General features: G+C 43.7%; 1 protein-coding gene across 1 annotated transcript; it reads right to left on the reverse strand.

The window, feature by feature from the left end:
- Positions 1-18084: 18084 nt before the first annotated feature.
- On the reverse strand, positions 18085-31014 carry dact1 (dishevelled-binding antagonist of beta-catenin 1). Its single transcript, XM_078233182.1, has 4 exons — positions 30443-31014; positions 27750-27882; positions 24916-25071; positions 18085-20217 (listed from the first exon to the last, which is right to left on the reverse strand). Exons 1-4 carry the CDS (start codon positions 30782-30784, stop codon positions 18341-18343), a joined length of 2508 nt encoding a protein of 835 aa, XP_078089308.1. The 5' UTR covers positions 30785-31014; the 3' UTR covers positions 18085-18340.
- Between the last annotated feature and the right edge of the window lie 41075 nt (positions 31015-72089).

Here is a 72089-nt window from a genome sequence, read left to right on the forward strand (position 1 = left end):
TATCAATAGGATCGAAGAATGCCTTTGCAATCACTGGAAATGAGCTAAGATAATTGAGTGAGTTAGATGCTCACAAGTTAAATATAAATATACTATAAAGACATACATACAGCAGACTGCCACAGAAGCTCTCTGTCACCAAACTTTCACAGATACAAGGACCAAGTAGTCACCAACCACGAACATGAGCAACAAGAGCCTTCCACCAACTTTGCTGAGGCCCCCATGGGAGTAGATTGTAGGAGTGGCAGACTCAAGAAAGCTTTTTTTAAGAAAAGCATGATGAGTTGAGCACTTGGATGCAAGGTGAATTCAATTCTTGTTTTCTTTTAAATCGGTCACCTTTATAAATTTTGACGTGTTGGTTACTTAGCAGATTCTGAATGCACATTCTCAGTGTTTCAGTGTGATAGGGCTTGGCTGATCTGGGCACCAGAATCACTGAGCAACAAGCTAATCATTCACGTCTCTTGCTGAAAGATATTGAGGTAGCCCCACTTTTGATACTGCCTCACCTGTTGTCCAACAAGTTCTGTAATTCTTACTTCAGCTCATCCAATAGAGCCTATAGTTTCAAACAGTTAAAATTGCATTGCAGTGCCAGTGACAACACCCAGGCTGCAACTTTAGTGTATGGCAGACATGTGTTAGAAACGGCACAAAATTCCCTTCCCTCATCCATTTCCATATGCACCGAGTGGGCTGGGTGAAATTCCAGGCTAAAGTTCCCAGCAAGAGCTGAACAAGATCACTTTGCACTTGCCATGGTTTAATCGGATGTACTTCTGGCTCATCCACAACTTGATATCTGATAGGCAGCCTGACGGTACAGCAATACTAATGGAGTCAAGCATGGTAGCTGACTTGGACCAGGCTCAAGCAAGGCAGTACAATATTTACAAAACTTGATGATGCCCATTCACCCATCAGAGATCAACTGCCCTCTCATAACAGTATCAACTACCGCCCAGATGGAAAATTCCTTAACCTCAGTTGGCTCCATGCCGAAACGAAGCAGATCTACAGTTTGCAGATGACTGCAGTGCTCACTCTGCATCAGATTTGCATACCACTCTCAATCTCTTCGATTCTGCATATGCTTGAATGTTGCCCACAAAACTCATACATAAACCCACACCTGCTCAGCCAAATATTCCACCTCCCCATATACATTGATGGAGAGACTCTGGAAACTGTTGACTACTTCCCCATATCTTGGTAGCCGCCTACCATTGGCAAGGAAATCCAACACCATTGACGAGGAGATCCAACACAATTGACGAGGAGATCCAACACCATTGACGAGGAGATCCAACACCATTGACGAGGAGATCCAACACCATTGACGAGGAGATCCAACACCATTGATGAGATCCAACACCATTGATGAGGAGATCCAGCACCAGACCAACTGTGCCAGCTCAACCCGCTACAAACTATGATGGTGTGTTTGACAACAAAAACTTCTACAAGTTAACAGAAATCTTAGTGTACAGAGCGGTTGTCATCACCACACTCCTGTACTGCAGCGAGACCTGGACTGTGTATCGGCAACACAGTGGCACATTAGTTAGCACTGTTGCCTCACAGCGCCAGGGACCCAGGTTCAATTCCCGGCTTGGGTCACTATCTGTGTGGAGTTTGCACATTATCCCCATGTCTGCATGGGTTTCCTCCGGGTGCTCAGGTTTCCTCCCACAGTTCAAAGATGTGTGGGTTAGGTTGATTGGCCGTGCTAAATTGCTCCTTAGTGTCAGGGGGACTAGATAGGGTTGTGGTCGGTGCAGACTCGATGGGCCGAATGGCCTCCTTCTGCACTGTAGGGACTCTATGACACATAAGACCACTGGAGAAATTCCACCAAGAATGCCTCTGTCACATCCCCCAGATTCAATGGGAGAACTGCTGAACAAATGCTAGAGTCCTTCTTGAAGCCAGCACCACAAGCGTTCATGCCAACTCCTGCAAAATCAACTTTAATGGGCTGAACAGGTCCTGTTTTCTCAACTCTCAAATGCCAGCATTCCAGGGGAGGACAAAGAAAATGCTTAAGTTATATTCTGAGGCTCCTCTTAAAGCACAGTAGTGTTCACTTAATGATGAGAGGAGCTTGGTACCAAGTGATCATAGTAGTGCCAACTTGTCCAACAAACAGCATCACATTTTGAGCAAATGCCTTTATGATGAGGCAGAGCAGTGACAAAGAAGGAAAGAAAGGGCAGCAAATGCTGCGCTCCAGAACCCTCATGGGGCATCCTTGCCCATGTGCCCAAAGATAGATTGAGAACTGGTCATTTCAGTCACAGGAAGAGGCCATTGCAGAAACCCATGACCGTCAATAGACACCATCTTCGAATCGAGGGCCAGCCGACAATGATGGTATCAGAAAAGTAAAGCTAGATGTTGTCATGATGGCTAATGTCACCGAGAAGGTGCCACATACATGATGGCCTGAGCTTTCTGGCTGTTCACGCCAGCGCAATCTTCCGGTCCCACTGATGGCACACACGCATCATGGGTTTCATGGTGGCAAGGGATGCATTCGATGGGAAACCCCATTGACAGAAGTGGGACCAGAAGATCCTGCCACTGGCCAATGACGGGCTGCCTCCCACCACCACGAAACGCGCGGCAGGTTGCACAGTCGATCCCGCCCGATGTGCCCAAAATTGTCTGGATTTGTTTTGTTATCGCCTAAAGTAAAATTGGAATAACTTGTTTCAAATTTAACAGAGCTTCCCAACTCAACCACAATGACGATCAGAATTTAATTCGATTAGCTTTGTCATATGACTCCTTCTTGGTACCTTGAGAACAACACCATTCACCCTCAAAGGATCTGTTTGTTCTGAACACTGAATCTATCCGAGTTTTAAATCTCATTGATGTTGGCATCATAATCTGATTATGTAGAGTATGCTGCTAATATTTTCTCACTGAAAACATGAACAAACTGGGTAGCATCGAGACCTTGGGAGGCGATCGTCACTGCCTTTTCGAGAGTTGCTCCAGGTCCAGGCCTCACGCTCAGTTACGAGCCAGGCCTAATTGTAGGACCAGCTTAAGTTTTAGTGGTGGTGGCTGAAGAACTAGAACCTCGCGAGGCAACAACTACCTACAGGGGGGGAGAATCCTTTGGGAAGAGGACTTCTGTGTCCTTTCAGCACACGAGGAAGGCAAGGGAATACACCTCTCTTTTCCCAAGTCATATTGCTAATTGAGGTTGAAAATAGGAGGTTCTTATGAGCAACTGAAGAGAGGAAAATGCAGAGCCAAAAGCATGGAGAACTGATGTGGAGATGCCGGCGTTGGACTGGGGTAGGCATAGTAAGAAGTCTCACAACACCAGGTTAAAGTCCAACAGGTTTATTTGGAATCATGAGCTTTTGGAACACTTCCTCTTCACTCACCTGATGAAGGAGCAGCGCTCCGAAAGCTCATGATTCCAAATAAACCTGTTGGGCTTTAACCTGGTGTTGTGAGACTTCTTATCATGGAGAAATGAGCAGAGGACCAAGCTTGGTCAGATCATTACTATACATGAATAACCAAATGTCTGTTCTCAGTTTCAAGCTCAATAGCATCTTTAGTTTCTCAGTTCTTCTCTGACAGTCTCTAACAAGTCTGCATACTGGAAGAATTTCTTGCTGCTATATTTAACAGCAGCTGCTATGCTCATTTCCAGATTCCTCTTAGCTTCTCATTTCTAGAGGTTGATATATTCTTCCCAATGGACTCTCACCTCTTCCCCTAAAGCTGTGTCATTTGTTTTTCCTCATTATTTCATGTTGAGTTGTTTTCTCAGTATCCTTAAGGTTTTTTTTAAATAACTCAAAATATATATTAATCCATGGTTATGAGTATAATCAGTACATTCCACAAGAAGCCTTTTAAAAATATTCCAATTGTCCTCCCAGTCAATTTGTTCAAACTTTTTCCAGATTTCTTAAAAGTTGATTAGTCAGAATTATGTATCTGGCACTCACTCAATGGAGTATCAGAGCATATCAAACTTGATTACATTCAGGAATGCCTAAACTTCCATTCACTGCATGCCATCTGAATCACTTAGACCGACCAGTTAAACTATGAGCTGTGTCTTAAGGCTCTCTCACGCACTCGAGCATGGAGTCGTTTTGAACTCCATTCACCAACCTTAGACTCTGTAGCCATTTAGGCAATCCCGATTTCTAGAGTCTACTTTTAATTTACATTTGTTTCATTTAAATTACCAGACCGTTCATTTACTTTCATAAAAGATCATTTAACTCCTTGGTTTGTGATGGTATTGATTGACAGACAGCTCCACAAATATACTGTGGCTCTAAATGTGAATTAGACAGGAGTAATGATGCAACAAAGAGCAGAAGGAACGTGCATCTGTAGCACCTTGTCAACCCTTGGGATGATCCAAATACTTCACATCCCATAAATTATTCAGGAAGAGCATTATTGAACCTGCATTGTAACGGCGACTACGTATCAGAAGCATCCCAGTGGTTGTAAAGTGCTTTGTAACATCCTGAAGTTCGAAAAGATGGTATATAGATTCAACACTTTTTAATGAAACATACACCTTAGCCAAATTTGCAAACAGCAACATGTCACAAATAGCAAGTGGGATGAATGACCAGCTGTTCTGCATTTCTGATGACGCTAATCGAGGCAAAATGTGAGCAATCTTCTATATGAGTCTACTCTATTTTTTCTTAAAAGATTTTGAACTTCACAGTATTTCACACCAAGCTGTTCAGAGCAGGAAACAACAGATTTAGTATCTCTGTCTGCCATAAATCGATTTTGAGTAGGGCTGGTCGTAGGGCAATATAATTGGTCAATTATAGCCAGCTAGGAAGGATAGCAAAATACAAACAGTAGCTAGGGATCTTGATCACTATTCTACAAATCTGTAGTACCAATTGAGATGCACTTTGCTATTGCACACACCCCTGTTTACCCAGCATCGAAAAAAAGGAAAATGCCAGCTAGTATCCATGATAATTATTGCTTAAAGGCTCATAATATCCATAAAAATGTTTGCTGGCAAATGACAAAAGATTCAACAAACACATGATGCGATTATTTAACTTACATCACAAAGTTTTATTACTTTGCTTGTGTACAATGTCATTGCCACAAAAGCAGCGGTCCCCCTCCCCAGTCATAAAGTTTTGTCAAGTGCTTTTTTTTCAAAGATGGGAAGTGTCACATGAATATTAACCCCCTATTATTTTCCTTCTCAAAACAGAAAATCTCCATCAACTGATTTACGATGTAGACATGTAGTTGTGGAGCTATCCTGCTGACGTCCGGCTGTATATCACAGCAACTTGAATCAATCCATCTACACAGGTTCAAATACTGGGCCCAGAGCAAACCAGAGTCACAATATAACATTACAGTACAATTAGTTCTCAGCAGAAAAATCCATACATGTGCACATTAGATTACACCTACATAGCTGTGACATCTCAAAAGTACTTTACTTTCTAAATAAAATTTTGGGAAATACATTGAAATTATATTGCAAAAAGTTGAAAGAGTGCCAAAACCAAAAAGAGCATGCAAAATCACCCCAGAGTGATTTTTAAGTTAATTTATTTGTGTCTTTATTAAAATTGAATCCTGTTTTTCATTTTTGCTCATTGCACACTTTTCTGTATCACAATCATGTTTTACGCCACAAAATTTCAAGCTAAGTTAAAGTTTTTAAGCTTATTTATTAGTGTCACAAGTAGGCTTACATTAACACTGCAATGAAGTTACTGTGAAAATCCACTCGTCGCCACACTCAGGCGCCTGTTCGGGTACACTGAGGAAGAATTTAGCATGGCCAATGCACCTAATCAGCACGTCTTTCAGACTGTGGGAGGAAACCAGAGCAGCCGGAGGAAACCCACGCAGACGTGGGGAGAATGTGCAGACTCTGCACAGATAGTATCTTAAGCCAGAAATCGAACCCGGGTCCCTGGCGCTGTGAGGCAACAGTGCTAGCCACTGTGCCACCATGCCATCAATCAAGATAGATTTTCTTTCCTAAATTATATACGTGTTAAATCCTCTCAATTAGGTAAGTGTTTAATCAGTCACAGAGCTGTTTACATTTGTTTACAGCACTGAGCCAAGTTTTCACTTCTGTGTTGGAAGTAGAAAGTCAGAAAGTTCACTCCAATCATCACCCTTTTCCCTTACACTCTCCATGCCAACCCTTCCATTATCCACCCTGGACAGACTAGGGAGCTACAGTTAGATGAAATAAAATATATGTTACAGATTTCATCATATTAAAAGAAACGTTATTTTTTTTAAGCACATCACCACGCACTTTTTCCCCTTTGTGGCGGAAGGATTCTCAGTCTGATTAACTGCCCACTGAACTGCGTCATGAACATTCTTTTCAGAGATGACCTGTCCTGGTGTGGGACTTGAACCTGGAACTTCTGGTCCAGGGGTAGAGTATCAACCTCCAATCACTCCCATTGATAAAAGCTGATTCAATACACTTAAATCACCATTTGTGGCTGGATATAACAGAATTGCAGAGCTTAGATCTTCTCTGTTGGTTGTAGTATTGTTTAACATTCTCCTTTTTCATGTTAGCATTTTATGTTGGAGCTTCACTAGATTGGCACCTAATTTAGGGGAACAAATGAATGCTTTGAGCGCCAGTTGCAGGAAATGGAATAATGCAAATAATGACCAAGTTGTAATCTCGAAGTGTAGATTGTTAAAAGCTCCTGATATTCTTGGTGGCACAGTAGTGAGCACTGCTGCCTCACAGCACCAGGGGCCCGGGTTCAATTCCGGCCTCGGGTCACTGTCTGTGTGGAGTTTGCCCGTTCTCCCCATGTCTGCATGGGTTTCCTTGGGTGCTCCAGTTTCCTCCCATGTTCCAAAGATGTGCAGGTTAGATGGATTGACCATGATAAGTTGCCCTTTAGTGTTGGGGGGGGGGGGGTTAGCAGGGTAAATACTTGTGGATACGGGGATGGAGCAAGAATGGTATTATTGTCAGTGTAGAGTTGATGGGCCAAATGGTCTCCTTCTGTACCGTAGAGATCCTATGATTCTTGCAAGTGACAAGCCATCTCATTCTTCAAGTTACCAATATCATCTTCATGATGGACAATGGTGTCTTGGGCCTGATGCAGCTCCTGGCATGCCCTTCATTGAACCAGGTGCCGGTCACCTACCATTATGGTTATGTCAGGGTCTTCCAGACTGTGAGACCCATATTAAGGTGGAATCTGTGTCTCACGAATACCTGGTTTTCAGCTTCCAGATTTATTCTGAATTCATCCCCTATAGCATACTGCACAGCATGATGAACATGGGATTTTGTCTCCACAAGGTGACCACTCTCTATTGAATCATGCAATCGTGTAGTTCTCCCATCATTGTGTAAGTAAGGATTCAGCCAGCTCAGTCATCAGAGAAGCTACTGAGTCACTCTTGGCGATGAATGCTAAGTCCCTCACCCAGAGTATATCCTTCCATTCACAGTGCTTCTTCAAAGTGACCCTCAACATGGAGGTGCACTGATTCATCAGCCATGGGTGGGGGGTGGTAGATGGTAATTAGCAGGAGATTTCCTTGCCCATAATGTAATCTGACTTAGAACCATAAAATCCTACAGTGCAGAAGGAGGCCATTTGGCCCATCCAGTCTTCACCGACCACAATCCCACCCAGGCCCTTTCCCCATAACCCCATGCATTTACCCTAGCTAATCCCATTGACACTAAGGAGAAATTTAGCAGGGCCAATCCACCTAACTTGCACGTCTTTGGACTGTGGGAGGAAACCGGAGCACCCGGAGGAAACCCACGCAGACACAGGGAGAATGTGCAAACTCCACACAAACAGTACCCAATCTGGGAATCGAACCCAGGTCCCTGGCGCTGTGAGGCAGCAGTGCTAACCACTGTGCCACCGTGCCACCTACGGTGTAGGCCGTATTAGATAAGTATAAACAGTTTCCTTCCCGAAAGGGCAACCGTTTTTGGTTTTCTTGACAATCCAATAACTTATTGTTAATAATTGTTCCTCAAACTAAGTGTTTTTAAATCCATATTTATTTAATTAGTAGAATTAAAATTCAAGAACTGCCATGAACAAATTTGGAATTATGACTGGATTTCTTCAGTATCACACGTTCAGCGAGAACAGAGAATTGGGCGTTCAGGGTCATCTCCGTTCACTGCAGCATAACGGGAAAATCCCAGCTGCCGGTGAGATCAAAGAATTCCGGCCCACATCTCCAGATTATAGTTCAGGCCTCTGGATTATTAGTTCAGCAACATGACCCTCCAGTAACGATATGAATATTGATGTAATGCCTCTACTCAGTTACAAACTCAAAAATGCCTTTAAGCCACCAATAGTAGGAGCCTGTGAAACTCTGTTTCATTTGTTACCAATTTAATGACTTCAGCAGAATGTATTAAGGCAAATCAAAATGGAAAATCTCAGCAGGTCTAGCAGCATCGGTACGGAGAGAAAAGAGCTGATGTTTTGAGTACAGATGACCTTTTGTCAAAGCCTGGTGTAGTATCCAGCATCTGCAATAATTTGCTTTTATTATATGTATTAAGGCAAATATTGTGCTCATCAACAAGGTAAAACAAAGCAATTCAAAACAACTATTTCACTAAAATATCTCTTTGAACTTTATGTTCAGCTAAGTAGGAGTATGGACAAGAGAATGTTTTGGAAATCCATTCTCTGATGTTGAAAAATCCAATTCCAATTTTCAGAGGCTCACAAGATACACACAGCTTCCCAGTAAGTGATTATTTAACAGCGGAACCAGCCTTCCTACCTGTAAACCAATCAGGTCTAATCCCAGTCCTACAGGCATGTTGATAGTAATCTGCACAATGTTTTTACTGTAGGTCTTTGCTAATCAAATCCCCTGACATCATCTTCCTTTAGGGAATAAGCAACAGCTTCATGCAGCTCCAGAACAGTTGTTCAGGTATTAGGTTTGTCCACCTGGCCACAAGCTGACCACATCATTGACCTTTCAGGTCAGCCTTCTGCTGATACACTCACAGATTCTCTCAAACTTAAAACAGCTGAACTGCTTTTAGATCAGTCAACAAACTCCGATCCATCATTTCCCCATTATTGTGAAAGATAATGAGGGCTGCCTTCTGCTTGGTCTAGCAATTGTATAATTGATGAACGTCTGTGGTAAGTTAAAAAAAAATGGAAAACCTAGATTTGCAGTGGGTAACTGGACACTAAACGAGAAAACTGAATGCCCATTAACCAATTGTCTCTCAAATAAGAAAGCAGTTTAATAAATGACCATTGATGACATTCCCACTGTTCACAATGGAGGAAAAAAATATCAACTCTGTATTTTGATCCCAGACCTGAAACAAATTTCTTCTTAGGTTTTTCTTGCTCCCTAATAATTCATCGATTAAAAATATGGCCTGGTGTAGTATTGAGCCATACAATCAAGAGAATTTCAGGGACAATTTTTAATCTCTGTTAAATCAGCAAAGACTATGGTTTGGGCATTAAAATTGGCCTGAGTACCTATTGTCAAGGGAGGTAATGGATCAACCAGGGTTCCTATTCCTTATTGCTACCTGATTTTGGGAAGTACTTATGTGTGTGTGAACATATGAGGACGGGGTTGCACATGGTTGTGACTTCTGTTTAAGCACACATGAAGAATGGCAGATGTCTGACACTATTGCCAGAATTTTACTGCCTCGCCAGCCCAATGCTTCTAAGATCTCACCCAAGGCCAATGGAGAATGTCGTTCTGCGAGCCTCGCCAGCCCCGATTCTGGGGCGGGTGAGGTGGTAAAATTCCGGCCTATATCAACAATGTCCAGCATCTTCAGGAGAGAAGTGTCTGAAGTGAGATCAACTAACACACTATGAGAACCCCCAGGATTTGCATGGTGAATCACTGATTGACCTCCCTGCAGGACTCAAAGAAAAAGAACAAAGAACAAAGAAAATTACAGCACAGGAACAGGCCCTTCAGCCCTCCAAGCCTGCACCGACAATGCTGCCCGACTCAACTAAAACCCCCTATACCTCCGGGGACCATATCCCTCTATTCCCATCCTATTCATGTACTTGTCAAGATGCCCCTTAAAAGTCACCACCGTATCCACTTCCACTACCTCCCCCTGGCAACGAGTCCCAGGCATCCACTACTCTCTGTGTAAAAAAACTTGCCTCGTACAACTCCTTTAAACTCGTTGAATACGAGCTCCCTGGTGACTGGTGATTAACTAACCAGGTATACCGAACCCTGTATAAAGCAGGCCCCTGAGTGAGTTCATTATTCCATTGTCCCGGTTGGGACCTGTTGTGTTCACCACAGGCTTATTGTTTTGCTTTACTTTACTTTGTGCAACAAAGCACTGATCCTTTACTGCCGACTCCTGGCGTTATTAAACACACAAATCTGGGGCCTTCAAACCAGTACAGTGTTGTACTGCGCCAATAACCAGTATACGTAACAATATTCAGTATATCCAAATAAAAATATTGCTATGGACAGGAGGGAGGGTTAATTTAAACAGCACTAATTTTTCCTCTCACCACTCACATCCATAAACAGAAAGGTATTCTGATTTGCTTCCCCCTTTATATGTGGTGGCATGTTTCCCAGACCCTCAGTTTTGGTGTGATTCCATTTTTTCTATTAATAACCCACAGTAAACCCGAGATAGGATGGACTCAAAGGGTTAGTTTATTTGCACACATTCAAGAGGAGTGCCTCCTTTGCCATCATACAGTAAAAGAGGGATAGACAAAAGGAAGATGTACAGTGCAGAACCACAGAGAGAAGAAATATTGTTTCATGTAGGCTCCAAAGTCCAGAATCAAAGTCCAATGAGGTAATCCTACACAGAGATCAGTCAGAAAGCCAATGCTGTATAATTCACTTTTCTGGTGGTGTTGCCCTTACATAATGAGATAGATAGCTGAGCAGAGATGCATCAACCTTGTAGGTGATAGTATAGAATTTCCAGTAGAAGCTGTGTAAATGGGGCCTGGCGTAACAAGCAGACTTGAAGAAAATAGGCCAGCGTTTCCACATGATTAGTGGGGAAAGCATTTCCTGCAGCTTTCCTAGTGTAGGCAGAGGGAGGGAAACTGAAATTAAGGTAAAATGGTGCCATGAGGCTCACATCTGATTTTACATTACTTGCTGTTCCATCCCCTTTCAGGTGAGATCACAGAGAATAATCTAACTGCTCTGTATGTGAAACTTGGCATTGTCAGTGATAAAAGGTTTGGCAAACAAGTTGCAACAATGTCCATGCTATCAAGGGATTTGGCTGAGCGCCAAATTCTCCGTTTTTGCAGGCGTGAGCCCCAAGAATTCTGGCCACTGCCTGAACTACACATAATGTTATTGCACTGAAAATGATGTGAAACTCCTGCTCACACGCCAAGTAGAAAAGATTGTCCCTCCTCAAAATCAATTACTGCGGATTCTGGAATCTGAAACAAAAACGAAAAATGCTGGGAAATCTCAGCAGGTCTGACAGCATCTGTGGCGAAAGAACAGAGCTAACGTATCGAGTCTGGATGACTCTTTGTCAAGCATGACTGAAGGTTGTCAGTCGTGTTAAGGGATTCAAGGTGGAATTGGGCAGTAAAGTGGAATTGAGGTCAACGCTCCAGCATGATTTTATTAAATGAAGCCGTATGGCCTATTTTTGCTCCTATTTCTTTTGTTCATGAGACAGTGGGCGGGATTTTCCGGCCGCACTCACCCTGAAACTGGAAAATCCCACACAAGATCAATGGACATTTCCATGGTCCGCCCCTCACTCGCTATGATTCCCATGGTGGGCGGAACAGCAAAATTCACCCCAGTATCTCTAACATTAATTTCTAACTCAATTTTAAATATTTTACAAGTAGGCTCAATGAACACTAAAGGAATGGAAAAGCAAATAACCTGTGTTTATGAAATATCTTTCATGGTCTGTTTTCAGCCAGTGGAAAGATTTATCCGTGATTCTCACTGACTTTTACCAGGGCTCCTTGATGCCATACTCGGTCAACTGCCATCTTGATGTCAAGGGCTTTCACTCTCAACTCGTCTCTGAAACTCAGTTCTTTTGTCCATGTTTGGACCAAGGCTGTATTGAGATCTGTAGCCAAGTGGTCCTGGTGGAACCCAAAGTGAGCTTTGGTGAACACATTACTAGTGAGTAGGAACCACTTGATAGCACTGTCGATGACATCGTCTATCAGCTTGCTGATTGAGAGTTGACTGGGACAGTAATTGGCTGAATTGGATGTTTCCTGCATTTTGTGGAAAGAGCATAACTGGATAATTTTTCACGTTGTCAAGTCGGTGTCAACGATATAGCTGTACTGGAACAGCATGGCTCGTGTGTGACTAGTCCTGGAGCAAAGGCCTTCAGTATTATTGCCGGAATGTTGCCGGGGTCCATGGCCTTTGCTGTATCCAAAGCTTTCAGACATTTTTCTATCACATGAAATGAATTAAATTGGCTGAAGACTGCATCTGTGATGCTGGGAACCTCGGGAGGTGATGGATCTTCCATTTGGCAAATCTGGCTGAAGGTTTTGATCCCACAACCAACAGATTAGATCCAAGCTCCAGAGTCCTGCCACATCCAGTCATGAATGGTTGTGGACAATTAATCAACTAACCAGGCTCCACAGGCAAAACATTCAACCTTGTCTTTTGCACTGATGTGCTGGGCTCTGCCATCATTGAGGATGGGGATGTTTGTGGAGCCTGGTCTTCTGGTTAGTAGTTTAATTGTACCACCATTCATGACTGGATGTCGCAGGACTGTGGAGCTTGGATCTAAACTGTTGGCTGTGGGATCATTTGTCTCTGTCTACAGCATGCTGTTTCTACAGTTTAGCTTGCATGTCATCTTCATTATAGCTTCACCAGATTGGCACTTCATTTTTAGGTACGTATTGTTCTGCTCCTAATATGCTCTCACTCTCAATCAGATTTGATCTCCTGGTTTGTTGGTAATTGTAGAGTGAGGGATATGCTGGACCTTCAGGTTACAGATTGTGGTGGAATACAATCCTTTCATTGATGTCCCACATGCCTCATGGAGCTGCTAGATTTGTACTGAATCTATCCCATTAATCACAGTGGTAGTGTCACACAACATGATGGAGGGTATCCTCAGTGTGAAAGCAGGACTTGATCTCCACAAGGACTGTGCAATAGTCACTGTTGCCATGGACAAATGCATTTTTAGCAGAAAGATGTTTGAGGATGAGGTCAAGTAAGGTTTTTTTTACTTGGGTGCTGGATCTATCGATACCTGCCACAGGGCTCAGCCATCTCAGTAAGTCGCAGTGCTACCGAGACCAGTGATATTGCTGAGTGTTGCTACTCAGCTTACCAATGGCTTCACACAACACAATTGCTGGAATTCTACCGCCCCGCCCCACCACAGAATCGGAGCAGGCAAAGGGTGGACAACAGAAATGTCCATTGACCACGAGCGGGAATTTCCGGTCTCGCTTGAGCAAGGCCATAAACTACCACCAAATGTGTCAGTGTTCCCTTTTCTTGAAGTGTAGCCATATTGTATACCGTAGTTAGCTGCAAGTCAAATGCAAGTCTTCACAAGATAATTTGGTGGGAGGATCTGTTTTTTGGTTGATCTGGACTGCTGACTTTGGCAACAACTGGCAGTTTTTAGTTGTTTAACATGTGTGAAACCCATGCTGATGCCCCAAGCTCCCATAGTGGAGATATTGTAAGCTGAATGTAAAACTGCTAGGATTTGTAAAGATTAACAGCCAGGAAGACTCATTATGTAGGTGCACCCGAGGGGGTGTCACACAATGTATAGGTATGGGCGGCATGGTGGCACAGTGGTTAGTGCTGCTGCCTCACAGCACCAGGGACCCATGTTCGATTCCAGCCTCGGGTCACTGTCTGTGCAGAATCTGCACGTTCTCCCCGTGTCTGCGTGGGTTTCCTCCGGGTGATCCGGTTTCCTCCCACTGTCCAAAGATGTGCGGATTAGATTGATTGGCCTTGATAAATTGTCCATTAGTGTCAGGGGATTAGCAAGGTAAATATGAGGGGTAAGGGAATAGGGCCTGGGTGGGATTGTGGTTGGTGCAGACTCAAAGGGCCGAATGGCCTCCTTCTGCACTGTAGATTCTATAATTCTATCTTTGCTTTTTGTTTGCAGCCATCTTCCCAAGATGCATGTTTTAGTGACTGATGGCATGATATTGGGTCTTCAGTGATAGAACAAAGAAAGAACAAAGAAAAGTACAGCACAGAAACAGGCCCTTTGGCCCCCCAAGCCTGTGCTGATCATGATGCCTTAACTAAACTAAAAAAACCCTTCTGCCCTTACTTGTTCCATATCCTTCTATTCCCTCCTTATTCATGTACCCATCCAATTGCCTCTTAAATGTTGCTAATGTGCCTGCTTCCACCACCTCCTCTGGCAGCGTGTTCCAGGCACCCACTACTCTCTGCATGAAAAACTTCCCCCACACATCTCCCTTGAACTTTCCCCCTCTCACCTTGAACCTGTGCCCCCTTGTAATTGACACTTCCTCCCTGGGAAAAAGCATCTGACTATCCACCCAGTCTATGCCTCTCATGATTTTATAGATCTCTATCAGGTCTACAAAATTATGAGAAGCATAATCTCTTCTTCCTCAGCCTCCGTCTTTCCAGTCAAAACAATCTTAGTTTATTCAAACTCTCATAGTCAACACCCTGGAGACCAGGCAACATCCTGGTGAACCTTCTTTGCACTCTCTCCAAAGCTTCCACATCCTTCTGATAGACTGTGACCAGGACTGCATGCAATACTCCAAATGTGGCCTAACCAAGCTTTTATAGAGCTGATGTATTTGCAGCTTTTGGGGTCTGTTGGAAGAGTTATATTTTCCACACCTTCAAAGATGTTAGGGCAGTAACACTGACTTTCCATGTTCTAAGGTACAGTCCTCGGCACATACAATCATAGAATCCTTACAGCAGAGAAGGAGACCATTTAGCCCATGGAATCTGCACTGACTCTCTGAAGAACATCTTACCCAGGCCCACACCTCACCCTATCCCTGTAACCCTGTGCATTTACCCATAGCTAATCCATCTAACCGAAACATCTTTGGACACTAAGGGGCAATTTAGCACGGCTAATCCGCCTAACCTGCACATCTTTCGAGTGTGGGAGGAAACTGGAGCACCCAGAGGAAACCCACAGACACGGGGAGAATGTGCAAACTCCACTCAGAAAGTCACCCACGGCCGGAATTGAACCCAGGTATCTGGCGCTGTTTGGCAACAGTGCTAACCACTGTGCCATTGTACCACCCCCATGATGGATGTTAAAAGGATGTTCCCCCTTTTGGGGGACACTAGAGATAGGGGACACCATTTAAAAATAAGGAGTCTCACATTACAACAGAGTGAAGATCTTGTGGTACAGGTGGTAGCACCCCTGCCTCTGAGCCAGAAGCTCCAGGTTCAAGTCTCACTTCAGGACTTGATGGCCAAGTTCATAATGTGGCCAAACAAGTTGAGTATCAACCTGCAAATCCTTCCAACACACCAATGTTAAGGGAGGAAGAGACTCCTGGTCAGCCATGCTTGGTGTGGAGTGATGCTCTTCAAGCTATGAACTCTGGTGACTGACTAGTGACCTGTTCCAGGAATAACTAGCTACGGAAATAGATGAAAATCTGCCTTAGTGCACCACTGGGTGCAGGAAGGGAATTGGAATGGAATTAAAACAGACACAAGGAGATTCTTTTCCTCTCAAAGGGTCACTAGTCTGTGGAATTCTCTTCCCCAGGGAACCGTGGGTCATTGAATATTTCTAAGGCTAAATTAGATAGGTTCTTGACTGACAAGGGAGTCAAAGCGTTTAGGGGGTACACAGGACAGTAGATTACAATCAGATCAACACGATCATGTCAAATGCTGGAGCAGGCTCAAGGGACCAAAGAGCCTACTCCTGCTCCTAATTCTTATTTGTATGGCATTCTAAAGCATTTTATAGCCAATTAAATACTTTTGTATGTATAGTGTAGGCACTGTTGTAATGTTGGGAATGCAGCAGCCAATTTGTACGCAGCAGTCTTCCACAGAGAATATGCGATAATGGCCAGATAATCTGTTTGGAGGGAAGTTGGTTGAGGGATAAATATTGATAAAAAAGACAGTGGAGAGCTTCCCTGACAGTGCCCATGGATATTTTACTCCCAGGTCAGAGGATAAATAGGACCTTGGTTTGATATCTCATCTGAAAGACAGCAACACAGACAGTGCCTTTTGGGCACTGAAGTGTCTATTGGATTCTATGTTCAACTCTAAATTAGCTACATAATTCTATCACAAATGCAACACCTATACTTATTCAGAATTTCAATTTTAAAAAAAGATGGCAGGTTCGTTTTCAAAGATTTAGTTTAAAAAATGTGTTTTTCCCCTTCTTTCCTGAAAACACATATTGGGCAGCACGGTAGCACAGTGGTTAGCACTGCTGCTTCATAGCTCCAGGGTCCCGGGTTCGATTCCCAGCTCGGGTCACTGTCTGTGTGGAATTTGCACATTCTCCTCGTGTCTGCGTGGGTTTCCTCCGGGTGCTCCGGTTTCCTCCCACAGTCCAAAGATGTGCGGGTTAGGTTGATTGGCCAGGTTAAAAATTGCCCCTGAGATGTGTAGGTTAGAGGGATTAGCGGGTAAAATATGTGGGGGTAGGGCCTGGGTGGGATTGTGGTCAGTGCAGACTCGATGGGCTGAATGGCCTCCTTCTGCACTGTAGGGATTCTATTCTATATTCATCCATCCACGGACGCCAAATGCCTCAAGTATCTCAATCAAGTGGGCATTATTCTTGTCTGTGTCTCGTGAGTGATATTTCCCTATTAGTCCATGGCTGGCTTTACAGGCAGCAGAAGAAACTGTGTCGTAATCAGGAATGGGAACCTCAGCTGATTTTTCTTGAATCTAACACAGTGGGAGTCTCAAGTTAATCATATCCCCATTGTACTCTGGTCTGAGATCAGACTAAACGAGAGTTCTTATAGACTGCATAGTTCAACTCTATATTTGATGGCGCACTTAGCAAGAGGCATTTTTATACTATAAAAAAGTGAAACTCAGACCTATTATTTGTTATATCTTCCCTTTTAATTTTGTTGAAAGGTAGGCTGTGTAAATTGAATAGCGTAGAACAGCTGGTACCCTCTTCACATGAGGCCAGAATGTAAATCCTTCTTACGACATTTCAATATTCTGTCATTCCATAACAGGACAATGGGTTTAAACTAAGTGACTTACTCAGGGGAAAATAAATCAATGCAAACTTGCCGGGCAAAATTTCCTATTTCTAACATTATGATTTTTTTTTTACTGGTTACATTAATTACTGGTGTGACGTATTGATGCTAATGAGACCAATTATGGATAGCCATCTGCTCTGTCTTGTATTACCCAAGGTGAGAACTATTTTAGCTCTCCGACAGACATTATTCATAATTTAAATAAGCTGTTTTGGATACACTTTAATTATCAACATGAATCATCTCATTATGCTACCATCCAGGACAAAGCAGCCCGCTTGATTGGCACCACATCCACAAACATCCACTCCCTCCACCACCAACGCTCAGTAGCAGCAGTGTGTACTATCTACAAGATGCACTGCAGCAATTCACCAAAGATCCTTAGACAGCACCTTCCAAACCCACAATCACTTCCATTTAGAAGGACAAGGGCAGCAAGTACATGGGGACACCACCACCTGCAAGTTCCCCTCCAAGCCACTCACCATCCTGACTTGGGACTATATCGCCGTTCCTTCACAGTCACTGGGTCAAAATCCTGGAATTTCCTCCCTAACGGCATTGAGGGTCATCCCACAACACGTGGACTGCAGCCTTTCAAGAAGGCAGCTCACCACCACCTTCTCAAGGCCAACTAGGGATGGGCAATAAATGCTGGCCAGCCAGTGACGCCCTTGTCCCACGGATGAATAAAAAGTATGTATATATATCCCTGTTTGTAAAGGTCATGACGTAAAAAAAGGTGAAGTCAAATTTTGAAACAGTTTAGAGATTCAAGGTAGACAATTTATTAGAGCATAAAACAAATTGTATTAATATACAAATACTATATACAATTAGCAGTGTACAATTTGGTGCCAATATTGAAACAATTAGATAGTCATGCACATGGAATACTGATAGCTTAAAAACTTCATACATGCTTAGTTCTGACAAAAAAGTTAATCCTTCTTTTAAAATAACCATCTTAGAATATACCTACATCACCTTCATTTTCAATACAACAAATGTCAGATATTCTTTTATACGGTTGTCATTAGCTTTAACGAGCCAGATCTGAAACGTAGAATCTTCTTCTTTAGGTTGTGCGATGCTTTGATTTTGACAAAGGCCTTTGGCGGAGGCTTCTTTAGCTCAGCAGTAGACGCTTGCACGGGTCGATTCTGGGCAAACTGAGGCCAGACTAGTGCACCACTTTCATCAGAGTCACTAGAACTAGTAGTTTCCCCAACAAAATCTACCTCGCTCAGACTAGACTCACTGTCTCCAAAGCAATTGGTGGTGTAATTGCTCTGCTCATCCTCACTGGTGTCTGCCACAGTGGAGTGGAATAAAGATTCGCACTCTGCTGAATATTCTGAATCACTTCCTCTGAAGGCATAAACACCATTGTTCTGCAAATTGGTCTTTGTGTACACACCGGGCACAGGACAGAGTGCAGCTCTCCTGTTGCGTCTTCTAAATCGTCTCATTGCTTCTTCATGAGAAACCTCTACAGGGGATCTCCACTTTCGGTAATCAACCCTTTGTTTGCATCTGGACTTGACCAGAACAGTTTCCCTTCCTTGCCCATTGCATTTAGCAGATCTAACCCCAGTTTGTTTGCCCAGGATGCTGTTCTCAGATATAGTGTGGAATGCTTTCTTTGTTTTAGAGGCTGGCCTCCTTACATTTCGTTTTACATGGACAATATCGTTGGAGAAATGACATTTTTTTGGAACAGCTTTGGATTTTTGTTTTAAGGTTTGAATGTTAGTTTCGGGAGCCATGTCACTGTGTGGTTTACACTTCAACGTAGAGTTCTTAACTTTGCCGAGCTTTATATTTTTTGTACCTTTACGAGATTTTATCATTTGCTGCTGTGCTGGAATGAATTGGGCATTCACTAACTGTCCACTATCCTCTAAGCTCTGCACCGAGGATCCTTCACTCTTGAGGTCTAGAGCTGGTTTCTCCTCCACAGAAAGAGATGTTGGAGGTGACCTTGTGGGTCTTTTAGGAGACACCACTTTAGGAGGTTGCACAACATCGTTCTCTTCATGTATTGTCACACATTGATATGAATTCTCTTTAGGTGCACAAGCGCCACAGTCACCATTCCCTTCCTGATAATCTGTAGCCACAGTGCATTTAGATAGTCCATTTGTCACATTAGCCTTTTTCTTCGAAAGGCTACTAGGCTGCAATTCATTAACACTCTGAAGAACGGTTATTCGGTTATTGGTTGATTCAGTTTTAGACGTTTGTGCATTTTTGTTGTCTTGTGCATTATCATTGTTCAGTAGTTGCCTCTTTGGGGACACCACACCACTTTCAGAGGCAGTGGGAGGATGTGTAAAGACATTCCTGAACACTTTCAATTCAGTGCTGCATGGCGAGATGCACGCAATTTGTCTGACACAGATACTACCTTGCCTCAACATTCCCTTTAGCGGATCTGTATTCAGGCTGGTCCTTGGCTTGTTTGGCCTTACTGGCTGGATTTTCTTCTGAATAAGACTAAATATGTAATTATCCAGTTTTTTCATTGTTGAAGGGTGTACAGCTGAGCAGGAATTGTCCTGGGGGGCTGGAAGAGCAGACTCAATGTTTACAGGTTCCAACTGAGGTGCCACTGGCAAATCGCCTACACCATACTGGGACTTCTCCTCCTCTTTAATGCTTCCAGTTGTAGGATGAAAAAACATGGGACTCTGGACTGCCACTGCATGTAGAGGACTTGGATAGCGATACACATCATTACCATTCTTGGAGATCAAGTCACATTGATACTTGGGGTGGACATCAGCAGCAACATCAACTGAGCTAGAATACGGTGCGGAGAAGGAGCGGCGAACAACACCTGTATACTGGCAATCAAGCAGTCCCTCACCATGATCCCTCCAGCCAATGATATCCTCTGCAAACAAGAAAGCAGCAATCAGACTTCTCACTTTCTTTCATTCAGTGACCGTACTTGCAACTCCTCAGCTTTGCCGAATCTACTGGTGTTTATGCATTATACATTATTTTTTACAAATAGACTGGCAGTGAAGAATCTACCCAGAAATAGGTGTTCCACCTTTTGCTAAGAGGACATTTCATTTCATACATATCGAAGATGCTAGGAGACAGTGGGTTCAAGCCCAGTGGATGGAAGTCTGGTAAGTATGTTATAAGATGTTGTATTTAAAGCAAAAACAAAGAACTTACATATTCTTCCATTTAGCGTAAAAAGAAGACTGCATTAATTAAATAAGAGAGCAGCTGCTTTCGTTTTTTGGGAAACCAGTTGCTAGAAGCAACAAAATATTTAAAGCACTTTTTAAAAAATTAATTTGCTCCATTTGTGTCATCTTTTCTCCTAAAAGTGTTGATTTTATTTTTTCATGGGATGTGGGTGTTGCTGGCTGGGCCAGCATTTATTGCCCATCACTAATTGCCCTTGAGGGGCATTTAAGAGTCAACCACATTGTTGTGGATCTGGAGTCAAAAGAACAGCAGATTTCCTTCCCTAAAGGGTATTAGCAAATCAGATGTTTTTTTACAACAATCAACATTGGTTTTGTGGTTATTAGTAGATTTATATTCAAATCAAATTTCAACATCTGCCATAGTGAGATTTGAACCCATGTCCCCAGAACATCAACATGAGTTGCTGGAATCCTAGTCCAGTGACAATACCACTACACCGCTTCCTCCCTTTAACAGCAGCATGATGCCAATGACCTTCTGGTACCTTAGTGAATTGCCCCTTTTTCTTAAGGTAGGATAGACAAAAGAATAGTTGTAAGTGATTCAACTATGGAATGAATAACAGCTGAGGTTGATAATATCTTCATCAGAGTAGCTAACCAAAGACCAGTGACTGAACAGTGGTACTGTGAAGCTAATTACCACTCCACAGTGTGCGATTTAATTACTACTTAAGCTTAGAGCCATTTTTAGCTTGAAAAATATTTTCTTTAACCTGCATATGTGCATTGCTTAAGAATGGATTCAAAAAATATCATCAGTCCAGAGATACTAGATCCAAAGGCCTCAAATCAAGCTCCTTCTAAATGACACTGATATGAAAAACTGTCCATGCTGAGAGATGTAAATGTCTACTGTAATTAACATGTTGTATATTGGCATTTTTTAATGGAAACTATTCACAAAATATGAAATGTTTCATAGAATTAAGTACTACCTGCCTTCTTCTATTGTTCTGGAGTTTTGTAAGACAATCAAGTTTTAATTATTCGTTTGAAAGTTTTGAATACAGGTTTGAATTTTGAACGTATTTTCTGTACTCAGGCAAGTACAGGATGTCTGTCGGTACATTTAAGCATAATCTTATTGTAACTACATATCAAAGGATAATCAGTGTAATCTTTCAATGACTAAGGGCAGAATTTAATCCACCCCACTGTGGAGGGAAAGATGGCGGCAAGAACACTTAATTGTGAAATTACTTAATCATTTAATTATCCTCATAACTTTAGTTGAATTGGAGAGATTGGGACTGTTCTCCTTGGGGAGAAGAAGGCTAAGAGGAGATTTGTTAGAGATGGCCATAGTCATGAGCTGGACAGAGTAGACAAGGAGAAATTGTTCCCATTCGGAAAAGGATCAAGAACAGGAGGGCATAGAGTTAAAGTGATTTGCGAAAGAAGCAAGGATATGAGAAAAATCCTTTTCGCACAGTGAGTGGTTCGGCTATGGAATTCACCACTGGCAGTGTGGTGGAGGCAGGTTCAATCGATGCACTCAAGAGGGCATTAGATAATTATTCAAGTATAAACAATGTGCAAGGGTATGAGGTAAAGTCAAGGGAATGGAACTAAATCATGTTGCTCGTTTGGAGAGTCGGTGCAGGTGCGATGGTCCGAATGGTGACCTTGAAACTATTGTTGTTAAAAAAAAACCCTCTGGTTCACTAATGTCCTTTGGGAAGGAAATTTGCCCTCCTTACCTGAATTGGTCTAGAGGTGATTCCAGACCCACAACAACATGGTTGACTCCGAACTGCTTTTTCAAATGGCCCAGCAGCAAGCCACTCAGTTCAAAGACAATTCAAGATAAACAACAAATCCTTGCCGGCGACGCCCACATCCCACAAAAGAAATTTTAAAAAGCCGCAGGGCAAGTTGCCAGCAGCGGGAAAGCATCCCACAATTAAGTTTGGGAGTGGGATGTTGCCCCTACGATTAAGTCACCCAGTTGTGCCGGAAAGGTAATTAGGCTTGTTAATGAGCCTATTAAAGCAATTTTAAACTAGAATTTGCTGTGATTTAGTTGTGCTTTCTGAATTGCAGGAAAAATCCACGTGGCTGCAGAAACCTACTCAGTGAAACGTGGCAACCTATAAGGATATCAGCCTAAGCTGGTGTCACTGTGAATCTGACCTGCACAGATGTTTAGCCTTTTGTTGTGTTCTGATCCAGTCTAAAGTATTTGAAGTTCCAAAGGCCTGGTTTAAGATGTGTGGGGAGTGGAGTCTCTTTCAGGGAGCTGACCTTTGGCAGTCAGAGGGTCAGGCCCTTAAAGTGGGCACGCTTACTGCAGGAGCAGAGGTCCACCTCTTAAAGGGGCAGTGCAAAAGTGTGGCCTCACTTTGCAGGCACTATCAATGGGGTTATTCATCCTGTGATCCTCACTTCATTTGGATCTGAGGGTGTCTGTGATGTTTGTTAGGGCAAAGATCCAGATGCAGGAGGCAGTGCCAAAATAACCAGCCAGACAGCAGGGAAGATGCAGAAGATGGCTCAATGCCTAAACTAGAACTTATCACACACATTTGACCTACCTGCAAATGGCTGAGAGGCAGTCCCTGCATCGATTATACCTGTCACGTGAGAGTGTCATAGATCTATGCACCTTCATGCAGGCTAACCCTCACCCAAGGGACCATGGTAATAACCCTATAAGAGCTGCCCTTAAGGTTAGTGTGGCACTTAATTCCTATGCCACTAGTTACTTCCAGGGCACAACCAGGGACCTGTGTGATCTCCAAAGCAGCCAAACACTGCTGCATCAAGAAGGTCAGAGGTTCACTTTTCAAGAGTGCTGGTGACTTCATGATATTTTGTACAGATGAGGAAAGTCAGACTCCTCAGTCCCTGGGCTTTGCGGCCATCACCAGAATATGTTTGTGCTCGCCTGGGGGAGGTTATGCAATGAGCCCTCACTGAACCATGGGGTGATCCACTGAATGAACTGTAATATTTTAAACCTCCTCAGTTGCCCTTCTGATGCCACAGGTGAGCTGTGGGACATTGGTGGACTCTTTCTCCTGGACCTTATAGAAAACTTATGTTGGAGAACCACATTTAAAGTGCACAGCTTGCATTCAAAGCCTACAAGATGAATCACTTACAAAGGCTGGGCTGGTTTAAATATGATGCCCAGGCCTGCATGGCCATCAGTTTCATGCAGGATTCCCAATGTCAAAACCACACTTGTCATGTGATCCAGCAGCAAGCCCACATCATCACATTAATTGGCCAGCCGCCACATGATCAAAATCAACAGGCCAACACGTGATCCAGTTCAGTCGGCCAACACACGATTGAGTTCAGGGTTCATCATAGAACCCCTGCGGTGCAGTAGGAGGCCATTTGGCCCATCGAGACTGCACCAACCACAATTCCACACTGGCCCTATTCCCGTAACCCCACCTATTGCCCTGCTAATCCCCCTGACACTAGGGTCAATTTAGCATGGCCAGTCCGCCTAACACGCATATCTTTGGAGTATGGGAGGAAACTGGAGTACCCAGAGGAAACACACGCAGACCCGGGGAGAAAGTGCAAACTCCACACAGACAGTGACCTGAGGCCGGAATTGAACCCGGGTCGCTGGCACTGTGAGGCAGCAGTGCTAACCACTGTGCTACCGTGCCACCCAAAGCATATTTCCAGTCCTGCCAGTGGGTCACACAGCTAAGACATTAAATCCAGGTCTGAGTTCTTTTGGATGACTGAAAAGATTTTCTTTCTAAACACAGTAATACCATTTAATTCCAAATCTTTGTTTATCCTGAATTAGCATTAACTGTAGGGATTGTTTTACATATTTCCATATAGCAACAAGCAGACTCTTCCAAAAGATTAGAACAGTTTCCGAGTTGCAACCTTCTTCATGACACATCCACCTAAATGCAGGACTCAAGTTAGATACGACCGCCTGTCCATTTTGGTACTCAACTGTCCAACTGTTGGTCTTTGAGGGTCTATAAATCTCAAGTGTTAATCGTTGGCAACTGGGTATTTATACTCACTAATGTGTAATTTGTTGATTGGTGGGGAGGTAAAAAAAATTGATCCCATCATTTTTTTCCAAACACAAATCTGTGTGAAATTATACCTTGGAAAATATGAATTCACCCAACAGTTATGGTTTTCTTTCTAAAACTCATTCATATCGCTCAATGAGATTAACTTTTGGCAAAATTAGCGATTGGCAATGAGTTGCTGGATAAGCATATGATGCAGCAAGGAGGAGATTGTCACATTACCAAAGACACAATCAACTCCACTTCAGTTGTATCAGGTCAGACTATGAGCTCAGTGACAGATTTTCAATCATATTAGTCTCATTAGTTCAGCTTGAATTCCTCTAATGTGCCTCTTACCTGCTGACTTTGGCCGTCCATCTGTGATGCTCAGTGATGCATCCGGCAGAGCGTAGGAGCAGGTGCTGGAGTGACAACTGGATAAACATTCACTGAAAACCGAATTAGAGGAGTTTGAAAGTGACCCAGATGCTCCGTCGCTTAATTCATAAAAACCTGTTAAGACAGAAAGCAGGTTGGCATTTTCAATATGCAAGTTCACTGACAAACGCTCATTAAAGTGAGAAGTGGTTTTGAATGGCTCACTGGCATACAGCAACAATCAGCTCCATATCCTTATAGGATTTATTTTTGCAAAAAAAAACCCCTAAGCTTCTTTAGTTTAATCTTTAGGAATGCTGAATATGACAAAGAAAGAAGATTGACAACATTACACTTCTCTAAATTTGCAGAATGCCTTCTTACAAACTACATATATCTTATTAATAATTACTAGCAGATATATCGTGCATATACAAATCTTGTTGCAACCTTCAAAGCACTCACAATTACTTTGAACAAATATAACTTTTTGTCAAAGGAGGTTTGATCTTTAAAGCAAACTAAATATATTCAAAGTATGCTTTTACTTTGCAACATAATTCATTATGTAAATCTGCACGGTTATGTTTCCATCTATTAGATTTCCACTGCCTGTAACTACTTTCCTCTCTTCCTTCTGTGTCCCGCCCGCTACAATTCCCGTGGCGGGCGGGATGGGAAAATTCCACCCAATGTGTTTGGGTGTTGACTGTGGGGTAAATGTTGGCCATGGCAACTGAACTGAATCCACTGTAACCACTGAGACATGCTGGGACACAGATCCATTTTTTAAAGCATATCTTCACATCCACACTGTTTTTTTACCCTTTGGGGAATAGTGGGGAACTGAATGGAAGGATTATCAGCCTGTTGAGGTGTGAGATGAATGCTACTTCCATGGCCAACAAGTCCTGGTGCTGGACTCGAAGCCAGAGCTTCCAGTCCAGAGAGACGCTACCACTGGAGGCCACAAGGCCTCCTTATATAGATCAATGGAGTAATGGCAAAGCACTGACATCTCAACCAAGTGACTGTTTTTCATTTGTGAGCCTTGACAGTTTGTGTCAGCAGGCTATCTGAACACAAAAAGCATGACAACCAAACCTTTCCCTGCCCTCACTTGAGATCAACCCTTATATTCGTGTCAGTAGGACAATGATCAGGACCAGGAAAGCTAACCAGATTTTCCCCACTACCAGGTTTGCAGTTGTCAACAGTCACACCTTTACAACAAGGCTTGGTGAAAATCAGTTAATGAAAACAAAGCAGGGATCAAATGGGGGATCTTCAAGATCGTAAGCTCTTGGAGGGTTAGTAACACATGGGAGAATGCACTTGTCTATTAAGCCATTGGGAAACTCGATGTAGCACTTTCAAAAAAAGAGGAACATCCCATGAAAACTGAAGGGAGGAAAGGGGAATAATTTAGGGTAGCCTCCGAGTTTCGAACATCAAGGGTTCAATCCTCACTCCAGGACTTGAGCACATAGACTGAGATGGAAGACTGTTGGAATACTGCACCATTAGAATTACTGTCTTTCAAATCAGATGTTAAAAAGAGGTTCTGTCTACCTTCTTGGTGGATGTAAAAGATTCCATGACCAAGAGCAGAAAGTTCTCTTAGTGTCCAGGCCAACATTTTCCCCACAGTCAACACCCCAAACACATTGGGTGGAATTTTCCCATCCCGCCCACCATGGGAATCGTAGCAGGCGGGACACAGACCATGCAAAGCTCTATTGACCTCGGGCGGGATTTTCCGGCCTTGAGGCGAGCACGGCCAGGAAGTCCCACCCATTAACTGGCCATTTATCTCATCATGTTTGTGATGCTTTGTTGTGTTATATTGTGCTCCATAACAATAGTGACTATGCTTCAAAAGTAATTCAGTGCCTGTAGGCTTTCCAGATAACATCTAAGATTTTATAGCATATTAATTCTATAGGGAAAATCTATGTCAATGTACAAAGATTGCAAATATAATATCATTTGGACAACACAAAATACTTTGCTAAAAAACGTAATTATAAAAAATTAACTAAATCTTCCAATGATTGTTAGCACTACCTCCTCACAGCTCCAGGGATCCGGGTTCAATTCCAGCCTTAGGTGACTGTGTGGCGTTTGCAAGTTTTTCCTGTGTCTATGTGTGTTTCCTTTGGGTGCTCCGGTTTCCTCCCACAGTCCAAAGATATGCAGGTTAGGTGGATCGGCCATGCTAAGTTGTCCCTTAGTGTCCCAAGATGTGTAGGTTAGGTGGGATTAGCTATGGTAAATGTGTGGAGTCACAGGGATAGGGTGGGGGTGAGGGCCTGGGTAAAATACTCAATCAGAAGTTGGTGCAGACTCAATGGGCTGAATGGCTTCTTCTGCACTGTACAGATTCTGTGATTGTCTTACGCAGGATGTTAGCTCATAAGTTTTAACTGTTTGAAGTCTGTATACACAGAAAAGAGAAGTGGCAGTGCAAAGGATGGAATTCTCCAGCCGCGCTGGTCTAAAAGCTGGAAATTCCTGCCCAACTGTCAATGGCATTTCACGTTCTCCACAACCTGCCTGCTAAAATTCCAGTGGCAGGCAGGACGGGAGAATTCCGGCCAAAATGTCTCACTTTATTCTGTGAATAGTACATACTGATGACTGATTATGGATCACAGGACTTTGAAACAGCGTGATCATTTGTGCTAGGAAACAAAGCTGAGAACTGCAAAGGATGCTAAGTATTGCAAGGGTTTAGTCAGTATTTACTGTTCCTCTTCATGTAAATCATCCTTTAAAATGTATATCTAGCTATCTACCAGAAAGATACTGACCTGAGCTGGGTCGGCTGTCTGTTTCCAAGTTGTCGTTTGGAGTCTTTTCTGCGTCCAGCTGAAGGTCACTGATCTGTCGATCCAACTCCTGGAGCTGATTTATGAGGCCGGCATCTCTCCTCCTCAGACAATTCTGGAAAGATTGAGGAACAACTTATTTTAATCAATTGCAGAGCTCACTGCAGTCAGACCAGCTTCTCTTTGAGACCTGCGGAAAAGTTCAGTCTTGCCACAATTTACAGAGAATGTTAAGAAATGCTCTTCAATGGCGTCCACTTACTGAGCAACATAAGTCTGTGTTTGACTTCCACCATTCCAGTTACAGCATAAAACCACAAGTGTGCCATCCTGTAGAAATAGCACTGAATTAACCACTCAAGGGGGAGGTGATGGTCTAGTGGTATAATCGCTAGACTATTAATTCAGAGACTCAGCTAATATTCTGGGGACCTAGGTTCGAATCCCACCTCGGCAAATGGTGAAATTTGAATTCAATAAAAAAAACCTGGAATTAAGAATCTACAGACGGCCACGAAACCATTGCCAATTGTCGGAAAAACCCATCTGGTTCACTAATGTCCTTTAGGGAAGGAAATCTGCTGTCCTTACCTGGCCTGGCCTACATGTGACTCCAGAACCACAGAAATTGGGCAACTAGAGATGGGCAATAAATGCTGGCCAGCCAGTGCCACCCATGTCATTGATTTGATTTGATTTATTATTGTCACGTGTATTAGTATACAGTGAAAAGTATTGTTCTTGCACGCTATACAGACAAGGCATAAAGAAGAAAAGGGGTGCAGAATGCCGTGTTACAGTCATAGCTAGGGTGTAGAGAAAGATCCCACAAATGAATTTTTAAAAAACCAGCACTGATTTAACTTAATCAACTATTTCAATTTTGGTTACACCAACTGAGTTATGCTTACTGCTGCACTTTACTATGAAACTGTAGGGTGCGTGAATAAAAAGCCGCTAATAAAGATCTTTTTGAAAAATGTGATAATGCAGGTCCCAGCGGAGACCTGAATGCAGAGAGAGAGAGAAAAAATTCCTGCAATAAAGCAGCCACTGAGTCAAATGAAAATGCTGGTTTAAGGTTATTTGAGTGAAAGACACAAGTTGAAATTCTTTGCAAGGGAACATGTTTCATTTTTTTTTCTTTATTTGGCAGTTTGCCACTTCGGTGAGTGATTTATCCACAAGATTATGGGAGGTAATTGCTAACGGTAACTGTTCCCCCGTTTAAAACAGAGCTTTATTATGAAGATATTCCAACGGCAATATCAATATGAGCTTTCTTTTAAAAAAGGTATTTTTTTTTGTTTTAAGAGCAAAGCCCATGTTCAGACCTCCGTCCGTAATGAACTGGATCCTCTATGAGTCTGGCCTGACAGAAAGTTCAGTGTGATTGATGACCTTGCGACTCAGCATTGGCAATGGGCTGGCCGGTTCCTATCTGACCATATGTCTCCAGTATTAAATCTGATCGAACTAAACTCACTTTAAGAAAAAGCGTTAACCAGCCACTGAATCCAAGCGAGCGCCGATGGACTGGAATGAGCTTACACGGAGAGAGGGAAAAATTGCACAAGGTGAGAGAGTGGAGCCATTCCCTTCCCAATTTTTTTTTCTTAAATCAAGATCGCTTTACAAAATACACCCCAAAAACAGCAGGCTCAAAAAGCAAAACCCTCTCGGATTTTATCAGCCAGTGAGTGGAATAGTAATTGTGTAGGCAGGAGTGTGAGTGAGTGAACAATAACTCCGTTTTGCTCTGGTCTAGACCACTTCTATTGTTCTGTAGTCGGTGCAGAAACACTGTACAGGAAAAGCGCCCGGAATGATTCATTTCAGTCAGCTGATCAGTTAATATAAACAGAGGTTTCACTCTCACCACCCCCCCCCCCCCCCCCCCCCACAACCAGCTCTGCAGGAGAGCGCTGCTTTGCTTGTAAAGTTAATTTCACTCACTCTGTGTCCATTGTAACAGACCGAGGGGCTTTAAAACATGCAGCTGGACCTCCTCTGAAGAAGAGATTAGTATTTTTTTTTTGCTTGTTATTTCGTGAGCAGGAAGTTAATTTACTGCATTTTTTTTAGGGGAAAAAGAAAAAGTCACGTCTCCTTTCCTCTCTGCCATTCAAAGTCCTCTCTCTAATCGAACTCATTCAAGGCTGTAAAATCAGCAGCTGCATTCACGGTCCCAGCTCCCCCCCTCCTCACTTTTATCTTACACCTTATATACAGTATCGCTTCGTTCGGTTGTTAATTCATTACAAATGGAAGGTAATTCAGTTCCCACCCGCTATTGCAAGTGTGAAATGCCTGAACCGGCGGAGCCAATGGACTGTACATGTAGCTCCATCAGTCTAAACCCGCAACAAGATCATTCCAAACAAATACGGAAAATATTAAGGAACCTCACGCGGACAGAATTTAAATTATTTCTGAACAGAACAGCCTCCTTAAAAGTTAAAAGACAATCCTCACTTGGTTTCTGTCTACAAACATCACAAACCATGCTAGGCAGCTAAAAACATTCATTACAATTTAGAACATCAAATTTGCAAAGAGTATTACGTTGGTGGCAAATCTCATAACTACAGAAAATAAAGGCAAAAAAAATCTTGTACTGGTACAATGTATCATATTTAAAGTTTATTTCGCATAGGTCTGTTTTAATTTCTCACCAATTGTTTCTTTAGCATGAGAATGTTATCTTCTAATTGCTTTTCCTCAGGGGTCAGATAAAGTTCCCCTTGAGATCCCTTTCTCTGTTCGTCTTGGAGCACTGGAGTGTGTTCCGAGGGTCTCAGTAATTCCATTGCACCCCGCACCAAGTACTCCTGCCTTTGCTTCAGAAAATCCAGCTCCCCCAGTCCGGCCAGAGTGGCTTCGAGCCTGTCCCGGGTTCGGCAGCGATCGCTGTCAGCCTCAACCTTCTCCCGGCTCCGGATCTCACCTTCCAGCCGGATCGGTGGCCGATCCCCCTTCGCAGGCATGGGTAACAGGGTGGACGGTTGCTTCAGCATTGTATCGGGTTACAGGAACACTTTCCCTCACTTTCCCCCCACCAATGTCTCTTTCTTTTTTTGGTTCAATTTTCTTCTTCGTGTTATATTTAACCCACTCTGGGGAGTTTTTTTCCCCCCACCCACCGGGGGTGACAGAACAGGGCCAGAGAGAATGAAGGCTTGCAGAGCTGTACTCCTGGGTTGAGAATGCTGCAGCAGCGTCCGCCGTTGACAGCTCCACTCTACCCACTTGCCTTGACTCAGATGCAGAGGCAGTCGGGCGCGTCGATGCGTGAGCCCGCAACTTGCGTCCCGACACTGCCCCCCTCTCATCTAATCCACTAATCACAATGTGGTGAACTCCAACGCGGCTACCTCAAACAGCACCAAGGGACACCACCTTTGTCACAGAGACAGCGGCTTATCTGTACAACGCATGAGGAGGAAGGGGGACATTTCAAATTATAACCTGGCATGTACACATTATTCTGTCTTATAAAAAAGGGCAGAGATCTCTCGGTGTTTCAAATGCAGTGAAATGCACAAGAGGAATTGCATCTTACACTCGAACTGTCACAATTAAAATTCATCAGTAACAATTTTTTATTAGTGTCACAAGTAAGCTTACATTAACACTGCAATGAAATTACTGTGAAAATCCCCTAGTCACCACACTCCGGTGCCTGTTCGGGTACACTGAGGGAGAATTTACACCTAACCAGCACGTCTTTCGGACTGTGGGAGGAAACCGGAGCACTCGGAGGAAACCCATGCAGACACAGGGAGAACGTGCAGACTCCGCACAGACAGTGACCCAAGCTGGGAATCGAACCCAGCTTTAGGGCGGCACGGTAGCACAGTGGTTAGCACTGCTGCTTCACAGCTCCAGGGACCTGGGTTTGATTCCCGGCTTGTGTCACTGTCTGTGTGGAGTTTGCATTCTCCTCGTGTCTGTGTGGGTTTCCTCCGGGTGCTCTGGTTTCCTCCCACAGTCCAAAGATGTGCGGGTTAGGTTGATTGGCCATGCTAAAATTGCCCCTTAGTGTCCTGAGATGCGTAGGTTAGAGGGATTAGCGAGTAAATGTGTAGGGATATGGGGGTAAGGCCTGGGTGGGATTGTGGTCGGTGCAGACTCGATTGGGCCAGATGGCCTCTTGCTGCACTGTAGGGATTCTATGATTCTAACCCAGGCCCCTGACACTGTGAGGTAGCAGTGCTAACCACCAGCAGTGCCACCCCCAATATTTGCAAGAGATGCAACTTTCAAAATGATGTTAGATCCAACTTGCCACACAGGATTAGAAGTGAAAGGTTCTGTAACTGCTAATGGACACAGCAGTAGGTTGATTTGCTTTGATTTATTATTGTCACATGTATTAGTATTCAGTGAAAAGTATTGTTTCTTGTCCGCTATACAGACAAAGCATACCGTTTATAGAGAAGGAAAGGAGAGAGTGCAGAATGTAGTGTTACAGTTAAAGCTAGGGTATAGAGAAAGATCAACTTAATGCGAGGAGAAGAAGGGTAAAATATACACATTATATTGTGCACGCACATTTTAACATTCAGATTTGGACTGTTTGAAAGTGTTACACATGTCCAAGTCTCATAGCAATAAATTCGAGCTGTCTTGTGCCAGAGAGCAAGTCATTTTGTTAACAACACTTCTTAGTTTTATTGTATCACTCTGTTTTGAACAATATTAGCACACTGGCTCATGCTGGAATTTGGGACCAGCTGCTTTCTCAGCATCATAGAAACCCGAATGCATCAGTAAATGAGGCGGGAAGTTTGATTTGAGTTCATTTTCTGCCATCTTGCTCACGGGAATATTTAGCTGTTAAAGAAAAAAAACACAGATTGGTGCAAGGGAAGAATAAAGAGCGGCTCAGGGTGTGCACAGCTCCCAATAAAAAAACGGAATCTTCGATGTCAAACAGCGATGTGAACCTTCTCCAAACTTCACTCTTTTTTTGATGTTGGCACCAAACATGCAGACAGATAAGCAGTGAGAAATCCAGCAGAAAATGCTGGCCAGATTTGACAATGCCGCCTGTATCCATTGAAATCCTAACGCTCAAATAATAATCGGTGAATTACAGAGGGGTGGATCAACCACAGAACAATTTTAGAGGGGAACTCTAATTGTCCGAATATAGACTGGGATAGAAGTAGCGTAAAGAGCAGAGAGTTTTTAGGTGGCACAGTGGCACAGTGATTAGCACTGCTGCCTCACAGGTTCAATTCCCAGCTTGAGTCACTGTCTGTGTGGAGTTTGCACCTTCTCCCTGTGTCTGCATGGGTTTCCTCCGAGTGCACCTGTTTAATCTCAGCGGTGGGAAAATCTTTAGAAATGATAACCCAGGGATTGGGCAAAATGTGGATGAATTAAGGAAAGCCAGCAGAGATTTGTTAAGGGACTATTTCTATTGGAATAGCGGAGGGTAAAAGGAATTCTAGAGTTCTTAACCCACAGACCTCAATCAGTAAGGATAGGCAACAACACCTCCTCCACAATTATCCTCAACACCGGTGCCCGCAAGGCTATGTCCTCAGCTCCTTACACCCCTTCCTTATACACCTATGACTGTGTGGCCAAATTCCCCTCCAACTCGATTTTCAAATTTGTTGATGATACCACTATGGTGGGTCAGATCTCAAACAATGATGAGACAGAGTACAGGAAAGAGATAAACAATCTGGTGAACTAGTGCGATGACAATAATCACTCTCTCAATGTCAACAAAATAAAGGAGATAGTCATCGACTTCAGAAAGCATAGTGGAGAACATATCCCTGTCTACATCAACTGGGGTGAAGTGGAAATGGTTGAGAGCTTGAAGTTTCTAGGTGTCCAGATCACCAACAACCTGTCCTGGTCCCTCCATACCGCGCTATAGTTAAGAAAGCCCACCCACACCACTACTTTCTCAGGAGGCCAAGGAAATTCAACATGTCCACTATAACTCTCACCAACCTTTACAGATGCACCATAGAAAGCATACTTTCTGGATGTATCACAACTTGGTATAGCTCCTGCTCTGGCCAAGACCGCAAAAAAATGCAAAGGGTTGTGAACGTAGCCCAGTCCATCATGCAAACCAGCCTCCCATCCATTGACTCTGTCTACACTTCCCGCTGCCTCGGAAAAGCAGCCAGCATAATCAAGGACCCCCACGTACCCCGGGCATACTCTCTTCCACCTTCTTCCATCGGGAAAAAGATACAAAAGTCTGAGGTCACATACCTCAGACCACGACTCAAGAACAGCTTCTTCCCTGCTGCCGTCAGACCTTTGAATAGACCTGCCTTATATTAAATTTATCTTTCTCTACACCCTATCTATGAGTGTAACACTACATTCTGCCTCTTCTCCTTTCCTTCTCAGCTTTGTACTCTATGAACAGTATGCTTTGTCTGTATGGCGTGCAAGAAACAATACTTTTCACTGTATACCAATACATGTGACAATAATAAATCAAATGTAATGAAATTGAGTTTTTTTGATGAGATAACAGAGAGGATTGATGGGGGTAATGCAATTGATGTAGTGTACATGAAGCTTCAAAAGGCATTTGATAAAATGCCACATTTGGCTTAGCAGCAAAGTTCAAGCCAGTGGAATAAAAGGGACAGTGGCAGAATGAATACAAAGTTGGCTGAGTGACAGGAAACGGGGAGTAAATACCAACTATAGTTTATATTTATATTGAGCCTTTAATGTAACAAAACAGTGCAAGGTACTTCAGAGGAGCATTTTAAACAAATATGACCCTAAGCCACAAAAGATTAAGTTAGGGCAGTCACAACCAAAAGCTTGCAAAGAGGTCGATTTTAAAGAATGTCTTAAAGGGAGGGAAAGTAGAGGGAAAGTAGAGAAGTGGAATGTAGCGAGTGTATTTCAGAGCTCTGGGCCTAGGCAAATGAAGTGCTGCCACCAATGGTAGAGTAATTAAAATCAGGATGTTCAAGAGGCTAAGTTAGAGGAGCACTGATATTCTGGAGGGTTGTAGGACTGGATGAGATTACAGGAGGTGCAAGGACTTGGAGGGAATTAAAGGAGGAGAATTTTAAAATCAAGAAGTTGCTTGACCAGGAGCCAACGTGGATCAGTGAGCATAGGGTTGGTAAGTGAACTGGGCTCGGCCTGTGTTAAGACAGGGGCAGCAAAGTATTGGATGATCTCACATTTATGAAACATAGATTAGGGGAGAGAGGCAGGAGTGTATGAAATATACAAGTCTAGGGGAAACAATGGCACGAAGGAGGCTTTCAGCAGCTGATGATGAGACAGATTAGTGGAGAAATTTTGTCTTTTCAATCTGGAGTATGGTTTATGGTGAAGTTCTGGAACCAGAGAGTACATAACGAATAATTTTTTTTTTACAGAGTGAGTTCTTGAATCTGGACTGCACAGCCTCACGGTGTGGTGGAGATAGATTCAATCTTTCAAAAGGGAATTGGATAATGTCCAAAGAGAGAGAAAAATTGCAGGGCTACACGGAAAAGGTGGGGGAGAGGGACAAGCTGAGTTGGTGGAAAGCCAGTATGGATACAATGGGCCAAATGGCCTCCTTTTAAGCTGTAACAATTCTTTAATTCTATTTTCGTTAAAGCCCTTAAAATAAAATGTAGTGAATGGATGCAATTGGTTTGGAAGTATGTTTGAGATTGTTCTTTGTAAAGTGAAATTGCGGGGAGAATTTAAACCTTTGATCTCTCTTCCAAAATATTTATTTTGCACTATACTATAGTTTGTTTCTGAAGTACAATACAATCCAACAGTAGCTGCAATTTATTATTTGCTCTTCTGATGTTAAGCAACTGTAACTTGCATATCTCTCTTTATGTCAGTGATGGGCAATCTAGGCATGAGGGATTCTCCTTCATCTCAGTGTGCCGCAAGATTGAAATCAGACTTGTTCACTAACCATGACCCCATGAATTAGATGAAATACATTTAATACCCACCAAATATTTCATAACAAGTTATGGAAAATGCTTAATCTTCCATATATTAATAGAACAGCCATCACTTTCAAATTGTAAAAATAAAATAAATATTTATGCGTTGGAAGCACATGGCTCTCAGAGTCAGTGTTCTGTGCAAAGAGCAAGAACCTCACTTGTCCTTGCTTTACATCCATATCAATTCAGTCGTACCAGTAGGAAAACAACGATGTAGATGGAAATCAGTAACAGAAACAAAAGATGCTGGAAGATCTCAGCAGGTCTGGCATCATCTGTGAAGAGAGAAAGAGACAAAGGCCGGAATTTTACTGGTACACTCGCTCCAATTCTGGGGGCAGGCGAGGCTCGGAGAACAGCATTCTCTGTTGGCCTCGGGCAGGATCGTACGAACCTCGGGGGGACATGCCAGGAAAATTCCCCCCAAAGTTTCGACAAAGACTCATCCAGACTTGAAACGTTGGCTCTATTCTCTCTCCATAGATGCTGTCAGACTTGCTGAGATTTTCCAGCATTTTCTGATTTGTTTCAGATTCCAGCATCCGCAGTAATTTGTTTTTATCTTGGAAATCAGCAACATTTGACAATTCTGTACAGGCAATGGTCCATAAAATGTCTGGTGTGCCACATTTAGAAAACCCTGATGTGGCCCTCGGGCCGCAGGTTGCCCGCCACTGCTTTATATTATCCAACATTACAACATTGATTTCATTGCACAGTACAGCGCTTTAGGAATGACCTGCATGATCATGACAGGCACTATGTAAATGCATGTTCTTTCTTTTATAGCTCAACCCTGCACTAAATCCCCACTAATATCCATCAGATTAGATTTGATTTGATTTATTGTCACATGTATTTGTATACAGTGAAAAGCATTGTTTTTTGTGTGCTTAACAGTCTAAGCATACCATTCATAGAGAAGGAAAGGAGAGAGTGCAGAATGCTGAATTACAGTCATGGCTAGGGTGTAGAGAAAGAACAATTTAATGCGAGGTAGGTCCATTCAAAAGTCTGATGGCAGCAGGGAAGAAGCTGTTCTTGAGTTGGTTGGTATGTGTCCTCAGACTTTTGTGTCTTTTTCCCGATGGAAGAAGGTGGAAGAGAGTATGTCCAGGGTGTGTCCTTAATTATGCTGGCTGCTTTTCTGAGGCAGTGAGAAGTTTAGACAGTGTCAATGGATGGGAGGCTGGTTTGAGTGATGGACTGGACTTTGTTCACGACCCTCTGTAGTTTCTTGGACAGAGCAGGAACCATACCGAGCTGTGATACAACCAGAAATAATGCTTTCTATGGTGCATCTGTAAAAGTTGGTGAGAGTTGTAGCGGACATACCAAATTTCCTTAGTCTTCTGAGAAAGTAGAGGCATCGGTGGGCTTTCTTAACTATAGCGTCAGCATGGGAGGGGACCGGGGGACTAGGACAGGTTGTTGGTGATCTGGACACCTAAAAACCTGAAGCTCTCGACCCTTTCTACTTCATCTCCATTGATGTAGGCAGGGGCATGCCTTCCACTATGCTTCCTGAAGTCAAAATCATGATGAAATTAACGTAGCTCAGATGGAAAAGATGACTTCTCACTGTCACGGGGTTAGGGTTCCAAAGCAAGTGACTGCGGGTATTGGAAAACTGCAGTAGGAGTTCTGATGGAAGGTCACAGGCCTCACTTCTCCCTCCAGAGATGCCACCAGGCCTGCTGAATATTTCCAGTCCTTATTTCGATTTTTAGTTGCCAGGGTGACCTTACTTCAGATGTTTCTGGCTGCACCCTACAGAAAAAAGCATACTTTATTTCCCATCCCTTCCTTTAACGGTGTGGTCGATTAAAACGAAATGAACAGCTAGCTCTTTTATTCACGTTTTTTCGGTTCAGTGCCAGAGGCTTAACCAGGAATCTGTGTTCCTCGCACACTGCAAAGTGTGTGTGTGTGTGTGTGTGAAGGGAATCAATTGTTGTTAAAATGATTAAAACGTGAAACTGCTTCCTCCAAACGCATGTATCGATTTCTGGGACATCATCAAGGCTCTGAATGGGAGGCTGGAAGTGGGTTAGGAACATTGGACTAACTGAAGTTACAGATTTTCTGAAACTGATCAGGGCTCTGATTCGAAAAGATTTGGCCAAGTGAGAGAATCCCTAATAAAAGAGAAATTCCTCTCTCCCACCCTGTACCAAACGGTCTTCCGTTGCCTGCCAATCACCACTAATAAGAGAGAACTGATCTAAAAGCAACCTAAAAAAATCTACATCTTCTTTGCACTGAACGACCCCGCCAATGAATTATTGCAAATTAACACAAATTCATTATAGACACGCTTTTTAAAATGACAGCCAGGGTTCTGGGCTGGTTCAATCTGTTAGAAAGATTTTTGAGGAGGAACTTTGGACTGATTTCCAACAAGTAAACAGTCAGAAAAGATAAGTGAGTTACACGAGTTCTTGTGAGTGGCCTTTCCCCACTTTGGACGTCAAAGGCACCGTTAAGATTACATTCATTGTCCTTTCATCCAGAACCAAGCCGCCTCTCCATCACTTCCGCCAAATTCCCCTATTGTATATTTTATTTCCAAATTACAAGAATGGGGGTGGCAACATTTAAAAACAAACTGCAGTCCCCAGATCCCAAACAAAATCTAGTCGATTGCCATTAGCCAAATGGGCAGAGAGCGTCAGCAATGAGTCACTACATTTTCTGAGCGAGAAGCCGATATGAATGTCCAACTTTGAGGACTCGGGTCCCTCTCCCCGCTGAAATAGTCCCCTGGTGTATGTCACAGGAAATAATACGATTTAAAACCCCCGAAAATATCTCATTAGGGTCAATTCACTTCACCTTTTCTAAGGTCAGGTCCAACTGGGGAGGGGGTGGGGGGCGGTGGGGGGTAGGAGGGGTTGTTAAACTGACAAAACCGTTTCTTTGAATTAAAAAGAGAGAGCACAACTTTAACATTGTCAGAACATGGGTTGTAAATTTGGAATGTAAAGTATCGCATTGGGTGATAAGAAAGGAGAAATAGATAGAAGCGATACTTTACAATGAGGAATGAATGTAACACTTAACAGAGTTGAGAAACATTGAGTGCTGGATTCTGTTGGGGAGGTCGATTTGGTCTTCCTTAAATCCGAATGTTTTGTTAATATGAACAAATAAGGAGTTCGAAGATCTACATCTTTATTCGATCCCCATCAGTCCTCTGATAAGAATCCTGACACTTTGAAGTTTGCTGTGGAATTGGCTTTTGATGAATTGCTTGTTAAAGGGGCGCCCACATAAAAAGGGGGTTTGATTACTAGAACGGAATGTGTTATTTCTGGGAAACATTTCTACAATACTTCTTTGTCAGCTCTTAATGAAGCACGTTTCCATCGCCGGCAATATTCTTATCATCGAAGCTACATGATACTAAACTGATTTCTACACAGGATGCTGTGTCAGGACAACTTTCCCTAGAGTCTGAGAGTCGATATGTATGGCTTCCTGTGTAGGATAACTAGTCTGAATGAACCGTGCTGAGTGAGGCACCTTGTAATCACATTTGGAGTTATGGCAAATGCCGCTTTATTTAATCTGAGCTTCTATTAATTCATATCACGAGATGTTTTCACTTGAAAGTACAAGAAATCCTTCTGAAACACAGAGATTAACACCAAATTTCGTAACGTACTTCGGAGCACAGCACCGTACAGCCGGGCTGAGGAAAACTACCCATTCAACCCTAATTCATCCATTCGAAAGAAAACACCTTACAGCTGTTTCCTAATGATTCCAGAATGTTTGCCTTCACAATCTCCCCGGAAGTTCAAATGTTCAGCACATTTCCTGCAGAGAACATCCTGACATGAATCCTAAAGATGCTCTTTGACCAGTTTGAACCTTTAAAAAAAAACATTTTGGGATATGAGTGTCACTGGCTAGGCCAGCATTCATTGCCCATTCTTAATTACCCTCAAGAAGGTGGTGGGAGCTGCTGAACTGCTGCAGTCCCAGTGGTGTAGGTACATCCAGAGTGGAGCGAGTTCCAGGATTTTGACACAGTGACAATGAGGAAACGGTAATATATTTTTCCAAGTCAGGATGGTGGGTGGTTTGGAGGGAAACTTCCAGATGCTGGTGTTCCCATCTATCTGCTGCCCTTGTCCTTCTAGATGATAGTCCTGTCCAAGGAGGCTTGCTGAGTTCCTGCAGTGCATTGTATAGATGCCACCCACTGCTGCTACTGTGCATTGGTGGTGAAGGGAGTGAATGTTTGTGGATGGGGTGCCAATCAAGTGGGCTGCTTAGTCCTGGATGGTGTCAAGCTTCTTGAGTGTTGTTGGGGCTGCACTCATCCAGGCAAGTGGAGAGTATTCCATCACACTTGTGCCTACTGGCTTTGGAAGTCAGGAGGTGAGTTACTCACCACAGGATTCCTAGCCTCTGACCTGCTCTTGTAGTTACAATATTTATATGGCTTGTCCATTTCAGTTTCTGGTTAATGGTAATCCCCAGGATGTTGATAGTGGGGGAGTCAGCAATGGTAATGTCATTGAATATTAGTGGATGATAATCGGATTCTTTCTTGTTGGAGATGGTCAGTGCCAGGCACTTTAGTGGCACAAATATTAGTTGCCAGTTCTCAGCCTAAGTCTGGATAGTGTCCAGCTGTTGCTGCATTTGGACATGAACTGCTTCAATATCCAAGGAGTCACAAATGGTGCTGAACATTGTGCCATCATCGGCGAACATCCCCACTTCTGACCTTATGATGGATGAAAGGTCATTGATGAAGTAGCTGAAGATGGTTGAGCCTAGGACACAGCCCTGAGGAACTCCTGCAGAGATGTCTTGAAATAAGATGATTGACCTCCAACAACCACAATCATCTTCCTTTGTGCCAGGTATGACTCCAACCAGTGGACAGTTTTCCACCTGATGCCTGTTCATTCCAGTTTTGCTAGGGATCCTTGATGCCACATTCAGTCAAATGCTACCTTGATGTCATTCTCACCTCTGGAATTCAGCTCTTTTGTCCATGTTTGAACCAAGGCTGTAATGAGGTCAGAAGCCGAATGGCCCTGGTGGAAACCAAACAGACCATCAATGAGCAGGTTATTGGTAAGCAAGTGTGATTTGATAGCACAGTTGGATGACCACTTCCATCACTTTACTGGTGATCAAGAGTAGATTGTTAGGTTGGTAGTTGGCTGGGTTGGATTAGTCCTGCTTTTTGTGTACATACTGGGCAATTTTCCACTTTGCTGGGTAGACCCCAGTGTTGTAGCTGTACTGGAACAGCTTGACTAGGGGTGCGGCAAATTCTGGAGCACATGTCTTCAATATATATCCTGAATATTACGTAGACTCGCAGCATTTGCAACAACCTTTGTCTTCTTGTCCTGCTGTCTTGGATTACCTTGAATTACTGTACCAGATATATCTTTTCTATAGTCTTTACTACCTTATATCTATTAATATAGTTAAAGAAAAACCTTGTACATTCTGTCTAGGCCCAAGCTCTGAAATACCCCGGCAATGGACGATTTATAATGGTAAAAGGGGCTATGCAAATATAAGTTGTTTTTAGTGTATTTAAGTTCCACCCGAAAACATTATTTTTTGCTGTCAACTTTTGTTATTGTAAGTGTCTCTGCAGGGCGGCGTGGTTAGCACTGTTGCCTCACAGCGCCAGGGATCCGGGTTCAATTCCCGGCTTGGGTCACTGTCTGTGCTGAGTCTGCACATTCTCCCCACGTCTGCGTGAGTTTCCTTCAGGTACTCCAGTTTCCTCCCACATTCTGAAAGACATGCTGGTTAGGTGCATTGGCCATGCTAAATTCTTCCTCAATGTACCTGAACAGGCGCCGGAGTGTGGCGATGAGGGGATTTTCACAGTAACTTCATTGCAGTGTTAATGTAAGCCGACTTGTGACACTAATAAATAAAAAGAATATTATCAGGATCCACAGCATTTGCAGCAACTTGTGCCTCCTTGTCTTGCTGCCTTGGATTACCTTCAATCACTGTACCAGATATACCTTTTCTATACTCTTTACTACCTTATATCTATTAATATAAAGAAAAACCCTGTACATTCTGTCTAGGCCCCAAAGCTCTGAAATACCCCGGCAATGGACGATTTATAACATTAAAAGAGGCTATGTAAATATAAGCTATTTTTAATGTATTTAAATCCCATCCAAGAAACATTATTTTCTGCTGTCAACTTTTGTTATTCTAAGTTTCTATACATACATTTATAATGGAACCTGCCGGTGTGAATGTCAAGCAGCAAATTGCACCATCCTACCATTGGTGGCAGTGTAGCATCTCTTTTTTGTTGCACTTTCTATCTCTTCAAACTGTACGGCAGGGAAACTATGTTCCACTCAACTTTATTTCTCAAATTATCCTCAGTTCTGCTATTTTAAAGCTACAAATTATCAAATAAAATCAAACTAATACACAAAATAAGGCCATAATGTACTACTTCAAATTGAGTTGTGTCTGCATGTCAGGGTTCAATTATCCCTCATCTTCAAATTCCACTTCACTGAAAGATTGTATTTGTTTTTGACTGCACGTGTGCAGCATCGGAGATGATTTACTGAAATTTACCTATTTTACTATGTAATGGAAATTATGTTTTCATTTGAAAAAAAACACAATTGTCACCTTACATTTTTGGCATTTTAAAATTAATTCTCCCACTTATTTTTGATCAGCTGATGAAATATGCCCAGTGTCTTCCTGTCGGAAGATAAGAACCCTACTTCACTTTTGTGTCCCTCTACTGATGTATTTAAATCAAGGAGTCCTTTGCTGAAACATAGTCATAGAGGTTTACAGCATGGAAACAGGCCCTTCGGCCCAACTTGTCCATGCCGGTCCTTTTTTTTAAACCACTAAACTAGTCCCAATTGCCCGCCTTTGGCCCATATCCCTCTAAACCCATCTTACCCACGTAACTGTCTAAACGCTTTTTAAAAGACAAAATTGTACCCATCTCAACTACTACCTCTGGCAGCTTGTTCCAGACACTCACCACCCTCTGTGTGAAAAAATTGCCCCTCTGGACCCTTTTGTATCTCTCCCCTCTCACCTTAAACCTATGCCCTCTAGTTTTAGACTCCCCTACCTTTGGGAAAATATGTTGACTATCTAGCTGACCTATGCCCCCCATTATTTTATAGACCTCTATAAGATCACCCCTCAGCCTCCTATGCTCCAGAGAAAAAAATTCCCAGTCTATTCAGACTCTCCTTATAACTCAAACCATCAAGTCCCGGTAGCATCCTAGTAAATCTTTCCTGCACTCTTTCTAGCTTAATAAACGTTTGCCAACACCCACTCTTGGTTCTGCTCTTGACATTTCAAGGCGTTTCCTATCGCAGCTGGATCGATATTAACAACTGTGGATGAGAGGTTCCGCTCTTGTATAAGCTTCCAGGAAGAATTAAATAAGGTCGGATGATGATGATGAGCCTGTGTGAATGTGATATCTTCGGCAGTCTGTACCTTTGCCTGAAAGGAGTTGAAAAGTCACAAGGTACAGTCTCAAGTTACAGTTGCACACACGTTCTGTGGAACGCCAGATCTCTGAACTTTAAAAAAGCAGGGATCCTAATCTGTTTACACTAGATTGATTTGCATCCTTTATTTTTGAGCAGGTTTAAATAGCAACCAGATGTGGGGACTTTATTCGTAACTAAGATTGGAGTAAACAAATTTGCACCACTTAAATAGTGCATTTTAATTTGAAACAGCTGCCCTCTCAGAGAAGCCACAGTCACCATCAATAGCACAAGCAAGGCTTCTGATGACAGTGAGGAAAAGGGAAAATTAAGTATAGATGTGGCCATTGCAAGTGGATCAGATGCATAATGTTAAATGTGTCTGAAATAGAACCATCAGCAACATAGGACATTACCCTGAAAATATCCTGTATGGGAGCAAAACAGTTTCTAACGTCACATCATTTATTTTACAAACACACTCGTCATCATTTTAGTGTAATACAGAAAAGCTCAACCTGTGTATTTTATTTTTATCTGGTCTGGGAAGTTTGAATATTTTTTGTAACTCCATACGTGTGTCAACTTAAAACATTAGCCCTGAGGCTAACCAGTAACCCATAGCATTGATCAACAAAGTTCGGGGTCTGAGTTCATCACGCATTGGACTTCTGACCTCAGTTATGAGAGCTGGAAGTCAGCATTACAAGCCGATTGATAGGAAGCTCCATTCACTTTGGTTGGGCCTGGAGACAGCTTATCTTGCAGCAGAGTTTTGGTTGAGCTGAGATTTATGGAGGGTGGAAATGTGGTGGGGGGGGGGGGGGGGGGGTTGGCCAGAAGAGAGTATTGGAATGGTCGAGTCGGGAGGCAACAAAACCTTAGATGAGGGTTTCAGCAACAAATAAAACATGAGCCAAAGGTAGAAATGGGCAATTTTATGGAGCTGGAAGTCTTGGATGAATTGTAATCTCCTCCAGTGAAACATTTAAAGATCCAAAGCCTTTGGCTTCTGCCACACCACCTGCATCTTTGACACTGAGTCCATCCCCTCTTTGCAGCCACTCCCCTAGGCTGAACCAGATTGTTTACAATCCCTAGCATCCTAAATTGAGCCTCAATACCCATACCATTTCCAACACAAGAACTACTTACTTCTACCTATAGAACATTGTCACTTTCCACTCTGTCACTAAAACTTTCATCTATGCCTTTGTAAAGTAAAGCAAAAGTAAAGTATATTTATTAATCACAAGTAAGGCTTCACACCAATGAAGTTACTGTGAAATTCCCCTAGTCGCCACCGGCTCCTGTTCGGGTCAATGCACCTAACCAGCACATCTTTCAGAGTGTGGGAGGAAACTGGAGCACCCGGAGGAAACCCACGCAGACACGGGGAGAATGTGCAAACTCCACACAGACAGTGACCCAAGCCGGGAATCGAACCTGGGTCCCTGGTACTGTGAGGCAGCAGTGCCAACCACTGTGCCACCGTGATGCCCACATCTCCACAGTTAATTACTTGTCATCTCCACAGTCAACTACTTCAACCCTCTCATGGTTGGGCTCCAATACCCCACTCTCTGTAAATATTAGGTCACTCAAATCTCTGTTGCTTAAATCCTATCCAACACTAAATCCTATTTATTCATCACCCCTATCTTTATTAACATATTTACTGGTGTCCTGATAGCTCACATTTAAAATTCACATTTTAGTGTTTTAATCCCTCTATGGCCTCACCTGTTCCAATCTCTGTATTCTCCTTTCAGCCTTACAAACCCCATCCCCAATCTCTCCCCTCCTCAGGCCTCCACTCTATATTTTGTTGCCCCATTCTCTGAATCCCCTCCCTATTTCCCTCTCTTACTTTAGGACCCTACTTAAAATCCATTTCTGTGACTCCTCTCCTAACCTCTTCTTCTCTGGCTTGGCATCCATTTATTTCTGTGTGAAGGCAATCCGCTGATATAGGCTGATGCAATACACACTACTCAACTACAATGTGCTTGTAGCCTTAAGAAAGATTTCTGCAAGGTAAAAAACTACAAATTAACAACTCTTTTAAAAGCAATCTCTGCTGCAGGAATTACTTTGGTTAGAAAAATAGAAAATCAATTCTTTGAACTGCAAACACGCTGAGTACAATTAAAAAGTGTCCTCTGTTTGTTTAGTGGCATCGATCCATCACAATGTTCCCCCTTCCTTCTCCCTTCATCAAAAGTGGTGGCTGGGCTATGCTTCCCAGAGCTGTACCCATCCTCCAGCAACCCTGCTGAATCATCATTTTCATGCAACCTGCCCTGACCAGGTAAGCTTTCAGGAGAGGGCCATTGAACGCTCACAGCGGTCAACTCTGGCTGAATTTTATTTTCTATAGCCTCCAGAAATTAAGGTAAACTTTAGCATCCCATCTCACCTTGGAGATGGGATCAGCCACCTCAGCCAGCTCAGCAGAAAAATCAGATGTTCCTTGTCTTTATGGCACGGTGCCATACTAGACAAAATCCTCAGCATTTGACTCTGTGATTGCCATCTCCTTGTTCCAAATAGCAGTTTGCAGGCTTTGTGGAATTATAGTTCCCTGCCAGGGATTTGAAGTCTCCCAACATGAAGTCAGCAACACAGATGGCATTGGTGATGCAGCCGCCCAGACCAACACTTGTAATGTGTCCCAGCAATGAAGGGAATGAATTTATACTCGTTCCATATATTCATTCCTGCTGTTAAAGGCTCCCTAAAACCTACTACTTCAAATTGCATTTTTAATCAACATTTCTAATTCTAATACCAGCGCTTAGTTCATTCCCTTATAGACAAAGTGTTTGAGGACATTGAGTGTATTATAAAGATTATTGCGTGCAAATAAATACAAATTATTTATGTACAAACGCAAATTTGTTGTTTTTTAATGGCTTCATAACACAATAAGCAGCAATTCCAAAGCATTTACAGTATAGAAATAGACAATTCAGCCCAACTGGTCTATGTTTATGACCTGCATGAGCCTCTTCAAACCTTTCCTCACTCAATGAACACATCCTTCTATCCCTTTCTCTGTAATTTATTCATCCAGTTTTTTATTAAAAACATCTATGCTATTTGCCTCAATTACCTGTGATAGTACGTTTGATATTCAAACCACTTGCTGTGTTAAAAGGTTTCTCCTGAGTTATTTTTTGGATTTACTAATGACTGCCTTTCATTTAGGGCCCCTGCTTTTGTATTCAACAACACAGGACAAAAATGGCTAAAAAAGCAACAATCCGCACGCACCCTCGGTGATCCTTTCAAAATTGCGTCGTGAAATGGTTAATGATCTGCGATATATGCTGTGCTGCACTACAAAATGGAAATAAAGGCCTGACTAGAATCTGCATAAAAAGCAAAGTGCTGCCATTTATTCTGGGGGATGAAGAATTGGCAATGACAGCAATCATCGGGAAGCCCACTTTTCCATTTCCTGCAACCCTTCTCTGTCTAGCTTCCAAAAAAGGCAAGGGATGGATTGTATTTAACAAACCTGCATTGCAGAGAAAACGATGAAAGATAAAGGACAGGCTATAATTAGCAATGTTACTATTGAGCATTTTGGAAATCATGATTGTTCATTTACATGAGTGCTGGAAATATCAATAATGTGGAACAGCAGAAGCAAGTGTGTAATTAAATGCAGTTGTGTTCTGCTAAGTTGTGCGTGTGATTCTTGAATATTTAAAGTGCACACATCCTTAGAATACAAATTGTCCTGTGTGTATTATACTCAAGAGAGTGACAGAAAGCTTTCCACTACTTTTTACACAGCTGACTAACCTTGTATTACTACAGCATGCAGTGCAGACGGCTACAAATATTCAGATGCCAGAATGACTGTCAGATTTTTAACAGTTATTATTCAGATGGGTGTACAGAATGGTTAAATTATCTCTCTGCCAGACAGGCATTATAATTAATCAACTCTTGAAATTGTTATAATAGAAGTGAGAATTATTAGGCATTGGTGTAATTGGTCCTTTGCATCTTCCTTATAATCATCAGTTAATTAAATCATTGCATTTTTCTCACTTATCTATGGGTAGCTATTTGCAAATTAGTTAATACTGGAGTTACTGGCAAAAATTAAGCTTCTGAGCGTATAAGCATCAAGGGGCACAATCTAGAGGCCACTTTAGCCACTGGCGCAAATCCCATAATGGCCACTAAACCTCGAGAGAGGCCAAAAATGGGATTGGTGCCGGGGAGATTTCCAATCACAATCTTCCCAGCCCCACACCGATGACGTGATCAAGTTCATGCCCAGGAAGGGCACAAACCTAATTTCCATGAATTTGAATCCATCAGAATATACCTAGTGGGGTTAATGTTGTACCTTCCACCCTCAACAAATCTTTCCACCCACCAGCTATGATGTCACACTGGTGCAAATCACCACCGCTCTTTAAAAATGGGAACCAGGCTCCATGAAAGGAAGGAAGGAGTTGGGCACCACTGTCTTCACTGAACACCAGGGAATCCAAGGGGACAGAGGCCACTAGGCAGCCCCAGGGGTGAGAGGGAGGGTTGGGAGTGTAGGAGAAAGTGGAGAGTAGCTGTTGGGGCTCACTGGTGTTATTCATGGGGGTCACTGAGCTCACTGTTGGAGGAATATGAGTCCGTTGTCGGTGGTCAGAGAGTCTGTTCTTTGTGGTATAGGAGTCTGGAAGGCGTAGGGGTGTTTGTCACCGGGTGTGAGATGTGATCATTGCCACGCAGCCTGGCCAGATGGGCAGGGTGGATGAGACCCCACAAGACAATGCAACTCAGGGCCCATTCTGGGCAAGGGGGTATGTGAGTTTACCTGAGGATTGGCAATCCAGTAAGGTAAAGTATGAAGGGACGACACCAAAATCTCCAGCTTGAGTAAGCAGCGAGGAAGGAGGAACCAATTACATCCAGTTTGTATCCTGAGGTTCATGCTCATGATACTAATTGGTCCTTAGGAGTTAACCATTCATGACATCAGCCCCCCACAGTGCCAAATCCAAGGCTGAGACTCAGCTTTAGGTGCCAGGTCGTGGCTCAGGAACAAGTGTCAAGGGGATCGTGTCTCCCCAACACCTGCGAATTAGGCTCCTCCAGGCTCCCCACCCCCTCCCGAACCTCACTAGCCAGATGTCCACAGCCTGTTGCAATAAATGGACACATTTCTTTCCTGAAAGATCCCTCAGTGGCTTCCAGTGTGAAGGAAGGGATCGCCAGGTTGATGGCCAGCCTGCGAGTCAGAGTGGATGGGGGAAAATGCAAGGGACAGCCCTACTCTGAAGATGGCAGGGCAAGCATGCAGGCCATGTTCCTGCATTGTCTGCCCCCAGGTCACAATGGCCAATGGGTCAGGGGATGGTGATGATCAGTTGGTGGAACACCCACCTCTCTCTCTAATCATCGCAGGATCCTGGGAGATTTGGAGATGGAGTCAGTGGAGCTCGCAATGATATTGATCACAAAGATAGAAGAGGAAAGACTCCAGCAGCAACAAGCGGCTGGCATCACTAACGATGGAGCCTCCAAATCAAAACCAGCTGCTCCTCTATCCCATGGAGTGACCAAGTGGCCCACCAGCACCCAGAGGAAGGAGAATCCACTGGTTCACAGACCCTGGGAGTGCCTTGCCCATCTGATTCCCCCCTTCCAGAGACTGGCATACCTCTGGCTCAGCAGACAGGACAGCGTTGTGCTACTTCACTAGTGCCAGCTGAACGTAGGCCAGGGTACCCTAGGTTCTGGCCCCCCCAGAGGATGCCTGCTAAGGGTATCTCAGACTTCAGGATGTGGTAAACACCATGCTGCCTCCATCTCAGATGTACATCCTGTGGACATATCTAGATATAGTGGGAGGGTATGTAAGGTGAAGTAAGTGTAGGTGCAGATAAAGTTAAACACTTGTAGTCACAGACCACAGTCACCTGGCTAAATCAAAAACTGCAGATAATTGATACTCACCACTTTTAGGATTCAAAAGCTTAAGTTAGCTCTTAATGGAATGATGCTTCTCACCATCGGGACACAGTTGTTCTCACAGGTCCTACATGCTCTCGAAACGATGAGGTCTTCTCAATGCAACTGTTTCATTTACAATGACTGGACTCAGTCATGATGCAGGGAGCGCTAAACCCTTGCCCCAATCCCCCTCTGGAGCATAGGGACAGAAGAATGTATGCGCTCATCCTCACTCTGACGTGAGCTGGGGAGATCTAGGACCAGCCAAGGATAAAGCTATCATGTTTGCCCCCGGAAAATGGGCACACACATTCATTCTGCTCATTTGATTTGATATATTATCGTCACGTGTATCAGTATACAGTGAAAAGTATTGTTTCTTGCACTCTATACAGATAAAGCATACCGTTCATAGAGAAAGAAAGGAGAGTGTGCAGAATGTAGTGTTACAATCATAGCGAGGGTGTAGAGAAAGATCAACTTAATGTGAGGTAAGTCCATTCAAAAGTCTGATGGTGGCAAGGAAGAAGCTGTTCTTGAATTGGTTGGTACGTGTCCTCAGACTTTTGTATCTTTACCCTGATGGAAGAAGGTGGAAGAAGTATGTCCGGGGTGCGTGAAGTCCTCAATTATTTTGGCTGCTTTTCCGAGGCAGTGGGAAGTGTAGACAGTGTCAATGGATGCAATGCCAACTTGAGTCATGGATTGGGCATCATTCACAATCCTTTGAGGTTTCTTGTGGTCTTGGGCAGAGCAGGAGACATACCAAGCTGTGATACAACCAGAAAGAATGCTTTCTATGGTGCATCTGTAAAAGTTGGCGAGAGTCATAGTGGACAGGCCAAATTCCCTTAGTCTTCTGAGAAAGTAGAGGTGTTGGTGGGCTTTCTTAACTATAGTGCCAGCATGGAGTGACCAGGACAGGTTGTTGGTGATCTGGACACCTAATAACCTGAAGCTCTCGACCATTACTACTTCTTCCCCATTGATGTAGACAGGGGCATGTCCTCCACTGTGCTTCCTGAAGATGATCACTATCTCCTTCATTTTACTGACATTGAGGGAGAGATTATTGTCGTTGCACCAATTCACCAGATTCTCTATCTCTTTCCTATACTCCATCTCGTCATCGTTTGAGATCTGACCCACTATAGTAGTGTCATCAGCAAACTTGAAAATCGAGTTGGAGGGGAATTTGGCCACATACTCATAGGTGTATAAAGAGTTTAGAAGGGGCTGAGGACACAGCCTTGTGGGGTGCCGGTGTTGAGGATGATCGTGGAGGAGGGATTGTTGCCTATCCCTACTGATTGCAGTCTGTGGGTTAGGAAGTTCAGAATTCAGTCGCAGAGGGAGGACCCGAGCCCGAGGCCATGGAGTTTGGAGATGAGTTTTGTCAGAATAATGGTGTTGAAGGCTGAGCAGTAGTTGATGAATAGGAGTCTGACATGGGTCTCTTTGTTATCTAAGTGTTCCAGGATTGAGCGCAGGGCCAGGGGGATGGTGTCTGCTGTGGACCTGTTGCGGCGGTGATTAGGAAATTGAATTTGATGATCAGCCATGTCAAAATGAATGAAGGGCTGAATGGCCTACTCCTGCTTCTAGTTTCTATTCACCTACATAGGGTCAAATTCAGGCCCAAATATAATGTGAGGGCGTACAGCTGTTAGCTCAGCTGGGCTAGATATGTTTCAGTATAATGCCAACAGTGTGCGTTTGACTCCTGATCTGGCTGAGATGGACTTCAGACCTGGCTCCTTACCCTGCCCATGAGAGTGGAAGCCAATTGCAAACTCCATCACTGACAAGAACTGCCAAGATAACAGCTCAGGATTAAGCATTAACAGACCATGAGCTGAAGAACCTGCCTTCAGGCAGAACACGAATGACATGTAATTGGGCGGGACAATGACATGTGAAGTCTAAGTGTAAAATGAAAAACCTCGGAAGGTAAAATCGTCCACGTGCGCACTCCTCGAATAGTGTTGAAATAGCGAAGACTGAAGCTGAAAAAAGGCAGCCTTGGTAAACTGAACACTAAAACCGTCCAGTGTAAATGACCAATCAACAACATCAATAGGAAATGGAACTACATAAAATACCAGAAAATAATTTGGAGATAATCACTAAATTATATAGAGATCTGATTCTACTGCACTTTGAATGTGACCAAATCAATTTCCTTACCTGTAGGCGGCACAGTGGTTAGCACTGCTGCCTCACAGCGACAGGGACCCGGGTTCGATTCCTAGCTGGGGTTACTGTCTGTGTGGAGTCTGGACGTTCTCCCCGTGTCTGCGTGGGTTTCCTTCAGGTGCTCCGGTTTCCTCCCACAGTCCGAAGGACGTGCTGGTTAGGTGGATTGGCCATGCTAAACTCTCCCTCAGTGAACAGGTGCCGGAGTGTGGCGACTAGGGGATTTTCACAGTAACTTCATTGCAGTGTTAATGTAAGCCTACTTGTGACACTAATAAATAAATATATTGTGATGCAACAGAACATGGAACTGTATTTGTACCCTGCTGCTTTCCTGTGTTGCCTCCTGACCTGATCATTCAGCTCTTCCCAGCATGTCAGCCCAGTTTTTACAATTGCTGAATATTTGTGCTGTGAAGTAAAATAATCAAAAAGCTTTTCCAGAGTAAATCACCTTACACATATTTTCAGACAGTCACAATGCTGCTGTTTCTTTCACCTGGTACCCACCTCACCTGGTGTAGGAGTGACCAGACCGTGTATATGTCTTGAATGAATCTGCTTAATAAATGGAAATATTCCTGTGGTTCAGTCACAGGTATGCAAACAGTTATTGCTGGAACATCAGCTTTCTTTCTCTCCTTGTGGCAGTGTTTATTTATTTTAACATCGCTGTGTTTCTTTTTCTGTTGGTCTGTCCAGTTGTTTTGCATAGTTGCGGTTTCTGCTTCACCTTCCGAATGGAATTGTGTAAAGCTTGTAATGATGCAATGCCACCTGTGTGGATTACTGCTCCTTCATTTTAACAAGAAATGCAGTGACTGGGTGAAAATAAGGTAGTGTTTAAAATCAGTATAAAATGGCGCTCCGTTTCAAGTTGCTCCACTTGAAATGTTCTCTTCTAAAACACCAGGTTAAAATCTGTGGGTATTAGCAGCATGATGGCACAGTGGTTAGCATTGCTACCTCACAGCCCCAGGGACCCGGGTTTGATTCCTGGCTTAGGTCACTGTCTGTGCGGAGTCTGCACGTTCTCCCCATGTCTGCGTGGGTTTCCTCCGGGTGCTCCGGTTTCCTCCCACAGTCTGAAAGACGTGCTGGTTAGGTGCATTGCCCATGTTAAATTCTCCCTCAATGTACCCGAACAGGCACAGGAGTGTGACGACTACGGGATTTTGACAGTAACTTCATTGCAGTGTTAATGTAAGCCTCCTTGTGACACTAATAAATAAACTTTACATGGATTAACAAAGACAAACTGGAATTGCTTAAAATGCACAGTGTGTTCATCAACACTCGAAAGGTGAATCAGTTTCAGGTGAGGTTGTGGAGCATAACTTGATGTTGACTTCACTGGATGCAGATGGGCTTATGCACCATTATCTTGTGTAATTTTAAGCCTGGATTTGGATCAGATTCCCATAGTATTGTATCATTCCTGAGACAATGGTATGGTACTGGTATGACACACAGAGCTTATATTTGCTTTCCCAAAACACTAAAGTGGCTTGTCTTGGGTGACCTGGCAAGCATACACAGGCTAACAGTTATATTAGTGCCCAACATCTCCATGACAGGTGATAAAGCACTAAATCCATAGACCCAACTGGGAGAGGCGACTGTTATTTCAATCATTGTAATTGACATATTATCACCCCACCCTCGAGAGTAAATTCTCTTGATTTCTCTTCCATCCTCTTCTTGCTGAGCAATGTAGCAGCCACAGTGAAGAGTACAGCTGGATGACCGATCTGCTCCCAGGCTGCTGCCATGGTCATTTGAAAGCCAACAAGCCTATCGCAGACCTGACTCACTATACAGGATTACTGCTCCTGATTGTAAGTGGTTCCTGCTGGAAACATCTGCACAAGGATATTGGAGTTGATTTTAACTCCAGTGAGTTCCAGCATGAAATCAAGGTAATCGATTTGTTACTGACTTGCCCCGTGGCCACATGAAGCTGTGTCTCCTAAGATCAAGCATCGGATCGCGCCAAAGATGGGGTGCAATGCCTTGCCTTGTCAGCTTGGCTCTTGTTTGTGTCTCTCTTGGGGACCATGAATTGAATTCAATTGGATTTTGAATTTGTTTCTTGGAGTAAGCAAGGAATGGATTTGGTTTTGCCTAGGCTTCCCTGGGGAAAAAAAACAGAAAGAGTTACAAAAGAACATAAGAACATGGGTGGTACGGTGGCACAGTGGTTAGCACTGCTGCCTCACAGCACCAGGGACCCGGGTTCAATTCCAGCCTCGGGTTACTGTGTGGAGTTTGCACATTCTCCCCGTGTCTGTGTGGGTTTCCTCCGGGTGCTCTGGTTTCCTCCCACAGTCCAAAGATGTGCAGGTTATGGCTGAGGTGGACCAAGATTGGGGCCAATGAGCACCTGTCAGACTCCCACAAGCAGCTCCCCCTCCTTCAGGACTGAAATTTGGGCTCAAATAAAAACAGAGAATGGCGGAAAAGCTCAAGAGGTCTGGCAGCATCTCTGGAGAGAGAGAGAAAGTGTTAACGTTTCACATCTGGGACCTTTCATCAGGACTGGGAAAAGGTAGAAATGTAACAGGTCTTGAACAAATGAAAAGGAGGAGAGTGGAAAAAGAATAAAAGGAAAGGTTTGTGATACAGTGGAAGACAAGAGAGATTAAATGACAAAGGAGTTGATGGTGCAGAGAGAATGGGAGAGGGAATGGGACAAGAAAGGAACAAAACATGTATCCAGAGGACCAAAAGAGAAAATGCTGGAAAATCTCAGCAGGTCTGGCAGCATCTGTAAGGAGAGAAAAGAACTGGCGTTTCGAGTCCAGATGGCCCTCTGTCATAGCATGTATTCAGAGGAGATGTGAATGGCCAAATCATGAACAACTGTCAAAGCAAAATGGGGCATAGATCAGGATCTGAGATTGTTGAACTCAATGTTGAGTCTAGAAGACTGAAAAGTGCCTAATCAAAAGGTATGATGCTGCTCTTTGAGTTTATTTTGATCCAACTTCATTGTCTTTTGCCTCCTGAAATGTTCCAGAGAGGGCAGCATGAGGGCAAGGTGTAGAATTAAAATAACATGGGACCAGATGCGCGGAGTCATGATTGTGGACTGAACAAAGAGTTTCCTCAAAGTAACCCAAGGGTCCTGTCAACCATGGTGGACATAATTCTTCGTTGAGGAAAAAGTAATCACATAAAAGAAGTGTTGCTATGGAAGGTTGTATTGTCAGAACAGATGTGAATGAGCTGGAGAAACAGAGAGAATGGAATGGAATACTTACAGGAATGAGAGTGTAAGGAATGGTAGTCAAGGTAGCTGTGGAAATCAGTGGGCTTGGTGCAAACATTCATTGGTAGCCTATCCCCAGAAATGAGAAGTTGAGGAAAGGAAAAGTCAAAGATGGATCATGTGAAAGTGAGAGAGGAAATTGGAAGCAAAGTTGATGACATTTTCCAATTCAGGATGACAGCAGGAAATGGCACCGATACAGCCATTGATGTACTGGAAAGAAGCAAAGGCAGGTCCCCGAGCAAGATTGGAACAAGGAATGTTCCACATATCCCGCAAAAGAGCAGGTATAGTCAGGACCCATAGCAAAAATTATATTTGGATGAAGTGAGAGGAGTTGAAGGAGATGTTGTGCAAAATGAGAACAAGTTCAGCCAGATGGAGGAGGGTGGTGTTGAATGAAGATCGTTGGTACAATATTCAATTATTCACTTGTTCAATTATGTGTAACTGCTGACCATTCTCTGTGTGCTATTAGTTAAGCCTGGGTGTGGTAACAGAGACAAACAAAAACTAAGCAGATGTGAGAAGCTGGGGGAATGAGAGTGCAGACATTTTTTAAAGTGCTTGTAAATAAAACTCATGCACACATAGAAACCCGTGTGTCATCTCTGCATATCTCTGACTCATTAAAGATTGGGCCTCAGGTCAAGGATGAAACAAGGGTCCTGGTAGGGGGGAAGGCAATGTAGAGGGATTCTACTTTTGCCAGGTCTAATGAAAGATCATTAACAGGAAACATTGGTCATAATTCTCCCAAAGTATTCCTAAGTTTGAACGGGAAACACGGTGCGTGTGATCCTGATCGCAGACAATTTTTTGGAGTTTGGGGTGATTTGTATCATGAATGAGACGAGCAGGACCTAAAGACGCTGGCAAGACCAGTTCCTCAGAGGTTAGAGCGCCATTTTTAAATGGTGCCGTGATCTCAGGATAATAGCATAGATGCTCCCCCCTCCCCAATCACCAGCACCAGGCTCCCATCCCTGAAGTGCCAAGCACTGCCAAGGGCCAGGGGACAGTGCCAGGGCATTGTCCAGCCAAACCCTCTGATGCGCGATTAAATCACTCGGGAGGCTAGATTGTACCCGGGAAATAAAGGCTTTTATTACTGACAAGAATGGAGCACACTATATACAATACAATCCCAGACTAAAGGGTCACCAGGCAGTGCAGTGACCTTTATACTGCCCCAGGTAGGCGGAGCCAACTGGAGTGTACCACAGAACAATATCAACAGGTAGAACAGCCCAACCCTAACCCCAACAGTGACAACAGTAACATATCTACAAACACCCATAGTGCTGACCATCCATGGCTCAGCACTCATAGTGGTAACCAACTATGGTTCACCACACCCTCAACCACCTAGGGGCTACAATGGCCTCCGAGCCCCCTGCCATGGTCATCATGCCTGGTGTCTGTTTTTGGAGAGCGGTAGTGATTCCCGCTGGCTTCAGGTTGGGCCGGCAGGTGGGGGAATTCCAGGAACTGGGTGAATTCGGCTTAAAGAAAATTCTGAATTTAAGTATGCTAATCTAGTTCATGCCCAGCAAGGACATAAACCAGATTACATCACCCACCAGGGGCAAGTACAATCTCAAAATGAGAATTCCCCGTCACAAATCCCATTTTGGCGCCTTTTGCAAGAGTCTCCGGCCATTACAGGATTTGCGCCACTGTGAACAAGGCCAGCCATTGCACCCCCCCCCACCCACCCACCCCCCCACCCCGCCCCAGCCCTTAACTCTGTGTCTCTCTGACAGATGCTGCCAGATCTTCTGAATATTTCCAGAATCTTCTATTTTTATTTCAGATATCCAACACTTGCAGTATTTTGCTTTAGCATTAAAAACTGGGTTGTTTGTTTCACTGGCAGCGACCCACCCGTAAGTTAAAGAGAGAAGTAAGGGACAATAAGGAGGGGTGAGGATGGGAAAGAGGGTGTTGATTTGTAGGACTATCAGGTTGGGGGCAAGGTGTTCATTCCTACCCCTTCTGGCTTTACAGAAGGGTTCATTTAAAATAAAAAGACCTGTAGTTGGCGACCTAGAAGAATCCTGCCCTGTTCATTGGTGACTAATTTTGGAAAGGGATTCTTCAGCGGGCTATTGGGCCCTCACTAACAGAGATGGGCATCAACATCTATTTCAGGTGTATTTCAGGACACTCAATAAAAAAGGGACCCCACTAATTTAGTGGTAGAACCAATGGCAGCAACGGTTGGGTGCTAAATTGGTATAATTTATGCCTGTTTTACACATGAAAAATGGGTGCAGCATACACCAATTTCTACCCCGATCTGTTCTGAGTAGAATTGAAAAATACTTACATGATGTAATTCAACATGACGTCAGCCAAAAGAAGTAGGCTGCACTGAGCGTTAAAAATTCATCTGTAGGTATTGATATTTTCCACAGCAATAGCACATTGAAGAATTTATACACATCGCAGACACCACTGAAAATATTTGAAGTGGCACTGATCGGACAGTGTACAATCACTAACAGAAGGTACAGCTGGCTTCTTATATTTACTTCTACAGTTAAGTCTTGCTGACCTGGGAACATTATGACAAAAGGTACATCTGGCGTTTCAGCTTGCCTTCCTCTTTCAGAAGCTGACTGATTCACTGTGCATTTCTAGCAATTATTTTGTTTTGATCTCATATTTGAAATCATTTTCCATTACTTTTTTTCTTATTCGTTCATGAGATTGGGCATCACTGGCTGGGCCAACATTTATTGTTCATCCCTAATTGCCCTTGAATGGCTTGCTTGGCCATTTCAGAGGGCATTTAAGTGTAAACCACCTTGCTGTGGATCTAGACTCACATGTAGGCCACACCAGGTAAGGATGATAGATTTCCTTCCCTAAAGGACATTCGGGAACCAGGTGGGGTTTTTATAACAATTGGCAGTGATTTCATGGTCACCATTAGACTTTTAATTTTTATTGAATTCAAATTTCAACACCTCACATTGTGAGATTCGAACGCGGATTCACAGAGCATTACCCTGGGTTTCTGGATTACTAGTCTAGTGACAATAGCACTACACCATTGACTCCCTGACATGAATGCATCCTTAGCAATATCGCAACTTGTTTTTTTTTAATTGTACTGCTGTATCTAAAAACTTTAATTAATTCCAGATGAATCTGAATTTAAAGTAGAAAATCTGGAAAGGAAATGTTGATAACTCAGACTTCTGGAGATATTCTGTGGTATAAACCATTTTTACTTGGATCTCATAAATCACACCAGTGTTCCCATCAGAATATGCTTGAAAGGACATTGTCCCAGCACTATGTGGTAGAAACTCAGAAAACATTGGCTGTCTGCTAAATTCTTATCATCTCAAATCATGGACTTGCATGGAACATTGGTGAAGCAGGCCTCAAGCAACCTCCCCCTTATAGTTTGTATTGTTTCTCAGTGCTGCACTGACCTGCCATCATTCGGCAGTCTGGTGGTACCTCCTAACATCCGTCCACCTCGCTACACTCTGCCTGCCTTTAAAACCTTTCATGGACCTATATTTTCAACCCATTTTTCAGTCAACTTTCCTGCAGGCATTTGCTTTAAGCACCATGAAATTTTTAAGATCAATGCCAAAGCTGAATATAAAAAGCTCTGTAGGTATTTAACCACAATTTACATTGCTGGGAGAATGCGAGCGCTTTCTTTTGGTCTTGGGATGGAGACAATATTGACAAAGCAGCATTTGCCCATCCATAGTTGCCCTGAGAGCATTATGAGTCAATTATATTGTGTCATATTGTAGTCCCATGTAGGCCAGACCAAGTATAGGTGGCAGATTCTCTTCCTTGAAGGACACCGGCAGATTAGTTAGGTTTTTACACTGTGCAACAGTTTTCCTGTCACTTTTTGGATTTCTAAAGCCCACAAGCTTTATTGAATTTATTGAATTCAATTTCCCAGTTTACCACATTAGGTTTCAAACTGACAAACCCTGAGTTGCTAGGCTAGTGTTACAACCATTAAGTCACCACATATAATAGTGTTGGTAGTGGGCAGGAGTTAACATTAGTAACATTAAATTAAACTAAAGAAGGAAGCGTGTCACTGTTAAGACCAGGTGAGAAGGGGCGAACTGTCTCCTCTCTATTCAACTTCTTGAGTTAGCCACAACAAAGGTTTAAGTTTCTTATTTACAAGTAAAATAGGGTGGGCCTCCATACCACCACCTTCCTGCCTACTCCCCCATAACCCACTCAGGTCAATCTATAACACAGACCTCGCTGAGAGACTTTGCCGTCGCACCTCTCTCACCCTCCTCAAACACCTCATACACCAACTCTACAGCAAATGCCACAGCCTGGAAACCAAGATCGAATCCATATTCTCAACTTGCAGACCTGCCGCGAAACTCTGCCAAGCATCTCCACATCATGACTCCCCCATAATACAGGGGATGGTGGGCATATTTAAATAAATAATAGGGAAGACAATAGCCCAGTGGTATTATTGCTAGACTATTAATCCAGAAAGCCTTTTCCAAATCAGAATATATTTAACTATTTAAACTGTGAGCAATAAGAAGCCAATCAAGCAAGGTAGCCTTGCATCAAAGACCAAACATATTTATTAAGCAGTACACATAAGCATTTGCACACACACGCACACACCCCAAAAATAAGGAGAGGTAGAGTCCAATAAAAAAAAAAGAATATATGGTTAAGTGTTCTTTGATTATCCTGGAGGTATAGATTTTAAACATTGTGGCTGATTTAAGCTGGCTGGTTTCGTGGATGCAGTCAGATGTAGAAGATCATCCAGTTATTATGAGATCTCGGTTCACTGGTAGGTTTCTGGTGGAGTGGGCTTCTCGAACCGGGTAACACATTTATCCCTAAAGAGAGAGAGGGAGAGGGAGCAGCCCTCAGTTTGTTTCCTCTACTGAAGACGTTCTTGACACTGCCTTTTTAACTTGTAATTTCTCTCTGGTGGCTGGGTAACTTTGCATTGAAATATTTCACCCATTGTGTATTTCCAAGAGGTTCAGGTGGGCCAGTCTGTGGCAGCCATTGTTTAAAAATCCAGTAATTTCTGTTTTTATCATCTCTTCCTTAGACAGTTACAAGTTTCGATGGGTATCTGGATTACAGGAAATGTCTCTCTCTTCACATTGCTCATGAGGGTGATTTTTTGGTTTCTTACCTTTCACCTTGAAATGTGAGTGTGCATTTTAAGCAGTTTGCTCTGTCTCAGTTAAAATTGCAAAATTTCCAGTCAGTTGAAAGGAAAGGGGCATAGCCTCGTGAAATCACATTGATGCTGAACTGACATCAGAATGGAGGGCTATGATAAAAGACAGAAGCAGGTTTTATTTTAGTATTGCACATAAATATCAATTGTAAAAGGACCTGTTTGAAAATCTGTTAGTTAACCTGAGGGGCCACAAACCCACACCATGAGCTGAACAATACAGTCCATGGGGGGTAGGGGTGTGGCATATCTCCATGGAAACCAGGTCAGCGTGGAGCCAACATGCTCCATGCCAACCCACTTCACTGCCATAAAGCACTGCAGGGTAGACTAACAAGGCCCGAGTGGGACCTACGCCCCCTCATTGGGGAGGAAATCCCACCTTCGGGAACAGCTGGATGATCAGATAGGCTGGGAGCTCCATCAATCCCAGTAGCGCCAGTGTCAGTGAAGATGATCAAGGCCCATTGGTTCCTGGAGCTAAAAGCATTTTTGATAAGTTAGGGAGAGGGGCAAGTGGGGTTGAGTGGATTTAATGGAGGGAGCGGATAAGAAGGTAGAGGTGGATCAACGTAAGGGGGACCCCCCCCAACCACCGATCAGCATAAGGCAGCCCCTGAAGAACAAACCCCCCACTTCCTTTCTGCCCTTGAAGCATTTGATTTTTTTTTAATTGGGCTTCCCGCTCCTGCATGGCTGCCCATGTCAAAGGTTTTATGGCAGGGATAGTGTATTATCAGGGTCAATTGGCTTGATAACAAGCCTGATTGACACTTGATTCTTTTTATTCGTGGGACATGAGCTTTGCTGGCTGGCCAGCATTTATTGCCCGTCCCTAGTTGCGTGAGGGCAGTTGAGAGTCAACCACATTGCTGTGGCTCTCGAGTCACTTGTAGGCCTGACCCGGTGAGGACGGCAGATTTCCTTCCCTAAAGAGCATTAGTGAACCGAATGGGCTTTTCCAACAATCCACAATGGTTTCGTGATCATCAGTAGGTTCTTAATTCCAGGTATCTTTTTTTATTGAATTCAAATTCCATCATCTGCCATGGTGGGACTCGAATCCCGGTCCCCAGGACATTAGCTGAGTTTCTGGATTAATAGTCTAGTGATAATACCACCAGGCCATTGCCTTCCCTATTATTTATTTAAATATGTCCCCCATCTTCTGTATTATGGGAGAGTAGGTAGGAAGATGGTGGTATGGGGGCCCCACCCTACTTTACACCCTTCTGCCGCAACAGCCTCTCCCTTGCGGGAAACAACCCACATGGGGCTTGTAAAATTCGGCCCCATGCCTTTTCAGCCCAATGAAACACAGACGGGGGGCGGGGGGATCAGACCCTCATAGTGATCATAGGCACAACTGTTGCTTCAAGGCTACTATGCCTCTCCCTCCCAGATACAACAATTCCACTTCACGACTACAGGGGTAGTTATTGTTTCAAAGATCAGACATGGTTTGGTGCATTTAAATATGGCATGCATGCAGAATTTAAGTATCTTTTCAAACTGATTCTGACAGAGATTGAAAGCCATTAATTAGATTCAGCCAATGTAATTGCTTGTAAATTGTAGCAATTAGAATAGGATTTAGCTTGGGGGAGAAAGCCAGTGATTTGGAGAAAAGCCCAACGACAGACACCGAAATTTTACCATCTAAATTTAGAAATGTTTTCTCAAGCATTCCGCTTAGCACATCAGTAAATGATTCAGCTCAGAAGCATAGATCTATTAATTGTTGTCTGGAGTGCAAGGTTCTCTAGATTAACTAAATTGACATTTAAACTGCGAGGGAACAGACGGAAATGATCTCTCATTTACTGTAAACGTGTCAAAATAAGAATTAATTTCTGATCCGTGGAGACTAGAAAATATACTCTGACATCTGATATGATATATTATTCTCCTCCGCAATACTCATTTCACTGTTTATCTGCTTTGCCATGCACATAGAAAATTAATTATGCTGGGGGGTGGGGTAGGGGGCTGGTGTGAAGTGTAGTAAGCATGCAACAGAACCTTTTTAGAGAATGGGATTCTCTGAATGCAAAGGTTCAGCCAACCTTTGAGTGACTTTCACAGGGTAATCCCAGAGGCTGGTATTATCCTCAAGGTGCTCTCAATTGGCCCGAACAATCACTAATGATGTGTATGCCTGGTGGACCTCCGTATTGATGACGTCTTGACCTACATTTCCACTTGGAAATTTAGTGCCCCTCAAACTAACAATGGCAAAAAGGTGTTATTTGGAGATTAGTTGCTAATTTGCATCCGGCTGAATAACATTTGATTGACAACATTAGCAGTCCCTTTTTGCTGTTGGTAGTATTAATTCTACCATCCCTTCTGAAGTCTGCCCAAACGTCTCCAGGCTGTACACTGACTACAGTTGAGAGACTGGACAAATCAGTGACTTACAGTGAACTCGAGATGGAGGTGGCATGTTGGTGTTGAAAGAACTAACCTATGCCAGAATGTCTGCAAGAACCACAGAGCCTTACCGAATCAATACTAATTACCCGGCGGGGTTGGGGGATGTCTGTTTGAGAATTCAGGGTGGGGATAGCACTGTATGGAATAGCTTCAGAATATTAATTGGCTGACATTGCAATCCAAATTAGTTTAGCAGTTCTGTACGGTGGACCATATTCATAAAAACAAATGTTCACAGGAGAGAAAACCATTGGGTGGGTAGAGAATTTATTTTATTGAAATAAAAGCAAAATAGGGTGGCACAGTGGTAAGCACTGCTGTCTTATATTGCCAGGGACGCGGGTTCAATTCCGGCCTTGGGTGACTGTGTGGACTTTGCAAGTTCTCCCTGTATACGCATGGGTTTCCTCTGGATGCTCCGGTTTCCTCCCACACTCCAAAGATGCACAGGTTAGGTAGATTGGCCATGCTAAGTTGCCCCTTAGAGTCCTAAGATGTGTAGGTTCAGGGATTAGAGAGGTTACAGGGATAGGGCCTGGGTAAAATGTTCTGTCTGAGAGTCGGTGCAGAGTTGATGGGCCGAATGGCTTCTTTTGTACAGGAGAGATTCTATGAAATATTCCAAATGCTAGAAATCAGAAATTAAAACAGCAAGTGAAGAAGAGTTGTATTCAACTCAAAATGTTAACTGTTCCTCTTTCCAACAGATACTGCCAGACCTGCTGAGTATTTCCAGCACTTTCTTTTTTTAATCTCTCTTACTGGAATTGTTTTGAATTTTAAAAATCATGTAACTCGGGTGAGTTGACAGTGCAACAAGAACTTATCCACGGGAGCTGAGTTGTTTCAATCATTAACCCAAGACCCCAAGCTCATGGGCCTGTATTTCTGAACTTGATCATTTGTGGTCATTGGCAATAGTGCCAAATGTATCAGAAAAGGTGGAAAATATGAAGAACCAGAGAAGACACTTCAGTGAAAAATTTGTGTGCGGTGTGGGTGACTCAACTGTTTACAACACCAAAAGAGGTGTGAATCATACAGTGCAGAAGGAGGCCATTCGGCCCATTGAGTCTGCACCGACCACAATCCCACCCAGGTCCTAAGCCTGTAATCCCATGCATTTTCCCTAGCTAGTCACCCTGACACTACAGGGCAGTTTAGCATGGCCAATCCATCTAACTCACACATCTTTTGGACTGTGGGAGGAAACCGGAGCACCCAGAGGAAACCCACACAGACATGGGGAGAATGTGCAAACTCCACACAGACAGAAACCCAAGCCAAGAATCGAACCAGGCTCCCTGACGCTGTGAGGCAGCAGTGCTAACCATTGTGCCACCGTGCCAGGCGGGGGAAGATACATTTGCAATCATCTTCAATTAGCAGTGCCAAGTGAATGAAGTCTCAGTCTCCTGCAAAGTCCCTGGCATCACAGATGCCAATCTTCAGCCAATTCCATTGACTTCATATGTTATCAAGAAATGGCTGACGGCACTGGATACTGCAAAAGCTATGGCCCTGAAAACATTCCAGCAATAGTATTGACAACTTGCGCTCCAGAACTAACAGCATCTCAAACCGAGCTGTTCCAGTAAAGCTACAAGACTGGCCTCTTCCCAACAATGTGGAAAATTGCCCAGGTAGGCCCTGTGCAGTAGGACAAATCCATTCCAGCACATCACACACGCATGACACACACATACAACACACAAGCATACATACCACACTCAGCCTCCTCTTGATCATCAGCAAAGTGATAAATAAGAACATAAGAATTAGGAGAGGCCATTCAGCCCCTCGAGCCTGTTCAATAAAGTCATGGCTGCTCTAAATGTGGTGTCAACTTAACTTTCTTTTTGCTCCACATAAGCCTTGACTCTGTTGTCAATCAAGAATCTAACTCAGACTTGAATATATTCAATCATCCAGCCTCCACTACTCCCTGGGAAAAAGAATAATGACTCTCTGATAACGAACATTTTCCACATCTCAGTCTCAAATGGAAGACCCCTACTTTTCAAATGGTGTCTCCTGGTTCTGGATTCCCCCACAAATGGAAACATCCTCTCAGTATCCATCCTGTCAAATCCACTCAGGAATTTATATGTTTCAATAAGATCACATCTTGTTTTTCTCCACTCCAATGGGTATTATAACCCAATCTGCTCACCCTTTTCTGATAAGCTAACCCCTTCATCCCAGGCATCAGTTGAGTGAATTTTCTCTGAACTGCTTCTAATGCAATTATATCCTTTCCTAAGTAGAGACCAAAACTGTACACAGTATTCCAGATGCAGTCTAACTAAGGCCCTGTACAACTGTAGCAACATTTTCCTATTGTTATGTTCTATTCCCCTTGCAATAAATGCCAACATTCAATTTGCCTTCCTAATCACTTGCTATATCCGCATTGTAACTTTTTGTGATACATGTATGAGGACATCCAGATTCCTCTGCACCATAGGGTTCTATAGTCTCTGTTTCAATAATGTACAGTAATTCCTGCCAAAATTGACAAGTTCACATTTTCCCACATTATATTCCATTTGCCAATTTTTTTCCCGATTCACTTAGCATATGCATGTCCTCTTGACAATTTATTTTCCTGTCTATCTTTGTGTCATCAATAAATTTAGCTGCCATGCATTCATTTCCTTTCATCCATGTCATTCAGAAGGATTGTAAAGAGTTGAAGCCAAAACTGATCATGCTAACCTTAAAATTACCCATTTATCCCTCCTCTCTGCTTCCTGCCAATCTTCGACCCATGCCAATTAGTCACCCCATACATCATGAACTCTTATTTGATGAAGTAAACTTAGATGTGGCTCATTATTGAATGTCTTTTGGAAATCCAAGTACATCACATCTACGGTTCTTCTTTATCCATCTTGCTTGTTACTTCCTCAAAGAACTCAAAATAAATTAGTCAAACGTGATTTCCATTTCACAAAACAATGTAAACTCTGCCTGATTGTACTCTGGTTTTCTAAATGCACTGCAATTATCTCCTTAATGATGGATTTTAGTATTTTTCCCATGACAAATGATTGGCAAATGGCCTATTGTTTCCTCTTTAATGTCCCCCTGCTTTCTTGATGGAAGGTATAATCGACAGTGCTATCCAATGGCACTTACACTGCAATAAGCTGCTCACTGAAGTTCAGTTAGGATTCCACCAGGGGCCATTCAGCTCCTGACCTCATTACAACCTTGGTCCAAACACGGACAAAAGAGCTGAACTCAAGAGGGGAGGTGAGAGTGACTTCAAGGCAGCATCTGACCAAATATGGCATCAAGGAGCCCTAGCAAAACTGAAGTCAATTGGAATCAGGAGAAAACGCTCCACTGGTTTGAGTCATTCCTAGCAAAAAGGATGATCGTTGTGGTTATGGTTGTTGGAGGTCAATGACCTCAGTCCCAAGATATCTCGGCAGGAGTTCCTTGGGGTAGTGTCTTAGCCCAATCATCTTCAGCTGCTTTACCATTGACTTTCCTTCTATCAAAAGATCAGAAGTTTGGATGTTCGTTGACGATTGCACTATGTTCCGCACTGTTTCCAATTCCTCATAGAGTACATAAAATCCAGCCCAACCACTCCCTCTGCCACTGATGCATCGTGGCAACAGTGTGTCCCATCTACAAGATGCACTACAGCAACTCACCAAGACTCAGTTGACAACACCTTCCAAACTTGCAACCTCTACTGCTTAGAAGGACAAGGGCAGCAGTTCCATTGGAGCCCCACCATCTGCAAGTTCCCCTCCAAGCCACAGACCCCATCCTGACTTGATATATAATACCGTTCTTTCACTGCCACTGGGTCAAAGTCCTGGAACTCCCTTCCCAGCAGCACCATGTGTGTTTCAGTGCAGATGGATTGCAGTCATTCAAGCAGACAAATACTTTAGCATTTAGACAAGCATTTAGATTGAACACTTGATCCATAGCCTTGTGTGATATGGTATTTCATGTGTTGGAAAATGCGATGAGAATGGACAGGTGCTTGATGACTGATGCAGACACAATGGACCAAAGGATCTCCTTCTGTGCTGTAAAACTCAGTGGGAGCGATCTTACCAAAAAAATTCTAAGTCCCAAACGAGCATCAAAATGGGAGACTTAAAAATCAAATCTTATCTGACTTTGTTAAAAGAATCGTCTAAACTTGGAATCTGCCAGCAGGGGGAATGGACGAAGCCTAAATTGCCCAAAAGCCAGCTGATAGCAGCAGAGGGCGCCATTGCGCACGTACAGATTTCTGTGCTCTGTGAGCACCGAATCCTGTCACTGCCTCCCCCAGTTATAGCCGGCCTACATGACTGATCATCACCCCCATCACTATGGGACTCCTCAGCCGATCACCACTCCTGCCACCACCACCACCCACCACCCACCACCACCAGCCCCCCCCCCCCCCCCCCCCCGCCCAGACCGATCACCACCACCTACTTGTCTGGATCGATCACCACCCCCACCACCCCTCCCCTGACCCAGACCGATTGTGGCAGAAGCCTCCACCAATCGCTGTTGCAGAGCAACAGCAGTCCTCCCTCCTCCCCACCGATCATTGTTGCAAAGCGCAGTGGTCCGCCTCTCCCCCCCCAAATGGCCTGTCACCAGTCTGGTCCAGCCTCCTCAGGCACCGCCCCTCAGTCACTCCTTGGGACTACCTGGTGCCCATTGGGCACTGCAAGTGTGCCAGGCTAGCAGTGCCAGAATGCCTGGTGGGCAGTGCCTGGCTGCAAATGTCAGGGTGCCAGATTGCCAGTGCCAGGCTAGCACTGCCCAAGTAGCACCCCCCTCTGCCCCCAGCCTCCCGGGGGGACCTCAATGGCCTCCAGTTCTACTGGTGAGGCCAGCATGTCTGCTCCCATTGATGGGGACCATATGTGAGCCTCGCTGGAGAGAACCTCCACCGGTGAGGCCAGAGAGGCAAGTAAGCCTGGACAATAGTAATATACTTGTAATATTTAAATCTGATTTCTTGGCTCTCCCACGATCTTACCGGCTCACCCCGCCCATCGGCTGGCAGGTGAGAAGGTAAGATCACAGCCAATGCTCAATGATAACTCACCAACTCCTTCTCGATGACAATTAGAGTTGGGCAACAAATGCTGGACCTGCTAGTGACATCCACATCTCATGGTAGAATATAACAAAGTACACTATTTGAATAAGTAAACCACTTTTATTACTATTTTATAATGTTTTATCGCTATTTCATGTTTCAAGTAAATATGTATATCTAACCACGCTCTGGCAACTGGACACCATTCAGGACAAAGCAGCCTGCTTGACTGGAACTCCATCTGCTAACTTAAACATTGGAATAGATTTTACACTTGCCTGCCACTTGGTTTAAAGGCGTGTAAAATGCAGCACGTGACCATCCCATTGACTACCTGACCATTCCCAACCTGTCTCCCATTTTATTGTAAGAAGTCTCACAACACGAGGTTAAATTCCAACAGGTTTATTTGGTAGCAAATACCATAAGCTTTCGGAGCTTGCTGCTCCTTCGTCAAGCAAGCTCCGAAAGCTTATGGTATTTGCTACCAAATAAACCTGTTGGACTTTAACCTGGTGTTGTGAGACTTCTTACTGTGCTTACCCCAGTCCAACGCCGGCATCTCCACATCATGACTCCCATTTTATTACCATGCTATAATATCATCCCATAATGCGTAAAATTCCAAAATCCAGAAATGACTTGGCCCAAGCATTCCAGACTGTGGAGGTTTTCGCGTAATAGAAACTGTTAGGTGGCTTTGTGGAAAGCAATCGCCAAAACAAAAGTCAAAAATGCCATTGTCAGAATAACTAAATTTCCAACAACTGGGGTGGCAATGGCCAGTGGTATTATCGCCAGACTATTAATCCAGAAACTCAGTTAATGTTCAAGGGGACCCGGGTTCGAATCCTACCATGGTTGATGATCGAATTTGAATTCAATAAAATATATCTAGAATCTACTGATGACAATGAAACCATTGTCAGAAAAACCCATCTGGTTCACTAATGTCCTTTAGGGAAGGAAATCTGTCGTCCTTACCTCGTCTGGCCTACATGTGACTCCAGAGCCACAGCAATGTGGTTGACTCTCAATTGCTCTCTCAGGGCAACTAGGGATGGGCAATAAATGCTGGCCAGCCAGAGACACCCATGTCCCACAAATAAAAAAAACTTAACAACATAGGAATTAGGAGCATGTACATGATCCATTGCATAAGGTCATGGTTAATCTTAATTTGACTTCAACTTTACTTTTACGCCATATAGCTAATTTTCTTCGATTGCTCAAGTGACCAAAACTCTAATAATTTCAGTCTCGATTACACTCAACAATTCACCATCCATAGTAGAGAATTGGAAACATTCACAATCCTCTGACTGAAGAAATTTCACTTCATCTCAGTCTGAAATGGCTGATCTTTGACCCCTTGTTCTAGACTGTCTAGCCAGAACAAACAGCCTTTCAGCATCTACCCTGCCAAGGCCTCTAAGGATTTCATTTTCAATGCAGCTGTCAGCTCTTCGCTATCTCCAACTGGTCCATATAACAACTTGTATTTATATAATGTCTTTAATGGATTGAAATGTCTCAAGGTCCTCACAGAGTATTAAAGAACAAAGTCTGGCACCAAGTCACAATGTGGAGATGCCGGCGTTGGACTGGGGTAAACACAGTAAGAAGTCTCACAACACCAGGTTAAAGTCCAACAGGTTTATTTGGTAGCACAAGCCACCAGCTTTCGGAGCGCTGCTCCTTCGTCAGGTAAGCGGGAGTTCTGTTCACAAACAGGACAAATAAAGACACAAACTCAATTTGCAAAATAATGGTTGGAATGCGAGTCTTTACAGCTAATCAAGTCTTAAAGGTACAGACAATGTAAGTGGAGAGAGGGTTAAGCACAGGTTAAAGAGATGTGTATTGTCTCCAGCCAGGACAGTTAGTGAGATTTTGCACGCCCAGGCAAGTCGTGGGGGTTACAGATAGTGTGACATGAACCCAAGATCCTGGTTGAGGCCGTCCTCATGTGTGCGGAACTTGGCTATCAGTCTCTGCTCAGCGACTCTGCATTGTCGTGTATCGTGAAGGCCGCCTTGGAGAGCGCTTACCTGAAGATCAGCGGCCGAATGCTGTGACTGCTGAAATGTTCCCCAACAGGAAGAGAACACTCTTGCATGGTGATTGTCGAGCAGAGTTCATTCATCCGTTGTCATAGCGTCTGCATGGTCTCCCCAGTGTACCATGCCTCGGACATCCTTTCCTGCTGCGTATCAGGTAGACAACATTAGCCGAGTTGCAAGAGTATGTACCGTGTACCTGGTGGATAGTGTTCTCACGTGACATGATGGCATCCGTGTCGATGATCCGGCATGTCTTGCAGAGGTTGCTGCGGCAGGGTTGTGCGGTGTCGTGGTCACTGTTCTCCTGAAGGCTGGGTAGTTTGCTGCGGACAATGGTCTGTTTGAGGTTGTGCGGTTGTTTGAAGGCAAGAAGTGGGGGTGTGGGGATGGCCTTGGCGAGATGTTCGTCTTCATCAATGACATGTTGAAGGCTCCGGAGAAGATGTAGTAACTGTGGCGCGTCGGAACTGTCGATCGGTGAGTCGAGCACCATATCCTGTTCTTATGAGGGCATTTTTCAGCGTCTGGAGGTGTCTGTTGCGATCCTCCTCATCCGAGCAGATCCTGTGTATACGGAGGGCTTGTCCGTAGGGGATGGCTTCTTTAACGTGTTTAGGGTGGAAGCTGGAGAAGTGGAGCATTGTGAGGTTATCCGTGGGCTTGCGGTACAGTGAAGTGTTGAGGTGACCGTCCTTGATGGAGCTGCGTGTGTCCAAGAATGCAACCGATTCCGGAGAGTAGTCCATGTTGAGTCTGATGGTGGGATGGAACTTGTTGATGTCATCATATAGTTGTTTCAATGATTGTTCACCATGAGTCCAAAGGAAGAAAATGTCATCGATGTATCTAGTGTATAGCATCGGTTGAAGGTCCTGTGCGGTGAAGAGGTCTTGTTCGAACCTGTGCATGAACATGTTGGCATATTGAGGTGCAAATTTGGTTCCCATGGCTGTTCCATGTGTCTGGATGAAGAACTGGTTGAAGATGAAGACGTTGTAGTCTAGGATGAAGTGGATGAATTGTAAAATTGCATCTAAAGACTGGCAGCTGTCGGTGTTGAGTACTGAGGCTGTTACAGCAATGCCATCATCGTGGGGGATGCTGGTGTAGAGTGCCGAGACATCCATTGTGACAAGGAGCGCTCCTGGTTCAACTGCTCCATGTGTGCTGAGTTTCTGTCGGAAGTCTGTCGTGTCACGACAAAAGCTGGGGGTTCTTTGTATAATGGGTTTCAGGATGCCCTCGACATAGCCGGAGAGCTTCTCGCACAGGGTCCTATTGCCCGATACGATGGGATGGCCGGGTGTGTTTGCCTTGTGTATCTTTGGGAGGCAGTAGAGATCTCCAACACGGGGAGTACATGGGATGAGAGCACAGAGGGTGCTCTGAAGGTCTGGATCAAAGGTCTTGATCAGTCTGTTGAGTTGACGGGTGTGTTCTTTGGTCAGATCTGCGGGTTACTGTCTGTAGTGTTCCTCATTGTTCAGTTGTCAATACACTTCTTTGCAGTAATCCGTTCTGTTCAGTATGACAATGGCCCCTTCTTTATCTGTTGGTTTGATGACAACGTTGCGGTTGGTCTTGAGAACGTGGATAACATTGCGATGTGCTTGGGTGATGTTCGGGGCTGTCTTGTGAGTGCGGCTGATGAATTTGGTGTTGACGCACCTCCTGACGGCTTGGGCATACATGTCAAGTCGAGGGCAGCGGCCTTCCGGAGGAGTCCAATTCGACTCTTTCCTCTTCGGTTGCTGCACTGCGGATCTCTCTGTCGGCTGTTCCGGTTCATTGACTGTCTCATTGTGTTCGCTGTTGGCCTCTTGGGGTTTTTGGAAGAACTCTTGCAGCCTCATTCGCCTGATGAATTCCTCTGTGTCCGCTGCGAGACTGATGGGGTCTATTTTGGTGGTGGGGCAGAAATTGAGCCCTCAGCTGAGAACTTCGATTTCATCTGGTGTAGTCTGACAAGTTGACAATGGACTTCCCTGCAGTGGTACTGTTTTCTACTGTGGTGCCGGGGGAGGCTTGGTTGCTGCTAGTGGTGATGCCGAGTTTCTCAAGTTTCCTGTTCTTGGTGTGCATGTAGATGGCAAAGTTCCTTTGTCTCGTCTGCTTGGCAGAGTTTCGCAGCTGGTCTGCGTCCTGAGCGCAAGTTGAGAATATGGACTCTATCTTGGTTTCCAGGATGCGGCGTTTGCTGTAGAGCTGGTGTATGAGGTGGTTGAGGAGTGTGAGAGAGGTGTGACGGCAAAGTCTCTCAGCATAGTCTGTGTCATAGGTTGACCTGAGTGGGTTCGTGATCTGTAGTCCTTTCGGTATCTTGTCTGCTTTCTTGCATCTTTGTAGAAACTTGATGTCTGTGTCGATATGCGCGATCTTCTTGGAGATCCTCTCCACTTGGAGCCGGCGGTTTGCGGTGTTGATGGTAGTCATGATGTGGAGGTGCCGGTGTTGGACCGGGGTAAACACAGTAAGAAGTCTCACAACACCAGATTAAAGTCCAATGAGGATGTCCACGAGGATGGCCTCAACAGGGATCTTGGGTTCATGTCACACTATCTGTAACCCCCACAACTTGCCTGGGCTTGCAAAATCTCACTAACTGTTCTGGCTGGA

This window comes from Mustelus asterias, chromosome 18 (assembly GCF_964213995.1).
Source record: "Mustelus asterias chromosome 18, sMusAst1.hap1.1, whole genome shotgun sequence".
Classification (NCBI taxonomy): domain Eukaryota; kingdom Metazoa; phylum Chordata; class Chondrichthyes; order Carcharhiniformes; family Triakidae; genus Mustelus; species Mustelus asterias.

Bases quoted from the DNA above. Each gene is read 5' to 3' on its own strand.
- dact1 (XM_078233182.1), bottom strand. From the start codon at position 30,784: ATGCTGAAGCAACCGTCCACCCTGTTACCCATGCCTGCGAAGGGGGAT. The intron at 25,072-27,749 runs GTCAGTATCTTT...CTGTCTTAACAG, and splicing joins AGACAGCCGACCCAGCTCAG to GTTTTTATGAATTAAGCGAC. The intron at 20,218-24,915 runs GTAAGAGGCACA...TCTTGTTTGCAG, and splicing joins TGGACGGCCAAAGTCAGCAG to AGGATATCATTGGCTGGAGG.